Below are 72,089 nucleotides of genomic sequence, written 5' to 3' on the forward strand. Positions count from 1 at the left end.
GGGTTATAATACCTTCCACACATTTAGACCAGCTACTTCACAGGCAAGGACTATAGGTGGAGACGTCTCTATTTACATCAAGAATAAATATACTTCAAGGCTGGTCAAACAGGACAATGCACCTGAGCTGCTCCATGTTCAAATCACCATAGGTAAAATCCAATAAATTCCACTTCCTTGCAAGCTATAGGTCCCCCTCTATAACCCAGGAAACTCATACAATGTATTTAAACTTATTACAAACACTAACCATCCAACTCAACACCATATTCATGGGTGACTTTAATTACCCCATTATTAACTGGGAGTCCTATACGACATCAAATGTACATTCACAGAGATTCCTAGATTTTGTGAACACAGACTCCCTGGACCAGATAGTCAATACACCAACCATACTGGATCTGGTCCTCACTAATATAGTAGAGTGCTGCACACCCCCTAGTGTAATGCCATATCTGGTAAGGTCAAACCACAAAATGGTCTCCTTTGGAGTAAAAATAAAACCTGAACCCAAGAATATTCAGGAACTATTCTAAGGCTAACCTCCTGCTATTAAGTGAGAACCTGGCAAAATTTCAAACCCCTATAAACCATAAAAACACTTCTACCTATGCAAAACTGTTCAAAGAAACCCTGTACAAGCATGTTAATTGCTGCATAGAGAGAGCTGTACCCACCAGGAAGAAGTACAGAACTAACTCAAAAAGCAAAACCACCCTGGTGGAATCACAAAATCAATCAGATGTATAAAAGGAGGAAGAAATTCATGGCAAAAATTAGGAGGTGCAGCACCCAGCAGGATAAAAGCACTCTCATTAAACTAAACAAACAACTCAGAGGACAAATAAAGTCTTCCAAAGCCAAATTTGAAGTAAGTTTGACCTCCCAGGCTAAGGTCAACCACAAAGCATTCTTTAGCTATGTCCACAAATTCAAAGGCGATACACAATTGTGCATGGAGCTCATTGTGAATGGAGTCACCTATTGCTGAGCCAGAAAATATAGCAACCCTTCTGGCTGATAAATTCAGCTCCAACTTTACTCCTATCTCCCCCTCAACATTCCCTCAGGAAATATCATCAAATGTAACTCTCCCTATTACCACTAGGGAACAGGTCCTTAATGCTCTCTCTAAGACCAAGAACAGTGCATCAGTGGACCAAGACAATATCCCAGGATGCCTTCTAAATACCGTGAAACATGACCTACCAGGATCTCTGGAATTACTATTTAACTGTAGCCTCCAAACGGACTTCGTGCCTCATGAATGGAGAAAGGCAACAGTCATTCCTCTGCACAAAGTTGGGCCATCTACAGACCCTGGAAACAACATACCCATAGGTCTCACTAGTCTTATATGTAAAGCATTGAAAGAATTATCATGGAGATGATCAAAAGAGATAAAGTAATCCTCCAGACACTGGACCCAATCCAGTTTGGTTTTGTCAAGGGCAGATCATGCCTACTGAACCTGGTGGACTTCTTTAAGAAGGTCCCCAAAGGAATGGATGAGGGCAAAATCATTCACATTGCCTACCTTGACCTGGCCAAAGCATTTAACACAATACCTCACTCTGGCATTAGTGGGAAACTCAAGAGGTAGGGTACAAACCTGTATGTCACCTGATGGATAGCCAACTGGCTCACAGACAGGACCCAGGAAGTTAGACTTGGGGAGTCCACCTCTACAAGAGGCCAGTCACAAGTGGAGTCCCTCAGGGATCAGTTCCTGGACCACTTCTTTTTGGCATTTACTTCTCAGAAGTCAAGACCAATGTCAGTGGTCTCTGGCTGACTAAATTTGCAGATGATTGCAAATTAGGAGCTGTCATTGAATCTCACACTGACACAAATGTTCTACAGAGGGGCTGATACAGACAAACAACTGATGTCAGAGTCATGGACTAAAACTAAATGCCAAGAAATGCATAATAGTATCCTTTGGGAAGTCATCCATCCCTGGTAACTATCACATTGACAACACACCCCTTAGAGGTGACCCAGTAGTCAGGGACTTAGGGACACACATAGCTAGTCATCTAGCATTTGATCAAAAGAAAGGAAAAACTAATTAGAAAAATAATAACTTGAAACTTGTATATTTTGAGAGAATGTATTATTTGCACTTATGTGGACTGGTGAATGTAAAAGAGCAGAACCGTTTACATTTCATGATGTTTTAATGAGTGGATTGCTGAAGATTCACCCAAATGCATAATGTTACTGCTAGATGCTTTTTGAGATTGATCTGGTTTTTGGTAGGCGTCGCCCTGCACATGCTCAGTGTAGCAAAACAAGTACTTAGTTTATTTTCTACACCTCACTTCTTCTGTTTTCTACACCTGGCATCTTTGGTTTTGGGCAACAGGGTGGTAATATTCTGTTCCTTATGTAATATTTATTTTGTTTTATTTACTCATATAGTGTAATTTCAGAATACTATCTGCTAGGTGTTCTGGGCATTGGTATGCAGTGCTTCATTATGCATACATCATGCGGGTTCCCTTTTCTGGTCTTCAGATGCAGATCACTTGTAGTTTTAAACTGTGTATCAGTAAGACTGTATTATCTAGTATATACACATACCATATTTGAGCATTTGAAATGTACTTTTCTAATCCAGTCTCTCAGTATGAATTTAAGGCTTTTACTGTGTGAAATATTTCATGGCATCTAGGTAACTGAGCTTTTCTACTCATGTTCTATCTCTGGAGATCATCTAACTGTCTACACCTATTCTGTGCCCTGCAAACTTTAATCTTAGTCAGGTAACTAGCAACCAGGCATACATAATCAGCTGTTGCCCACTCTGACTGCACAAGACAGTTGAATGCAGGCCAGGAGTGAAACAAGACTAGCAGAAGTTTCTACCTCTTGGCTTACTTCTCAATGGTTTGCATCTGCGCATTTCCCAATACATTAAAACATAGTTTTCTGTACCTAAGTTCTTCCTGCTGACACTTTGTTGAGCAACAGGTTATTTTGTATGCCTCTTGTTTGTTACTACTTTTTCTGGACCTTTTTTTTCCAGTTAGAGTTGTTTTTTTCTTGTATGTTACTATGCTGATGTTATACTTGGGAATTCCTGTAATATTTACATTATTATGTATTCAGTTCTTGTTTTCTCTTTAATATAATATAGAAGTATTATCTCATAGCTGCTCTGCACCCTGCAAACTTTAGTCCTAATAAGGTAACTACCATCAAGGCATACATTGCAATCTGTAGCCCAAAGTGCTTGTCATCAATTTCACTTCTGCTTTCAACACTGTCATCCCTCAAAATCTGATATTGAAGCTTCTTCAACTGGGCATAGACTCTCATTTATGCAATTAGATTCTGAACTTCTTAACTGAAAGGCCTCAAAAGGTTCGTGTGGGAGACAACAGCTCCGGACATGTCATCCTGAACACTGGAATCCCGGAGGGGTATGTCTTAAGCCCTCTCCTTTTCACTCTGCTTACACATGACTGCATGGCCAGATATGAGACTAATAGGATCATCAGATTCGTGGACGACACCACTGTTATAGTCCTGGTCAGAAACGGAGAGGAGGAGGCCTGCAGGAAAGAGATTGATCAACTACTGGTCTGGTGAAACAACAACAATCTAGCACTGAATGTCAGCAAGACAAAGGAGTTGGTTGTTGATTTCAGAAGATCTCAAGTACCACACAAACCTCTAGTGATGAAAGGGATGAGAGTGGAAAGGGTGAAGAGTACAAAGTTCTTGGGTGTTCATATGACAGAGAAAATATCCTGGTCAGTCCATGTAATCAGCACAGTGAAAATAGCTCAGCAATGCTTGCACTTTCGAAGGAAACTTAGAAAGGCAAAATTACTAAGCTCCATACTTCAGACCTTTTATAGGGCACCACTGAAATTGTCCTGACCAACAGCATTACAGTCTGGTATGGGATCTGTATCAATCAAGATCGGAAGTCTCTCAAGAGAATTGTAAGTTCAGCAGAAAGAATCACTGGCAACTCCTTTACACCTCTGGAAGATCTGGGCAGTGCAGTGGTGCAGCGGTTAACATTGCCGCCTCACAGCAAGAGGTTATCAGGTTAGATTCTCAGCTGGTGTGCCTTCTGTATGGAGTTTGCATGTTCTCCCTGCATTTACGTGGGTTTCCTCAGGGTACTCCGGTTTCCTCCAACATTCTAAAGACATGCATCAGGAGAATTTCTTCCCGGTCCTCCACTGTAAACAGGCTCTGTGGAGCCTAGTTGGACCTTCCCGGTCAACAAAATGTTAAACTAAACCAAAAATGTATCTTCATTGGTGAGGAAATCAACTTATAATCAAAGGTATGGCATCTAAGTCCAAGGAAGGAAGCCATTGTTCCACTGTATTCTGCATTCATCAGACCTATCATTGAGTACAATGCCCCCTTTGGTATGTATCTAACCAGGCATATCCAACAACTGGAACTTCCACAGAGGTTCCTCAGTTAAAGAATACAAGGCATAAGTCATATGTCCTAAGCAGATCGCCTCAAAGCCCTATTCCTTTATTTTGTCTCCTACACACTTTTGATGGGAGATTTATGCCTGGCATACAGAACATTGTCAGACCCCACTCTGATGGACTTCCTGCATATCCATAAAATAAACAGTACCAAAATTACCTGTTCTAAAGACTTAAACCTTGCCTGTGATATAAATAGGACGTGCTGGAGAGATAGGTATGTATCCCAGAGACTACCCCTTCTGTAGATCAGGATCCCTATCAATGTGAAGCAGAGTTCCTCCCTAATCCAGTTCAAGTGGAATTTGGATAACTAGATGAGGTGCAGTGGTAGCGTTGTTGCCTCACAGCAAGAGGTTCTCCTGGTTGATTCTCAGCTGGAGTGCAGGGAGTGCCTTCTGTGTGGAGTCTGCATGTCCTCTCTGCGGGTTGAGTGGGCGTTCGAAAGACATGCTTAAATGGGCGTGCCTTCGTTGATGGTTGAACATCGAGCTGGCACCTCGGCATTCATGAAAGTCTACTGCCAATCATTAGCGGATCGGAGTTCCACTGTGGCGACCTCTAACCAGGAAAAGTCAAAAGACAACAACATATGAGAAACCGGAAATTCATCCCTGGTTTGGCACCTATGTCTCTGATGCAAACAGGTAACCTGTAAATGGTTCATCTCCCAGGCCCATGCTTACATGTATCAAGGGTATCAGAACTTGTCAGAGATTTGGGATGCATGGCTAGGCTTAAAAAGGCCCTTGTGGTCATTAGCCTAGTAAACACCTATGAACATATGAACATTTGGCTTGACCACTCCCTTAGCTTCTCCATCCACCTTGACTAAACAAGGAAAAAGGTTAACTCACTCAGTGCAGGCCAGTAAGATCTCCCTCATTCTTACTGAAACCTCCAGAAAAGCCACATGCAAAGGCTTTGTACTCACTCAATTTAAATACTGCCTGAATAGCAAAAACACAGATTCAAGCGTTAGCCAAAAAGATTTGAATTTATTACACAGTCCCTTAAAAAATACTGTAAACCAAAGATAAAAACAAAATTACTGTTTCTTCAACAAACATTTGACCATCTCTTAGGGTGCTAACTATTCATACCACTTAGTCAACCAGGCTTTCTCTCCTCTAGTAGCTAAACTAATTAGGCAACCTTCTTCTTACAGCCCCAGAAACCACAACCATTTCACCACCACACTGCAGCTCTCCAAACCTAAGCTCTCTTGTATAGATCACTGTTTCTCCATACTATGTCTAAAACTCTGGGAAAGTATTCCATACAAATAAACAAAATTTCATGTTATCCTAAATTTAGGACTGAGCAGAGGCCCATCTCATCTCTTCAGCTAAATGCTATTACAGTTCGTCTAACTATATCACCTAACCTGAGCTACACCATTCTCTCTTTCACTTACCTGTAATATTCTTACTGTCCCTCATATGCATAGTCTACTGCACCAATTTACACTTCTAACTTACATATTTTGCTTAACATATTCCAGTTATTCACAAATTCTAACATCCTTCAGTCCATTTAGCTATCACTATCACACAGATGCCTCTTTTTCTAAATGAGATTGTTGTGACTTTCGGCTTTTCCCAGTTAGGGGTCGCCACAGTGGAACTTCGGTCCGGTAATGATTGGCAGTTGATTTTTACGTACCGAGTTGCCAGCCCTGATGCACAACCTTCAATGAGGGTACACCCATTCATGCATGTCTCCACGCAGAAGACACTCTGAGAGTTGAAATGGACAGCGTCTTACTGTGAGGCGACAATGCTACCGCTGCACCACCACCGATTTATTGTAAATAATGCATATTACAATTTTATGAGATTGTTACATTTTTAAGCTAGTACTGGTATTTTAAAGATGCATGTGTTCATTATTCTCTTATTATTTCCCATTTAAATGCAATTCTGGCTTTCTTTGTATGGCTGGTCTAAAACTGAAATTGGTCACTTGTGATTGGTATTCTTCACAGGTAGACAAATTTAAATTAAATAAATAAATAGGTTGATACTAGACAAGGAGTCACTATGGCCATTACTAGTATAATCAAATAAACCCCTTAAGTTATTTTATAATTCAACAGCGTTCACAACCTTTGTCTAGAATAGATATATAGGATAACCCAGTGGAGAATTTATGACTGCCTATCCAGTTATCTAGCTGAATTTTAGTAGCAGCTAGAGGTGTACTTTATTTGATGTGTTTTTGGGATCTTTTTCCACAGACATGGAGCACATTTGGTAAAGTACATATCCCACTAAATGATTATAGTCCCTGGTGTTGGTGTTTGAAGAACCACCTGTTCTGGGAAGGTACAAGAGGTAGAATAGACAGGGGACTTTCATGTTTGAAACACCATGAAAAGGTCATTGTAAATTAGTTGGTAAGAAACTGAGTACAAGGAGAGGACTGCTAGGCTATCTGTGTAACTAAGGGATGTGAAGCCCATAATCTTTAAAGTTGAGAATGTCTAAGGCTTCTAAACCTGAATAATATTCTTTGAAAATGTACATACTGAAGGTAACAGTCTAACGAAGGATGGGCCATATGGGGATAAGTAAAACATCTTTAGTGCTACAGGTGAGACATTTGGAAATTAATTGGACCATCTAGAATGATTATTGAATTATTGTGAAGCCAAGATGATTCAATGATATTAAGTTGTCCTGATACTTTTCAAAGTTCCACATGAAAGCATCCATTTGGAGGGGTTTTCTATTTATATACCAGGAGATGGGATATTTTATGATATAGAAAAACACTATGTTTGCTACCATTTAGCTTAAGACCTTGCTGAAATAATTGAGTGTTACATGATTAGTTTGCATTGCATTAATTTTTCAGTTGTCAACAAGCTTAGATAACTAAAGCCTGGAACATTAGATGAATTTCAGAAATATTTCATGCTGAAAAGAATGGGACCCCATACTAAGCCTGGTGAAACAATGCTGGTAAAATTTCTATATTTAGAGAAAGCTTCCTGGCATAGGTGAAAAAGGATTTTCAGATACATTTTTTGGAAGTGACAGTCCTGAGTTCATACTTAGCTTTAGTCTTTCTAATTTTATATGAAAGATTTTTGCTAGCCTGTTTCAATGGTTAACTGACGTGGAGAGATGGAGATTTATTGCACAAATTACTATCTTCTTTCTTTTATTAAAATCTTTATTGATGCAAATATTCCATCAAATTTGTTGTTCTTATGATTCCCTCTATATTAGGAATGGATATGAATGGTCTTCACAGTGCATCTGTTTAGCACTAAGTAGGCATCGAGATGTAGGTGGCATGTTTGGTGATATGCTCAGTATGTGGAGGGCTACTTTGTAGATTATTTAGGTCATCTATGAATTTTAACATGTTTGCTTTTGAAAAATTGCTAAAAACGGTTCTGTATTACGACATCGAAATGTCATAATATGGAACTCCTAAACATTGAACTGTATTTATCTAAACCCATTTACGTGAATCAATGAATACTTTCAGGGCAAAGATGTAGCTGGCACACTACATGGTGTTGCCTTTTTCTCTGCTGTAGTGTGATTTCGGAGTTGGTATGGCTGGGGTTGTTTTAGGTTAGGTTAGTTACATGGGATTGCGGGGCAAGTGTTTATTTTTGCACTGTAAGTATTCATTGATTTGCGTAAATGCATTTCGATGAATACAGGTTGATATTTAGGTGTTCGATATAATGACATTTTGATGTAATATAGATGCCTAAAAACAGTGTCAAACATTGGTATTCCTAATAGGGATGCCTTAGCTTTTAAAAAAGAAGATAAAAGATGTGTTGTCAGACTTGACTAGATAGCGAGAGACACACAAGAATTTAGAGTAGGAAGTTGCCATGTTTGTAAGGACATTATTGATGATATTGAGACCTCTCGTTGTAAAATTGATAATCATCTGGTAAGACTGACAACCTGTTCAGTAGTGTTGGTTGAAGTAATACTAATGTTTATATTTGGTGTTACAGATTTGGCAATTGATGATTAGGTAGTTAAAATCATCTAAGAGAATAATGTTGGGATGGATAGCAATACCATCTAAAGCATTTACATAATTCTTATGGCTAATAGAAGGCATAGAAAGTGATATGTAGCTAGCAATGATGTACTACTTAGATTTATTCAGTAAAACTGAAACCTCAAGTTGTCCTAGGAAAAGATAATTAGGGATTTGCTGTGAAACAATAGAATATCATTCATATTTATAGGTGATCAATAAATCCATTAAATGCAAGTTACTGTCCTTCAGACTTCTAATCAAATCTACTGTTGTCTTTAGAGGCATTCAGATGATAAATATTTATCATACAATGTCAATAAAAATTACCCTCTAAAAATTAACGGTGCCGTAACAAAACAAAAAGCAAGAGTAGAGAACGCTATCACAACACAGATACATGGCTAAGTATAAAAAGTAAATCCAGAGCTTTATTCCACAAATAAAAATTTTTGGTAAGCGCTTTCACACTATAAAGTGCTTCTTCAGACCATATACATAAACAAATTACTAGTCCACTAAAATGCATTTAACTATAACAATTCAATCAATACAACTGTATATTCAATTAAGAAGAGATACAAAACCACCATTCAGTGTTGCAATCTAATAATATATTATAATTACTTAAAAAGGACCCTGGTTTTTCAAACTAAAGAATGGTCAGAACCTTTTACTGATACATGCTTAGCAAATGCGTTGCTTGAATCTCCATTGTGTATACAATTTAAATGTTCCCTAATACACTCCTTAAGGGAGCGATTTGTCTTCCCTATATAAAACCCCATGCAGGTTGTGCACCTGGCCAAGTAGACCACATCAGTAGACTGCAATAACCATTAACATTAAATTTGAAAATAACCTCCATAAATCGATGTATAAACATGGTGGATACATCAGTATAAACACAAAACCTGCATGTACCACAGAGTCGTGTACCTGAAATAAAAACATCAATAGAACTAGCTCTCTGATGTTGGTTGCGGTAGCATAGCTGTTGGGTCTATATTGAAAACTCGAACGTTGACTTACCTGAACACCTAAACGCTGACACGTCTTCATCGAACCACAAAAACATTGATCATCCTGAAGCACGAAATCCAAAATGTTGATTCATCATGGTTGGCCCTTCTGCGGTATAGCTCTGTAAGGTAAGTGTGTGATAGTTACAGACCTTAGGGTTAGGGTGCGGGTTAAGTTAAGTGCATACTTGGTGGTATATGAAAGATTAAGTCTAGAGTTAGAAGTAGGGTTTAGTTTAGGGTTAGAAGTAGGGTTTTGTTTAGTGTATGTATGTGATTTATTTAGTTAGGTAGTATGTAGTGGGCAGTGGAATGGGACAACTATGACATTTCGAGTTTTTGAATTTCGCTGTTTAGGGCGTTCGGTGTATTTGTGGTTCGCAGAATATGTGTTGGCGTTTAGATGCTCGGGTAAGTAAATTTTCAATATTTTGATATAGACCCTAGCTGTCTCTTAAGAGATCTCTGATTTTTAAAAATGAAATGCAGTCTATCAACTATCAAGCCAGCAATGTGTTTGTTAATAATATTAGCCAATTCACCTTAATGACATAACAAATTGTGTCAATATCACTGGCATAACTTAAAGAGACAGGTACCACTCTAGCATTGTTGTGTGTTATTGGATGCATTTATTAAATCAGGGTCAGTAGAATTAAAATCTATGGAATAATATGGTCATGCTTTGTCCTCCCTAAGGGCCAGAGTATCACAACACATTTCATTTACTTCATCCAAATGATATCCCCTTTCCAAAAACTCATTACTCAATGTCTGCAAATTCTGTTTAAAAGCAGTCTGTGAGATACTCAGTCTAGACACCCCCATACTCTGACCTCTGAGGATATTCTTAAAAGTAAACCCTGGGTGCATGCTGTTATGTTGCAAGATGGCATTCTGTCTACAAGATTTCCTATGTAGATCATCTTAAATGTATGACCCAACCCTTTAAACACATATTTACATCATGGCCCCATGGTAATTCATTCTCTACATTTACCATACAATATTATCACTATTCTGAACTAGTTTTGTATTCAGAATATCTATAACAGTAACTACATAATTGTAGTGTTGTAACTATTTGACCATATGACTAAACTTTTTTTTCTTAAGACCCTTGCCTTTGTATGTATAACTAGTATAATTCATGAAAAAAATTGAAAAAATAACAAAGAATTTGAAAAGCAATGCATCAAAAACCTCCTTAAAATTCCTGTAAGAAACATTAGTATATACCAAATAATCGTGTACCAGCCCTAAAGTAAAAAAAAAGAACATTAAGACTGACGCCAAGGTAATGGCTGTGTCTCATATTTTTGGATATTTGTCTTTGTATCAGTGGTACTACGATGGCCAAAACAGATGCTCTTCAGCCTACAGTGACCAACTGAGGGATATATTAATGCAGCTGTTAAATGTAAGGGCAAACAAATGTGACTCAGTGCTCTACACTGCTTAACAAATATAAACAAACAAATGAACAAACAAGTCAATCAATCAATAAGTGAAATGGTAATCCAGCAAGGAACAACATAAAGATTATATAGCATAATGCTATTTCCAGACAATGTAAGACATAAGAAGTGAAGGATGAGTCTTCACTGAGAGGTGTTATTGCAGTTCTGGTGAGAAACTCTTCAGGATCTTTGCAAAGCTTGGTTTTCTGTTGCATCCAGCAGTTGTAGGTTCCATTGAGGGTATCCAACAAGAGAAAAACATAGCAAGTGTACTTAATTCATCAACATCTGGGTTAATACTACTTCTCAGGAAGCAGCTTAGGATTAGTGCTACCCTTTGGTTCTATTGAGAAAAGGAGCAAAATGTCATTGATTCCTAGATGTGTGCAGGTCTACTGAGATCAGAGCTATCTCCAGCACAAGACAGGTAGCAAGTAATCAACTTCAAACTTTATAAGTGCTACTCCTCCTTCAGTCCATGTTAGTAAGCACCTGGAGACATGGATTTGCACTTTCCAGTAGGAATCCTGAGACAATGTAGTAATTGTTTCATGTTTATTGACAACTATCTACAATTTAAACAAATTGACACATTATGTGTTATTGGAGGAGAAGCTCTCACATACAACCACTATAAAGAGAAACCAGGTTGTCAGTAACACCAAATACCACAGTATACCTATGACACACAATATACACAAAACACATGGACCAACACATGATGAGACTCTAAAAAGTAGCCTGCCTAAACCAGAAAGTAAATGTAACCTAAGAAATAAATACCCTCAGCAGCCTCACAGACACTGAATTCGGGTAGCACCTACCATGAAGGATGCATCTAAGGTTCTCGGTGTCTCAGCTCAAAATCCCATAAGGCAAAATTTCACAGAATCCAATTTACTAGTCATAGGTAATTCCATTGTGAGACACACTGATGCACTTCTCACCAAGTGTATCAAGTAGAGGGTCACAATTAGTTGCCTTTTAGGTGCCAGTATTTGCTGCACTATGCATGCACTCATGCCCTTGCACCACAAATACACATATGATGCAGTCATAATACATATGTGAATAAATAACTTCTGACATATCTACCTGGAATATATGGAGAGAGACGTGATGGATCTCCTTGAATATGTGAACTTAGCAGGTATGAACCTATGCTAGAATAGCATTTTGCTATCATCAGGAATAACACCACAATACAAACCAACGATTATTAACTTGGCTTAGCATCTGGTGTCATTCAAGGGGGGGAAAGGGTGTCCAAAATATATTAGCCTGAGAAAAGATGGTAGACAGCCCCAACTGTTTTTCCAGGGATGGCTTGCAGCTACCTCCACAAGGTTTTTATGTATTGGCTAAAACTTTTCCTGCCCCCGTAGTGCCTTTTTTAGGTAATGCCAGTCTTCAAAAGCTTCTGATTTAATAAAACAAAATCCAAAAGACATAGAGGTATTGTTGTTCAATGCTAGCAGCCTCAAGAAAAGAAATGCACTCTCTACAGTAATGTTTACCTTGGAATGCATTGGTATATGCATTGCCATAGACACCTGGTTCAAGACCATTGAGAGAACCTCATCAGAGTAGGGTTTCAACACAAACCACCCATTCAGGCCTACAGTACTAGATGATGATGGTGGTCATATATCTATACTCATAAAACAAAACATCATCTCCAGACTTGTTAAACAGGACAATGACCTGGAACTCATCCATGTGAAAAACTAACCATTAACAAAATCACTTATCACATAATAAATAACTATAGGACCCCCCCCCCATGTTCATGTTGGCCCATACCTCCAACCTGACTAGAATGGTGTCCATATGCATTAAGCCAGACACCATTCTCAAAGGACACTTCAGCTTGTGGGAGATATACACATCCCCTTATGTGTGCCCAGAAATTCCTGGACATCATAAATACAAACTCTCTAGACCAGTTAGTCTATATCCCAACAATGGGAATCAAAATCCTGGACTTGGTCCTCACCAATATGGGACAGCTCTGTTCTACATCAGTTGTAACTTCCTCACTCATCAAACTTAATCATAAATCAGTCACATTCACCATTAGACTGAAGCCAGGAGCATCCTCAAATGCCTTGGTATTCAGAGATTATGTGAAAGCTAGTCTATAAAAACTGAGTGATCACTTGGTTACATTTAACATCCCCTCTAACCAGATAACCTCACTGCATATGTGGAATTTGTTATCATCAAGTTATATGCATATGTGAATATATGCATCGACCCACCCCCTCCTCAAGCAGACACAATACCAAATTTAAAAATAAACCGGTATGGTGGAAACCAAATACAAAAAGATTCTACAGTAAAATAAAAAAAAACTCAATACACTCAATAATAAATGTAACTATCAAGATATCAGAAGCCCTCTTGCTAAACTTAACAAGGAATTATGCTCCCTGATCAAACCAAAACTAGATATGATGTAAAATAGCCACTCACACAAAACAAACCAAAACTCCTTCTTTAGCTATGTTAGAAACCCTAAAAAAAGTACTCAGCACTTCACAGAGCTAACAGTAAATCATATCACATACTCAGACCACAAGGATATAGTCAGTCTGTTAGCAAATAAATTTAGCCCTAACTTCACTCCCCTTTTCTCCCTTACATCCCCTTATCACATAGCAGCAGCTACCTCCTGTATCCCAAGAACAAGTTCTCAACCACTTTCCAAGGCCAAGAAGACTGCGGGGCCAGATAATATAGTAGTCTGCCTATTGACCAGCCTGAAACAAGACATGTCACACCCCATACAGAGGCTATTCAATATCATTCTCCAAATAGGCTTTGTGCCAGAACACTGGAGGATAGTAACAGTAATACTCCTGTGCAAAGGTGGGGCATCAACTGACCCAGCTAATTATAGACCCATAAAGTTGACCTGCCTCAACCATATGGCTTTGGAGAAGAACATGATGAGATTAATAAATAAAGACACAGGCAACCTACAAAGTCTTGACCCAAGCAAGTTTAGTTTTGTCAAATGCAGATGCAACCTGCTTAACGTGGTCCACTTCTTTGAGAAAGTTACTGAAGCGAATAGTGAGGGAAAATCAGTGCACACCACATATCTTTTTTTTTTCAAAACAGGTTTATTGTTTTAACATATAAGAGAAATATCATAACAATTTTATACAAGTAATTAAAAATAGGTATTATTATAATATTCAACAAAACAACTAAAGTATTTACAAAGACATCCACTACAATCAGATCAATTAATTAAACTAAAATACCATGCTATTGAAATTAAAATTTTTTTAACAAATTTTGTAAATTATCCCATACAATATAATAAGATGTTTTTCTATTTGTTCTTGTCCTAATTGTGTTTATTTCCATATGGCACACTATATTCATAACATTTTTAAATTCATTGAATGAAGGAGGTGTATCTGAAATCCAATTTCTAGTTATTATTTTCCTAGCCACTGCTAGAATAGACCATAACAAGGGAAGCTTAACCTTTTAACACTTTGAGGTACAGGTGTGTTGAATAATATAAGAGATTTAGAAATAATGAAATTATCTGTAAAAGAGCCTGCAAAAATTCATTAATTGACTTCCAGTATTCTTTCAATTTTATACAGTCATAAAACATATGAGCCCAGTCAGCATTAATTTCTACATTACATCTCTTACATAAATTATCTTTATTATTTATTTTATTCATCATCAAAGGTGTATAAAAGATCTATGTAAAAATTTCCATGTATAAAGTCTCCAGACAATGGAAGACGTAGTTTTATAAGCAGATTCCAATATATATTGTTTATCTTGTTGATTTGGTGGGTCCCCATTAATAGAAGTGAAATAATTCCAGTATGAATCTACACTGTAAAAGTTTCTTGTCTGATAATTTTATGTATGTATGAAAGTTTACCTTTATCAGAAACTTTATGTTGTAAATTTAATATCAAGTAATCAATCAGTGTTGGAATAGATTCTTTAACTGTTATAGACATTAGATCTATTTTATTAATGAGATGTTGTCTAAAGGTCTGAACCTCTAACCAGCAAGTTTCTCTTAGATCAAATTCTTGTTTTAAGAAATTTAGATTTTTAACTTTATTATCAGATATCAACTGATACCAGTACTTTAGATCATTATCTATAGCTAAATGAGTTCCTTCAGAAGTAGATGACAAAAGCATACCCTGAGTATACATTATAGGGAATACAATACAATTCCATTCCCTATACTTAGGGTGCATGAATATAAAGTTGCGATAACTAATAATAATATTTAATGGGTAACAAACCATATGTTTAGGTGTAATAGGTGAAGTACAAAATTCCTTTAGTAACCATAACATGGAGTTATTTACAATCATATTTTTATGTGTTAAGGAGATTTTCATGAAGTGCATACTAATTAGCTCCCAATAATCTTTCCATTTTGTGACATATGACTGATCTATTAATAAAGTAATAACTTTTACAATAGAAGAGATAGTATATAAATTAAAGTCTGGAAAAGAAATACCCCCTTGAGACCAGCTATTAGTATGTTTCTTTAATGCAATCCTAGGTCTATTAGGTGCCCATAGGAAATTTAACATTAGTGTATTCAGTTTCTTGATAATTATTTTTGTAGGTGGAAGTATTATTGATTGTATTAAGTATAAAATCTTGGGGAATATTATCATTTTAATAATTGTAAGTCTCTCCTCCATAGTAAAAAACATATTATTTCAGGTATTAAAAAGATTTTGTATATTAAGAAAACAGGTATTATAATTATTATATGTAATAGATTTAACATCTTTAGATAGTATTATACCTAAATAAGTTATCTGACCTGAATTGGGTACATATTTAGTAAAATCACTAATGAGAATTTTTTTTGTGTATATATAGGTAGTATTTTAGTTTTTTCTTCATTGAATATTAAACCAGAAATACTTTTAAAATTCATCATGTTATCAAATAGAGACTGCATAGAAGAATTAGATCCTGCTGATGTAATTAGAACATCATCTGCAAAAAGTTGAATTTTGGATGTTGTATTTTCATGTATTTCAAAACCCTCTATGTCAGTACTGTTTCTGATCAAATTAGCCCAAGGCTCCATTACTAAAGTGAATAATAGTGGAGAAAGTGGACATCCTTGTTTTGTACCTTTAAGAATGGGTATTTTTTGTGAAACATATGTTCCTACCTTAATATAAGCCAACGTTCCTTTGTATAAATGCTCAATTAGATTTACAAATGCATCTGAGAAGTTTGTGCACTTCATTAAGGTAAACAGATAGTCCCAACTTACTGAATCAAATGCTGAACTTATATCAAGACTAATAAGTGTTAAATCTTTCTTTTTCCTATTTGCAAAATCTATTAATGTTAAAGTTATTCTTATATTATCAAAAGTATTTCTATTTACAATGAAGCCTGTCTGATCTATATCTATAATGCCGGGAATGATTGTCTTCAATCTATCAGCAAAAATACTCATAAACATTTTATAATCAACATTAAGTAATGAGATGGGCCGATATGAAGAACATCTAGTTGGATCTTTATTAGGTTTTAAAATTGGTGAAATAAATGTATATTGCCAAGATGGGGGGGTTATTAACTCAGTTTGGGCCAAAATAAAAACCTTATGCATTAATGAATATGTACTTTTAGAAAGGATTTTATATATCTCTGGTATAATACCATCATTACCTGGTGCTTTGTTTGATTTAAGCTTATTTATTTGTGTAATAACTTCTGTATATGAAATACTCTTGTCCAATAGTTTAATCTGTTGTTTATTAAGCTTTTTATTGATGTTTGTGGTTATAAACTCCTTTATTTTATCTTTAGGTTCCATGTTAATGTTATTATGGTTAATTTTGTGAAAGTGATTTCTAAATTCATCTAGTATTTCTGGTATACTAGAAACATTCTTCTTTTCCTTAGAGAAAAGATTTCTTTGATATGGTTTTGTTTATTCAACCTTTTGTTTTATTTTTAAGTCTATGTAAGTATTTGGGGCTTATTGAATAAGACAAAAACTTGTATTTCTCTAAAGTTATTTTAACTTTATGAGTTAAAATTTCTTTGTATTTCTCATTTAGTTTGTTTATTTCTTCAATAACTTTTTTTGTCCATAATATTTTCTTTATTATTATGTTTATAAGAGTCTAATTTACTTTGAATATCTAACAATTCCTTATCCCAAGATTTCCTTTTATTATTATACCATCTGATACTTTGTCCACATAGATATGATTTTAAGGCATCCCAAACATAAACAATGGAGACTTCAGGAGTATTATTTATGTCTAAAAAATGTTTTACTTCTGAAAGTATATATTCTTTATAGTCTTTTAGTTGAGTTAAGTATGCTGGTATCCTTTTGATCTGAACATTATGAGTATTTTTTATCATGAATTCAAAAACAATTAAATTATGATCAGATATAGGACATGAAATGATTTTGGAATTAATTAAATTTGTTACCATCTGGTTAGAAATAAAGACCCTATCTATTTTTGAATAAGTTTTGTATCTGTTAGAAAAAAAGGTGTATGGTAATGATTTTGAATCTATCTGATTATTAATATCATTCAAATGATAAGAATTAGCAAAATCATTTAAATGTTATGTATTAGATGTCATTCTTCTTTTCCCTATAGTGGTAGTATCACTTTCATGTAGTTTACAATTAAAGTCACCAGCTAAAATAATATCTCCTATAGAGAATGATATGATCTTATCAAGATGATGTTTCACTGTATTAATACCAATTCCAGGTATCCAATATACATTAATTAAAGTGTAAGTCTTCCCATTAATTTGTATTGTAACCATACAAAACATTCCTTTGTCATCCTCATAAGACTTAATGGTTTTACGAATGGGCATACTTTTATTCCATAAAATAGCCACTCCTCTTTTTTTCTGAGTGTGCTCTGAACTAACCAATACTGTATATTTGTTTGTGGCTAGTTTATCAATATTTTTTTTCAAGAGATGGATTTCTTGCAGGAAGACTAAGTTGACCTTATGTAAATTAATGTATCTTATTAGGCTTGCCCTTTTACATGGATTATTCAATCCATTAATGTTTAAACAAATTCCTTTTAAAGATGTCATTTGGCATTTTTAAAACTTAAGAATCTTATGATCAAAATAACAAATAACAAGATAAGTAATGTTGCATCTCCTCCTTTAGGTGTACCTTTAAATATAGCTGTATTTATTGAATCTCTTACGGGATTTCGTATAGGATTCAATTTTGTTTGTAGTGACAATGAATGTACAAAATATATTGTGGATGTCAAAACTATATACAAATAACAATGAACAAGTGAAAATAATGTAAGGATTAAACCTTGCATCCAGCCTGGAGTTATAAACTCCAACTTAGAGTAGTATTTACCACTCAAGTTAACCCCCTACCCTAAGCAGCAGTACCTCAGCTACCACCTTATCAATTTAATACTAGTTATATTTAACTGAGGTTAACAGTTTTCAATTCAATTATCTAGCAAGACAAGACTACACATTTGGTAAAACAGCATTATATAAACTAAAATAAACCTTTTTTTTTTTTTTTAAACTGTTCATACTACTATATACATCCATGTAATGTAAAACACTTATATTCAAATAGCATTCAAATAATCTTGATGTTAGAAATCAAGAGGAGAGAAAAATAAGTTCTAACATTCATTTAAATCAAAAACTTTGGCTAATATGATTCAGACATTACATATATTAAGATGCATCTGTTTTCTGTCATGTAAATGCAATTAACAGCTTCCAAAAAAAACCTTGAATTGCTTGTATATGAGCATTTACTCAAACTCATTATTGTCAATAGAATAAAATATTGTATTAATAGAAATTGTTATAACTCATACTGCATAGTTATGCAGATTCTCAGAAACACTTATATACATATATACATACACACACACACACACACACACACACACACACACACACACACACACACACACACACACACACATATATATATATATATATATATATATATATATATATATATATATATATATACACACACACATACACACACACACACACACACACACACACACACACACACACACACACACACACACACACACACGCACACACACACACACACACACACACACACACACACACACACACACACACACACACACACACACACACACATATATATATATCTGATCTCACTGAGTTGTGTCCTTGCCAAGCACTATCTTACTTGCTGTCCCTACAATAAATCTGTCTGCTTTATACAAAATAATGCACAGCAAACACATTTTAGTAACCAGATTTTACAACCATGCTATACTACTGCTTTAAAATATATCACATGACAATTTCTTCCAGAATAGAGTTATAAAATTATTTATGCTTGTCAATCAGATGAATTAAATGAGTTATAGTAATGTATATGTTTGGAACATAAGTTTTAACACAGATTATTAAGCTGCTGTTAAGTAGATTTTCAAAAACACTTGAATAAATGTTTCATTTTCTATGCCTTCTAAAATAAGACATTTACTTACTACAAGAAACTGTATCATTTAAACTCATTATAACTGACATATTTTATGAATTATAACATAGATATTTAAGTAATTATATAAAATAACTCACATTTAGATGTTAAAGAGTTCATTTTCCTTCACATAGTCGCATTTGTATCATTTCTATTTCCTGGTAGAGTGACATTCCTGAATCTGTGATGTGTCAGTGTGATATCTAGGTCAAAGGTGAGACTGGTTGCTTTCAGCTTCTCTGTGAGAATTCTGAGAGTTGAAGCTTTTGAAGTAGCTCATGGACACTGTGCATGAGACAGCCCACATCCCAGATTGCCTCGCTTAACATTTTGGCGGGAAACATATTAAAAACTAGTGACAAACATTCATTTAGCAGTGTAAATGCATCTAAACATGACAAAACCTTCACAATGTATTTTACAAGTTATTACAGCCTCTATGTAAGTGAAATTAAGCCCAAAATTATTAATAAGTAATAAAACTCAATATTTTTGTCCCAACTCAATTTTTATGCAAATCTTATTATTTACTGTGTCTATATGATCAAAAGCATTTCTATATATTAATAAAGAAAAGAAAAAGAGAGTAGAAAGTAAAAGGGTGTAAGGCAGAAATAAAAATGTAAGAGAAAGCTATAAGAAGTATATACAATGGAATATTACTTACTGTTTATATTAATAGAGTTAAAAATAAAACATATTATTTACTATTATTTAGTTCTAATTATTATTAGTTAAAGCATGACAGATTATTTACAAACAAGCATAAGCAGTATAATCAAAAAAGTATAATTAGGAATAGCATTTGAAGAACATATACACTTTTTACAAGGAATAAATATGTTATTATTCTATTAATCATATTTTCATTACTCTTCTTTCCCTGCCCTCCCCCACCCTTTACCCACTACATAACCTAAATAGAATGTCATTGTTTAAACAAAGAAAAGAAGAAAAGGAGAAGAAAAAAAAAAAAAGATAAAGAAAAAAAATGTATCAAATTACTGACCTTACTTCTCCTTTTCAGAAAGAGAAACAAGTTGAATCACAGCTTGCCATTAAATCTCCAGATATTTTGACTAGTTATGAAACAAAACATTTCTTTGCACACAGAGAATAACTTTGATTAAATCTTTTTCAAAATATTTGTGGCTTCTTGGAAATGCAGGAACTATATTTAAAAAGATTAATAATGAAATAAAATGATGAGAGAAAAAAAAAAACATAGAACAAATCATTTGTTTTTTAGTCTCTTCTTCTTCTCTGAAGTCTTCCATGAAGTTTCAGTTGCCAGTCTCTTTAATGAAGGACTGGCCCATTCCATCTCCTCTATTTTATCCAAAATCTTATTTTTTTTGATAAACAGTAAAGCAGAGTCTAAGTCATCGAAAATTTTAGGACCATCAGGAAGGAAGATTTTAAGCTTGGCAGGAAACAGAAGGTATGTTTTAAACTGTGCTTTTTTAAGCTCCCTTATTAGTGGCAGAAAAACTTTTCTTTTAGCTATTACCATGGAAGAATAGTCATTGTCAAAATGCACAGTTGTCTCATTAATCTTAACAGGAGCTTTGGCCCAAGCAGATTTAAGAACCATCTCTTTATCAAAAGATGATAGAAATCTAACTATAACTGATCTAGGATAGTTTTTGTTAGAGTTAGTATTAGCTATAGATCTATATGCTCTTTCGATACCAAAAGAGAATGCTTCTGGTAAATCTAAAGTTTTAGGAAGCCATGTTGTTAAAAAAGAAGTAATATTGTTACCTTCAATATTTTCTGGCAGTCCAAAAATCCTAATGTTATTGCGCCTAGATCTATTTTCCAGGTCATCCAGCTTTGTTTGTAAATGTGTATTTTGTTTCAGCAGAAACTCAATGTTGATTTCCTCTTCTTGTATTCTATTTTCCATGTCATTCACAGCTTCTTCTATGCCTGTCATTTGGATCTTCTGTTGTTGCAGGTCTATATGTAACAAGTCTATTTGTTTTGTAGCTTTTTCTATGAAGGTGTCTATTTTAGTATCCATTTTATCCATCTTAGCAGTAAGTTGCTGGATTATAATTATCAGAGACTGAAGTTCTTTCTTGATGCTGGAGTCTTGAGAATTTGTCTTACTGGAACTCATTTCAGACTGATAAACTGACAGGAAAATTTCCAAAGTGATTTCTGACAGGAATATTGTTAAGATTTCCTTTCTTTTTTAGATATAGTTCAAGAACTATATAAAACAAACATATTTAGAAAGAAAATTACTTCAAAAATTAATTTTTTAAGTAATTAATTCCTGTCAGTGTAATGAAATTGGTGGAGCTGAAGAAATCTGCTGCTATCCTGTGTTCATCCTTGGCCACGCCCCCCACCTGCACACCACATATCTTGTCCTCACAAAAGCATTCAATACTATCCCCTACTAAGGTAGAGTTGATAAACTCTCCTAGCTAAATGTTAATCACTAGGTAACTCATTGGATAGCAAATTATCTCACACATAGAACCCAGTAAATTAAGGGAGGCATGTCTACCTCCTCTAAATGATCTGTCTGTAGTGGTCTACACCAGGGTTTAGTCCTCCATCCGCTCCTCTTTGGCATTTACTTTTTGGACGTCAAAGCTAATGTAATGGGTTTGTAGCTGACTAAGCTTACAGATTACTGTAAATTTGGTGCCATCATAAACTCTTCAGAGCGCTCCAAGGTCCTTCACTAGGACCTTTCCCAAACAAATAACTGATGTCATAACCATGTTTTAAAATTAGATACAAAAAATGTATAATAGTGTACTTTGGCAAGCATGATGCCCCCTGTATCTATCACATCAACAAATTACCTATGAAAATTGATTCACTAGTTAAGGACCAGGGAACCTATGCGGAGAACTAACTGTCCTTCAATCATGATGTATCCACTGTTGTCAGAAAATCCCTTTCATTGCAGCTTATTGATAAGGTGTTGGTGTCTATGTCCAAGGATGTGACCGTTCCACTGTATTCATCATTTACTAGGGTGATCATTGAGTATAATGCCCCCATTGGTATGCACCTGTACAAGAACTCATCACATCTTGAATGACCACAGTACTTTCTCACAGATAAAATCAAGGTCCTAAATCATAACAACTACACTGATCATCTCAAAGCATTGTCATCTCACAAGAGCTTTTAATCACAATAAACAGATGATGGAGCAGTGGTCATTATATACTTTTTAGTAAGGTATATTTAAGTATTCTTTTATATTTTTATTCTTGTGCTACATTATATTTATTCTACAATGAAGCTTTTAAATGTCTGTTTTATATTTGTTTTTCTAAGCATAAGCAGGGAGTTTGCACAATTTACTACACCAAATTGGTCAAGTATTAAATAATGGACCATGTGAAAGTGGTATATTTAACAACTAGTGTTGAGATGAAGCCTCTATCTGATGAAGTCTTGTGGTATACAAGATAAAAGCACCTATCAGTCAGTATTTTGTGCATTTTGCACTTGGTTTTATTTATTTATTTTTTTGTCTGTTTTATCATTGGATTTGGCAAGTTACCTTTGGATTAAATATGATACTTAAGGAACCTGATTCAAGTGTCTTGAAGTTCTTGTTTGTGTTTGCTGTTCTTAAAAAGTAACCTATTTAAGCAAAAACCATTACCATCATCATCATCATCATCATCATCATCAAAGCCATCTTTATCATTTTCTGCATGGGATTAAGGTTCCACATCAACTGTCACCATCTCTCGTGATTCAGTGCCAGTATCCTGTCTTCAACAGCAGTCATGCCTAACTGTTACAGGCCTTAACTCACACAATCCTTCCACCTCTTTGCTGGACTCTATATTTTTCCTCTTGACTTCTTCCTGTCTGCCCCAAATCTCCATCAGACTGCATTCTGCTTTCTTGTGCATGGGCCTGAACTTCTATAATCTATTCTCTCTGACCTACACCACAGCTGGAGCTACTAGAGCTTGTGCTTTGATGTCCTCATTTCTTTGTCTGTCTCATAGTGTGCATTCCACTTCCCATTTCAGGCACTTCATAGCTATCACCACTAGCTTCTTCAGCTGCTTTGCCTTGACTGCCCAGGTTTTTGTACCATACAGTACTATTGGTTGTACAGCTGTTGTGTACATCTTAGTTTTCAGCTTCTTTGGCATTATTCTATCACACACACTACTCCTGACATTCTGTTCCAGTTGGTTGTAGCACCTTTTGATTCTAGGTTTGGCCTCTTCATTCAGACTTCCCTTCTCCTCAACCACCTCTCCCAAACATTTGAAGCTCATTACCTGTTTCACTATTGCCTCGTCTATCTCAATTTTTAGATTCTACTGATTTCCCTCATTTGATGCCATTATAACCATCTTATTTGTACTCATTTTCATCTAATGTGATGTCAGGTTTGCATTCCGTTCCCCTGTAATTTGCTGTAGTTCTTGTTCAAAATTGGTTGTAATGCCACATCATATGCACACAGCAGCATTTATGATTTGTCCACCCTCCACCCTAGTCCTGTTTGCAGATGTAGTCCATCACCAGTATGAACAGCAGAGGGCTCAGAGATGAACCCTGATGCACACCTACTTTCACTGGGAACTCCTCTGTGAGTCTGAACACTGCTCATACCTGTGTTATTTGGTCCTTCTACATAGTCTACACTAATTCTACCTATGTTTCTAGGACTTTGGAGCATCACATGACTGCTTGGATCTTTATTTTGGACCTTGTCCTACCTAAAACACAAAGGCCTCCTATATGTAACCTATGAAACAAGTACCCTCTGCAACTACACAAACACATCATAGACAGCATTGACCATGAAACAAACACCTAAGAGACACACTTATTCATTTCAAAAGTCTATCAGTAAAACTTCCATTCAACCCAATATCTCACTCATAGGTGTCCTGATGGTGACACACATTAATGCATCATTCACCAGGCATTTCAAAGACAGAGTTATGGTCAGTTGCCTATCAGTTGTGAGGATTCGTAACATCATGCAAGCACTCAAGTCCTTGCACCAAAAGTATGCACATGATATAGTCATTTTACATATGGGTATAAGTGACTTAAGATGTACCTCCCTGGATTATATGAAAAGACATGATGGATTATGTGTCTTTGGAATGGATGTGGCCTTGAGTAGTATTATACTACCACAAATGATGCAACAATACAAACCAAAGATTATGGATTTCAACAGTTGGCTTAGAGTCTGTTGTCATTCCTAGGAGGTAGAACATATATTCGCCTGGGTAGAATGATGGCCTGCATCGTTATCACCAAGGCTTTTGTACATTAACTAAATCCTTTTCCTTCATAGTTCCTTTTTAGGCAGTGTCAGTCTTCTTTAGCTCCTAACATAACTAAACGGAATGTGGAATAACATTAAAATATTGCTGTTTGGAGCTAGGAGCCTTAAAAAACTCAGTTCCCTTCAAGTACCCCTTAGCCTAGAAAATGTAGATACATGCCTCATAGCAGAAACCTTGTTTAATACCATTGAAAGCTCTCCATCAATGCCTATCACACTTTCAGGCCCACTGCATTTTATGATGTCACTAAAGTTGGTAGTATCTGCATATTCTGAAAAAGAAAACCCACTTAATTTCTAAATTTATTAGACAAGATAAAGACCAAGAACCCATCCATGTTCAACTTGCTATTAAAAACCCTTATCATATTATAGATAATTATAGTACCCCCCTGTCGCTGTCAGTCCATACCTCCTACCTAAATAGTATGGCGTCCCTATATATTAAGGCAAAAACATTCTCCTAGGAGACTTCAACTATTCCATCCTAAACTGAGAGACTTATATATCCTCAAACATGTATACCCATAGATTCCTTGTCTTCTTCAATGCAGACTGCAGGGACCAGTTAGTCTGCACCCCAACCAGTGTGTGTGTGTGTGTGTGTGTGTGTGTGTGTGTGTGTGTGTGTGTGTGTGTGTGTGTGTGTGTGTGTGTGTGTGTGTGTGTGTGTGTGTGTGTGTGTGTGTGTGTGTGTGTGTGTGTGTGTGTGTGTGTGTGTGTGTGTGTTGGGAGGGTGATACAATCCTATTTTTAGTCTATACCATTATGGGGTAGATAAGCTTCCCACCAATTGTAACTTCTTCTCTGATCAGATTAGACCACAAGTCAATTACATTCACCTTAAGACCGAAGCATGAAGCATCTTCCAATGCACCAGTATATAGAGATTATGTAAAGGCTAGTCTACTAAAACTGATCTGGCTTAATTCAAAAGCTCCTTCTATCTTGATGACCCCACATCTTATGTGGAATCCTTCACTGCCATATTTTACGTATCTGTCTAATATCTGCATAGATGCATCTGTGTCTCCCTCATAAATAAATACAACTCCAAATTCATAAATAAACTCCTGCATTGGAACCTAAATAAAAACAGGCTGTTTGATAAAAGGAAAGAAATAACTGCATGCAAAAATAAATCTAACTGTCAAGATGCAAAAACACTCATATCAAACTAAAAAAGGATCTCCAGACCCTTATCAAATCAAACAAAGTCCAATATGAGGCACAAATAGCCAACTGGGTGAAGCATAACTGCAAAGCCTTCTTTAATTATGCTATATATCTCACAAACAATTCCCAGGACTGCAAAGAGCTAATAGTAAATGATATTACATACTCAGATCCAACCTATAATCTAGTAGCTGACGAATTTAGATCAAACTTTACATCTCTCTCCTTTCCAACATTCTCAGATCTAATAGTCACACCTACAATGACACCCTTAAATCTCCAAATATCAAGTGCACAAGGGGCTATCCAAGGCCAGGATACTATATTTATGGGATCCCGCTGAAATTCGGGGCTGCCTACTCGTCACCCTGAAGCATAACATGTCTGATCCCCTACAGAAGCTATTCAATCTCAGCCTCAAAACAGTTTTCATGCCAGGTGAATGGAGGGCACCAACAGCCATTCCCTGCACAAAGGACGGGCATCAACTGACCCACATAATTATAGAACCATAAGTCTAACCAGTCTCATCTGCAAGGCTATGGAAATGATAATTATGGAGTTAATAAATAATGATATAGGTAACCTACAGACTCTCAACCCAGTCCTGTTCAGATTTCTCAATGGCAGATCTTTCCTATTGAACCAGGTCATCTTCTTCAAAAAAGTTAATGACTCAATAGTTGAGAGCAAAACAGTACAAACGTGCATATCTAGCCCTAACAAAGGCATTCAAAGCCATTCCACACTAAGGTATCATATATCAATTATGCCAGCTAAATGTCAATCTCAGTGTAACTCAGTGGATAGCAAAGTGGCACACAGACAGAATCCTGAAAGTTAAGGTGGGCAGCTATACCACCTTCAAAATTACTAGTGGTGTATCCCAGGTTTCAGTACTTGGCCCATTCTCCTCTGGTATTTGCTACTCTGAGATCAATGCTAATATAAAGAATTTGTGCCTGACAGTGTTTGCAGATGACTGAAAACTTGATGCCATCAAAACCATTGGCTAAATCTAAATGCCAAGAAATGTATAATTACATCCTTCAGCAAGCATGACTCCCCTTGTTACTGTCACATTGATAAAACCCCCTAGAAAAGTGATCCTGTAGTTATGGATCTGGGAATATTTGTCAACAATGAACTGTTCATTTTCATCATATATCTACTGTTGTAAGGAAATCTTTTTTCATTGCATCTAAATGTATTGTGTACAAGTCCATTATTGTAATCATTTCACTGTACTTGGTACTCATTAGGCTGATAATTGAGTATAATGCCCCTTTTGGTAAGTATCTGTCCAAACACTTCCAATAACTGGAATGACTGCAATGCTTTCTCACTAAAAAACAGACCTAAATCTCAAAATCTATGGAGATTATCTCAGTCTTGTACTTTTTCTCAGATTCATACACGCTACTGAGAGGTAACCCCTGCATATAATATTTCAACATACCCTATTCTGTCAGATCTATTACACACTTTCCAGTCCAGTGATTAAATGTTCAAGAGATCTTAATCTGTTTTGCAAAATAAATTGCCCATGTTGGAGGGAATGGTATGTATCAAAGAGATCCCCACTTCTATTGTATCATCTTCAACTCCACATAGAGCAAAGTGCTTTTCTTGCTCTATTGAAAAATAACTTGGAAGAATGGATGGGTAACCACAGATTCACCCCTGTCCCTCATGTGTAGGGGACACATATAAATTTCCCAACATATCTTTGTCGGATCTCTGGGTTATTCATATGCAAAATATAAGGGCTAAGAGTGACCGTGAAATATAAGGCTAGGCTTCATAAGATCCTCACATATCAATAGCCTAGCAATTACCTATGAGCCTATAAGACATCTGCAGCACATCCTTTTATTCCATATACCAAACATATGGACTTATCCTTTTCACACTATTCCCATGAATATAAATGTTTCACATACATGTATACACACTATACAGTAACTCACACACAGCCACAAGTTTGCTGTCTATTTGACTCTGTTCCAAAGCCATCCTCCCAAATGAACATGTAAGTTCATTGCCTCCACTGCCTCTATCAATTATATTCTAGGTCCACTGTTGCCCCTGCCATAGGAGAGTATGCGTGGTGACAATGGCTTATCACAAACGTACAAAGTACACCACATTCCTCATATCATTTAGTGCACATTCTCAGACTGCTAAACCTGCTATTCATTTATTAAAAAGCTAATCTAAATTAATAGAATTATACAATTCCTCATAGTTTCTGTTTCACTGTTCGCAGGATTGTATTTGTATTCCTTGGAATTTCAGCAGGCAGCTATTTCAGGTACATATTTTTACTGCTGAATTGATGCAAAGTGATAAGATGAATTCAGATGCAAATCTGTTTAGGTGCTTATGCTCAAGCTTTTTATAATACAAAACAGAAGAAAGCATAGATTGACATGCATTGACCAGTGTTAGCAGGGGTTCTTGGCCTGAGCATTTTCAATTAACAGATATCACAGAAAAAAAAAGGCTGCATGACAAAGCAAGAAGAAAAAAGTGTGCATGTTTTGAAGGATCTACTAAATCTATGCAACATACAAGACTTGTGAAAGTACTCCTATAGGAAGCTCTAAAGATGTGAGGACTGATACAAGAAAGCGTGAATTCCCACAGGACTTCAGAAGTATTTGGAGCTATCAGCGGTAACAAGAGGCAAATCAGAGGTTAAGTTCTAAACAGACTTAATATGAATGAAAACTGACCCAGGAAGAGTAGCACCAATCTCAGTGAGTTTAGTTGTGTCTTTTTAGTTCATACATCATATTCAGTCATTATAGAGCTGTCTGCCTGGGCATTATTGTGTTTTGGGTATGCAGAGATGTGTGACTAGCCTATATGAGGCACTTTAAGAACAAACACAGCATATATCTTCTTAATGCATAAATTGCTGTTCAATGTTATAAGAAAAAATTAAATTTCAGTGTAAGTATGTTTGCTAATCACCTAGCTCACTGAATCCTTTAGTTGCAAGTTTACTGCAGTGTGCAAGTCACATAGCTGAAAGTTCTATTCAGCTATGCAATAAAATGCAAAAGAAAACTTCGCCTGCAGTGAAAAACAATAAAGTGAACCATGATTGCTGCAATCATGTATTTGTTATAAACACCATAAAAGCATTCATCATGATAATAAATGCCCTCTCATAACCCCATGGTACAATTTCTTAAAAATATATAGTCAAGCAAATAAATAAACACACAAACAACTCTCTGTCTCTACAGAATCAAGAAACAAGGGGAACAGCACTACTAAAAAAGGTAGGTAACAGTAAAGTTTGTCTACTAGTACTGCTTTCCTTTAATTACTTCTTCATGCCTGACCTTCTTATGCCTGTGATGCTGAAAATATTATACTGCAACTCAGAAAAATCTGTTTATATTACAGTACTAATAACTCAGTAAGAAACAGTTCAGGCAGCACAACTCACTAAACCAGTGCATAATAATGCAGTTGCATAAGATCTGTTACAGTAAACAGTTAATAGAAAAAAGGACATTTTTTCATGTGACCAATATAATTCTGAGCAATTAATTAAAATCATGAAGCAGATCAGTTTTTCTTACCTTTAGAACAAAAAAGAATGGTAAAACAGTAAAACAGCAGTGGCAATTTTCTGAAGCAAGTTATGGATTATACTCAGATTTGTTTGTAGCTGAGCAGCAAAGATCTAGACGCTTGGCTGCACTTTTGAGCATGACAACACACCACTAAGTAAATCCCAGATTAGTCTATACACTGCCGTGGCTCACTGCTACAGTGAAGCATCGTTACACTCTATACATGATTTGAAATTATCACTGGGTATCGACCATAATAATATTGACAAATGAATAAAGGTATCAAACATTTCATGTAGTGTCACACTTCAGAGCAGATAATTCTAGAATATCTAATGGCCTGGCACATCTGCAAAAGAAGAACACTGCAGGCAAACATCCAATTCACTGTCACCGTGATGTTTACTTCTATGGTCTGCAAATACCCAGGTGGCTCTCAGCAGCTTCCTTTTAAGGATTAATGCAAGAGTAGAAAATACAGAACAGAAAAAAGCAATAAAGCATCACAGTACAGTGCAGTGCAAAATGTTCTCAATGTGTGTGTGTGTGTGTGTGTGTGTGTGTGTGTGTGTGTGTGTGTGTGTGTGTGTGTGTGCGTGCGCGTGTGTATCCACGTGTGTATACACGTGTGTGTGTGTGTGTGTGTGTGTGTGTGTGTGTGTGTGTGTGTGTGTGTGTGTGTAAACATTTATAAACTTCAACTTCTCATCTCAAACGTTTCTCCTTCTCATATATTTCTAGAGTTGTATTTACATGCTTCATACCAAATGTACTTTCTCAGTAATTACTGACTGCTTTCAAACAATTCAGTCACATGATAACATGGGTGACCCGCTGGAAAGTTGGAATGTACTGGTAAAGTCATCCTTATTAGAAACATTGTTATGCCATTGATTGTGTACAAATCATGTCATATATGTTACAGGATGCTTTAGCATGCTTAGGGTAGAGGCAGTACATAGTAGAGTAGCTAGTTAGATGCTGGGTGTTTTCATGAATAATGCAGTGAGAAAACTTGCTGAAATACATGACAGAGAAAAGAAGACACTGAACCTATTCAAAAGTTTATGTAAGATATATTACCCTTTACAGGGAAGGTATGACTGACTAAAAATAATCTTCATTCATTCTTTTCACAAATGTAAATCTTCAACGTCAAGATAACTCAGAAGTTGGACTTCTGCATACAAAGCAACTTTCCACCTGAAATGTTCACCGGTATTAGATCTCAAATGTATGATAATGTGCACTGTTTTTGGATTTGGTATATTTAGCCGAGTGAGTGGGCTGTGGGTCCTGTCTGAACTTATTTTATTTTTCCACCTTTGTAGATACACCAGCAGACAATGCATCAACAGTTGTAACAAAAAAACACTGCAAATGTTAAAGGACACAGGTTAGTCCACAACTAACGGTTCTAGATTGGCAATAATAAAAAATTCTTTAGGCAGTATGAGCCACCTAGCCATTAAAGGTTCATAAGTATCAAATCTACTTACCCCAGAATCTTCAGAGACAACATCCTCTAACCATGATTTTCTAACTCAAATCACCTATCAGCTACTAATCAGTTCTGAATTTGGAACAGGCAAAAATCATGATAGAAATTTCCCAGATTACACTGTGGAGGAAAGTCATGTATATAGTTTTCAAGGCATTAGGGAGGGACTCTGGCTGACCAAGTTTAAAGATGACTGCAAGCTGGGAGCCATTATTAACTCACCAAGTGATGTAGACATCATACAGAAAGGCCTCACTGAGACCAATGACTGGTATCAAAACCATGGCCTTAAGCTTAATGCCAAAAAATGCGTCATCATCCCCTTTGGTAAAAACTCAGTTTCCACTAATTACCACATCGATGAACACTGAAGGCATTATAAGAGATCTGGGGACACAGGTTGACAGCAAACTCTCCTTCAACAACCACATTGCCACTGTGGTCAGAAAGTCTTCTATGTGACACATCTCATTACCAAGGGTTTTGCATCCAGGAAGAAAGAGGTCATCATCTCTCTCTACTCTTCCCTCATTAGGCCAGTCATTGAGTATAATGCCCCATTTGGCATGTACCTCACTAGGCACATGTAACAGCTGGAAAGGCCACAAAAGTACCTCACAAAGAGGATCCTAGGCCTTAAACACATGTCCTTCATGGACAGACTCAAAAACTCCAGCTATTCTCTCTCTCATATCGTTTACTAAGAGGCGATCTCTGCTTGACTTACAAAGCCATGTCTGCTCCAGCGCTGTTAGAAATGCTACATCTAAAGAAATCCCAATCCCTCAGCACCACAAGATCCAGAGACCTCAACCTCATTACTACAATTAACAGAACATGCTGGAGGGACAGGTTCATAACCCAGAGACTCCCCATGGTATGGAATAGACTTCCCATACATGTCAAGCAGAGCACCTCACTGGCCCTCTTCAACAGAAATCTTGATGAGTGGATGGGAAATAGAAAGTTCAACCCGGGGATCACTCCAGTGGCTCTACTTGATAGAGGCACTGGAGACTAATGTCGGGTGGCACAATGTCAGGGCACTTCTATGGGCTAGGCTTGTAAAGGCTCCAGGGCCATTAGCCTAGTACACACCTATGAACCTATGAGCCTATAAAGGGACTACATATGTGATTCCGTCCCACAGATAAACCATGAATTGAATGGGCAATCCTCTTGCCCTATAGTGAGTCAGCCACGAAAATTGCAGCTTCAAGGGACACTCATATTGGGAGTCTGCCTAAGTTACATGCAAATAATTGTGTCAAGGTAAATGCCAGGGCATATTTTTCCTAAATTTGTGATACTCACCACTAATTTCTCTGTGGGGAAATGCTGACTGGGCAGTTTAACCTACATCCTTCTTCTCAGCCAAATGAATTGATCACAGAACCTAGAGTTCTTCTTACACTATCTATGTGTTGAGGGAAATAGAGTACGGTAGAAAACTTAAAATAAAAACTAGAAGACAAACATTTTGAGAAAAGCTATTCTACCTGTCAAGGAAGGTCCTAACTTTGACCAAGTATGGGCACAGATGTACACTCTGGACTATATAGATGGTAAGTTTAGGTCAAACATCTTATGAAGGCCTAAATGTATCACAATATCCAAATATCTAGAGGGTGCTAATTCTAAAGACAGTGTTAAGTGATGTAAACATGGAATTCATAACACATCAGTACTTTGAAACCCAGATAAAGCTTCTTTTGAGACTAATTAATAGTCTGCTCTGGTCTATGATCCTCTTGCAGGAGTAAAAAAAGTGTAGCGGGAAATCCCAGGATGTAGGGATCTCCAGACATCAGTTAAGCCATACTCACATATCGCTCCCTGCAAAACTTTTTTGGAATTTGGTGTGATTTTCACTATGGGTTACAGTCCTGCCACTGAAAGAATTGAGTACTTTGCTAAAAACACCAGCAAATAATGGAATATCTACCTCACTATGGAGAGAACTTAGAAGGGCATAAAAAAGAAAAATTTGTAAAAAATATTGACAGAGTCTTCATTATATCAGTGCACATTATCTACCATATAGTGTAAAGAATGCAGATCAGAGCCATCTACCCTCTGTTATTTTGCAGGATTCCAACAACTTCTACCTCCAAAGGTTGCCCAATGAAAGTGACCACTCCTGCTTTGGCCTTATGGCCAAAATTCAACAAGGTCTCAATAATTCTAAATGTGCAAAGTGATAAGAACATACTTCCTTGACACCTGGCACTCTTGATGGTAAATAAAACTAACTTAAACATTTAACAACCATTGCCTGATAACACTGCATTCAGTGAGGAAAATGAAGCCCCCTAACATTTAGTGATGAAACATATCAACATATTTAGAATTAATACTGAAGAACAAGAGTAGAAACAGGTACCTGTCAGCAGAGTGTGAGTCAGTACTTGCAATAGGAGTAATCTGACTCCTCATCGTTATAATAAACAATACAATAACTCCCATTCTGAACTCCATACTGCAGCAAACTGTAAGGGGTGGGGGGAGTGAGCATAATCCCTGCTATATATAACATAAGTAAAGATCAGAACAATGTTGGAGGGAAATGTTCATTTCAAGGAGGAATAAAACAGTATGTTCCTGCCTTCCCCAATAAATTGCTGCACCCTCCCAAATATCCTTCACTGTTTTGACTTCTTGCTCTTCATTTTGCCTGTACAACTTTAGATTGATGTTCTTATTATCCAAGGGCTCAAGGCTAAAAACACAGAACTTGCCTTTTCCATTGCGTGGTTATTAAGGGGTTGCCTGTTGTTTCCTTTATTCACATCATTACGGAGTGAAACTGTTTTTTATAAGGAAGTCCTTTGGGAACAAGTTCTTACTATATGACTCCGGAGGTGTGCCACTTGGACTAGGAAAAGCAGGAATCACATCCTGGGACACATCTTGTTGAGGGGCATCCAAAACCTGCTACAAACCTGGAATGGCCTACATCCATTCTACACATTTTCAGCATTATAAACTGTACAGCACTCCCTCATTAGGATGATTTATTCTATTTTCTAATCTTAAAATATGCCTTGAGTTTGAAATATGTGGACAGACCATTCTTGTAGTATGGGGACTGAACAGTATGCTGCTTTTTCATGTCTCCTGGCCACAAATCCCTATGCAGATGAACTCGGTGACCAAACAATAAAATCTTACCTTCTATAATATGCAAGAGGACAAGATCTTATTCTTCCCAACTCAAAAATTTGAAAACAATCTGCCTCAGTAGATAATCATTTGAACTAGTGTGTCCTAGCAATCTGCATGCTGTGTCAATATTGATGTCCTGAAGGGTTGAAGGTCCAAAGCTTCTGTAAGATGTTCCTTCAGAAAGGCTACTAAATCCTCATGGCATAAATGCCCAACCAGCTAAATCAGAAGTCCCATTTGAATGTATTTGATTAGGAACATAATCGTCTGAATTTCAATATTATATTTCTGTGTACCCTTCCAACACATGGATGCTGTTTCATGTGTGTGTGTGTGTGTGTGTGTGTGTGTGTGTGTGTGTGTGTGTGTGTGTGTGTGTGTGTGTGTGTGTGTGTGTGTGTGTGTGTGTGTGTGTGTGTGTGTGTGCGTGCACATAAGTGTGTGTGTGTGTGTGTGTGTGTGTGTGTGTGTGTGTGTGTGTGTGTGTGTATTTTAAACAGTCTTTTTGCACAAAAAATAAAATAATAATAAAAAAAACATAAGGGTTGGTAGGTGCAATGAAGTGGAAGTTAAGGAGAGAAAAAGAGAGTGAGAGAAGCAGAAATTTCCATTATCCAAACAAATAGCTTATACTTTAGTGCTTTCCTACTGCTAGCATTATTTCCTGGTGGCCAGAAGTAATCTATGGGTGAAAGCAATCTATGAATGGTAGTTTAAAGTCAAGTGTACATTAAGTTTAGATAGCACTTTCTTGGACTGGAAACTGGCCTGCTACATTGAGGATATTACAAACATATTCCATTTGCAGAGAAAGATTGTTAAATCTGTAAATTTTAGAAGTAGTTTGGTAAACACTGAAGGCACTTCATGTAGTTTGCTAAAGAAGATGCCATTGACAGATGGCTGTATTACAGTTGAGGGAAAAATACTTAATTCACCACCAATACAGTCTAATATATCTAAGGTGTTTAGACTGAATTTACTACACATAAGTTATGTATTAAATAAAGGCCAAGGCAAATTCTTAAGGTATATTTACTACATGTTTTCAAAGTGAGGCAGGCAGTGATCAACATTCAAGTCTGAAAAAACTCACATAATCATTCTGCAATATCAAGTTGGCTTGGAAAGGTTCATGATCTTTGATGGGCGTTGAGGTCTAATTTTAGGTTATCCCTGGCAGTTTAAACAGAATCAGAGAACTTTCAAACTACCAGGTATAAAGACACATGTGGAAACTACTCCATGATTAAGAGAGATAAATACCTAACTGTGTTCCTTATGACCTTGGGTCAACTAATTAATCAAGAGGCTGAGGAGCCAGGTAGGGATGGTGGGACTGAGTGACTTATGCCAACGGTTCAACCTTGGGAGGATGATGGAGGTGGCTCACCATATGGAAACATCACAGTGAGAAAACACAACAGCCAAGGATGTCACTCTGTAAAGTAATGCACATGTCTGTCATAGATATTTAGTGCATGCATGAAAGCACACCCCCACCCCCATACCCACATAACTGGTCTAATATTATAAGTCCCATAAAGCAACCAAAAGAAGAGTTTAGAGACCAATATCATGAGATCGGTATGGATAGCAGCACTTCTACCAGCCAGCTTCTGATTTACTATTGGTCAAATGGACATGAAATAGAGGAATAAATAAGCCTCTCACTCTTTGAAGAACAGACTAAGGATCAAAGTGGGCTTTATACCAGATGAAGACTCAGAAAAAAACATATGAGTATATGTTTCACGATGTCACTTTATTGTAACAGAATGCTTCCTAACCTGAAGCTACTGAAACTCCTTCAGGATAAAGGGGAAGTAAACCAATTCATAGCATCCATTTCTTTTAAAAAAAGTAGATGTAGAAAGACAGCTAGGCAGAAAACCATCATCAGCAAGCCAATGGCTGCCATGGTTGTTGGTCTTGTATACAGTACACTAGGGAATGGTTTAGTTAGTAGTCATATGGAAGCCCTTACACAGCGACCTTTTCTAAATCAGCATTGCTGTTCTAGGAGACCACATTTACTATGATGATGGTGCTCTAAGAAGATAATCGACAGTTCAAGCACTTCAATAAGTCAAAGATGTGGATAGACCATTCTTGTAGAATAAAATAAGTGTAATAAGTTATGTTTCTGTTGGAGAGTGAAATTTAGGTAAGGAAGCTCCATTTTATGTCCATGAAAACATTCTCTGAGGTAAGGAATAATGCAACATCTGGGGCACTGGACAGATCAATCAAAAATAGAAAATGTCAGTGGCATATAGGGAAAACGCTCAGGCAACCCAGTTTTGAGTAGTGTCTATATTGCTGGCATGGAGGGATGGGCATGCCCATGTCAAGAAGGAAAGCATTTGCCTAGGCGTGCCCTGTAGGTAGGTATGATCCAAAAAGGGGATAGTCCTCAAATGTAACAGATGACTGGAGAGAATACCAAAGGCTAGGTTATAAATAAAAAATCCACTTGTTGAAACAATCAATGACATGAACCTCAGGGATGCCTGTGTGCTTCCCCCAGTATTAGAATGGAGATCGTATGTGGGCTGGTATGGTGATGGACAGTGGCATTACGGTAGCCAGAAAGAATGAAGTAGAAGGAGAGCAAGAAAAAAAGGCAAAGTTTAATAAACTCTAGACATAACCCATGTATCCTCTGATTACCTTATCAGGTAGTTTCTCTTGATGCGTAGCTGCCTTGTACATAGTGAGACAAATGACTATATGTGTCAGCAACGTTGTTTGAAACAAACTAGAAAAAAGGTGGATAAGAAATTGACCAATGAAGAAATGTTGCCAAAGCAGAGGTACTGAACTATATTTTCTTAGACATTTGCATTCCTTAATATTACTGTTAAGAAATGTTCAAAATATAGAATAATTGTTTCTGATGTAATTTCATCTGTGATTATCTTGTAATGTCATATAAATGGACATGCTTATGTAAAACATCATAGATAGGTTAGAGGACTTCTGCCAGGAAGTTAGTGGAATATGTGAAAAAAATTCTAAAATGTTACAGAAGTAAAGGACATCAACATTTTTTTGAGAATCTGAGGGCCCAGAACAGCTTAGCTAAAGGTGGAAACTTAGCTTGGAAGGTTTCTGCATTGTATTAAGCCAGCAGCATACCTAGAGTGGGGGATGCCAGTTGCAATGTGTTGGGGAATGCTATTGCCTAATCCTGATCCCTCTTTAATGCATACCTACTTTGTGAAGCCCCTATTGCATTTACGGACAAACCTGAGCACTGTAGTGTTCCCTGTGTGGTCTAAACTATAGCAAGTGCTTGTTACATTGTAGTGAGCAGTTTGTTATAGTTGAAAGCATTTTTTTTTTAATTAATTGAAAGCATTTCTTTTTAATTAAACCTGAATACTGTAGCACTCCATGCAGAGTATAAACTAGTTAAAAACATTTTTTAATTAAAACCTGAGTGCTGACAAGCTCTGTGCAGAGTACATACTATAGCAAATGCTTGCCATATTTGTAGGAAGCAGTTTGCTACAGTTTAAAAGTAAAAAAAGAAATGCATTTCTTTTAATTAAAACCAGAGTGCTAGAACGCTTCATGCACAGTATACATTGTACCAAATGCTTACTACATTTGTATCCGGCAGTTTCCTGCAGATTAAGATTTCTTTCTTTCTTTTTTGTCAATGACAATGAGAGAAAGGAGGGCCAGGTACAAAGGCATGGATGTTTTTTTATAATTCTTTTGCTCTACTTCATTGGACTGGCACAGGGCCCTAGTAGAGCCAGCTATGCCTCTGTATGCTAAGCAGTTCCCATTCAGACACTGCTCTTCCTATCAGGCTTACCCCTTCTGAGGGTCTCATCTCAGCAAAGGGACTGACCTTGGAATTGAATCTGCATGCTAATCTGGCATTGCAGAGGAGTGGCTAATGATATTTAGCAATGTGCTTTCCCACAGCAATGTCCACAGCTCCCAATTTGCATGGCTGAGCAATACACAGAATTACTCAGTTGAGCAAACTTTTACCCCTAGGAGGAAAATGTGACCACCTTAAAAATCACAGCTGTTGCCAATTCATTGCTGTTGGATTACTGGCAGTGCAGGTACATTGTTGGAAGAAGTGTAGGGTGTTAGCATATCTGTAGTGAATGTATGTGTATGCACATGTGCATGCATGTCTGCCGGGACATAAATGAGGCTATAAATATGTGTGTGTGTGTGTGTGTGTGTGTGTGTGTGTGTGTGTGTGTGTGTGTGTGTGTGTGTACCTATGAACATTTCTGTGTGGGGTAATAGCTGAGAGTGGTGTGTGAGTGTGTGTCTGTGTGGGGGTGCCTGAACGTAGGTGTGTTTTTGCATATAACGGCAGGGTGCCTAGTCAGAACACTAGCACGGTCAAGTCTGACAGTGTAAGTTACTTCAGAGACATGATAATGAGCAAAATAATGCAGCAAAAACCCATTCCTGGGTGTGGGTAATGCTGGATTTACCACAGTTGTTGTGGTTTCATCATGAGGATGAAGTCTGAGTGACCAAACAAAGCCAACCACAGATAAATCAGGAATACCCACACCCAGGCATGGGTTATTGCTATTATACAATGACATTATTTAAGAAAAAATTAACTTACTTTTCTTAAATACTGTCCTTGTATAATGGTGCCATGGTGCTTTTTCCGTGTTTTTCCTGGTATCATGGGGCTTTCTTGATGTACTGCACATGCATATGAGACTTACGTTCCCATGCTTACACAGTACATCAGTGCTATGTAAAGGAAGCAAAAGAGAAAGGAAGATCTCTATTGCTTTTTTTGCTTGGTTTTAATTAAAAAAAGTGAAATCAACAGACTTGAAATGGACGGCAAAGACAGGACAGAGTAAATATAAGGAAAATCAGGTATGTTTCTCTAGTTTTGCATAAAGTGCTTGATTATCCTTGTATTTTTCTGTCGCATTTCTCTCATTCTTTTGAAGTCTCTGTCTTTTGTAAGTTTATTTTTAAAAAAAAAAATTAAAGAAAAGTAGAATTTCCGTAGCATATATTCATAGAAGAAAGTCCGGGCAATCAGACTTTTTTTCCATTGGTATATGCTCGATTTACAACAGGCTGACCAATCAGCATGCTCGTTTTTGAATGCTAATGGACAATCATTGTATAATAAGGTATTTTATCATTACAGTCGTACCAGTCTCTTAATCACACGTTCTTGCCATTGATTTAATTGACCAACTCATGCTGGGTAATTAGCAGGAGCAGTGACAGTTGCTTTCAATCCTATGATATACATATTACAAGCCTGACAGATTAGATGATATTTCCTTAGGTGACATTATGCAAAGGGTAATGATATTACACCATTGCTAGACTGCTGCAGTTCAAAATAATTTGTAAGCCTTTAACAGCAAAGATCATTTTCAAAATGTTTATTGATAATTAATATAACAATTTAAAGCTGACTTCAACTAATGTTACATTGCATGTTTATAATGTTATTCCAAACTGTCATTGTAAGTTGATTTTTGTTGTGTTTTTTGACAAGGGCCAGCCTTTTGTGAAATGTTGCTTTGGCAAAAGGGCTCTATGTCATTCCTCCCCAGCTGTTCACTACCCAACTGCCCTTAACCCCCACCATGGCTTCCTCACATTATTCAGATTACCTTTTTTACTTATTTTTTACACATTTTGCTTTACTCCTGGTTATGCTTCAGCCTTTTTTCTTTATCCTATCAGCACAACAACTGGTCTAAATGATACTGTAATAACTGTGTAGGAAATTATTAATTTAAGCTGCAGGCCTGCTGAAGTCATGGGTGTTCTAGATGGTCTGAGATGTATTTTGCAGTTTTTACTCACAACCTTTTTGATCCATAGATTGCTTGAACAGAAAGCTTGACTGAAACACAAAATTACATCTTACTCTACAACCTTTTTTTCTTGCATTCTTTCTGCAAGCCCTAACCATTCAAGATTGCATTGTAATAACTGTGGACTAAACAATCAAATTAAGCTGGGGGGTCTGGAGTTACTAGAGCGCTCCTGAAGCCATGGCATTACTGATCCTCTGAAGTGCATTTTACAGTTATTTTCCAAAGTTTTTATCCAAAGATGGCATGAGCAAAAAATAAGCAAGAAAAGAAATCCTGTATTTCTCTTTAACCTTGCTTTTTCTGGCATCCTTTTAACACACCCTAATTAGCCAAGAGTCCACTGCAGTAACAGTGGAATAAATAATCAAACTAAGTTGGGGGCCAGAGCTGAGATGAAACTGAAACAACAAACTGAACACAATAGCACAGCAACTTGTTGCTTTCGGACTTGTATAGAACAGCATGCCTCCTCACCAAAACCCCCACAATATAGTCAATTATATGTGCATCTGATGTTTAATTGTGTTGCTCATAGACAATACACTGTTATTACACAAACAACAGTGAAAACCTCTGTGTTTTTTTTTCTTTTTTTTTCCCGTTTTTTAAGGAATATGAAAAAAAATAATTAAAGACTGCCCCCAGCTCTGACACAACATACATGACCTACTATGCTCACCTCTGAGGTTTGATTGTGAGGAAAATTAATGAAATAATGGGCACACTGTCCACAGTCCCCGACACAAGATGCAATAGCCTTGTGTATACACCAATGATTAGTGCCAGTTTTAGAATAGGTGTGGTTCAGGGCAGAAACCATCACTAAGCGTGTGTCAAAATCCACTTATTAAACTTAGACTGGGGGGGGCACAAGGTCTAAAGAAATTGTAATTATCTAGATGTTCTGTGATGTACTTTATTTTTGTAAGATAATGGGCAGGATTCACGATGGCTTGCATGGAGTCTAAGAGTCATGTAAGACTCCATGCAGCCATCGCGATCCAGGAACAGCCCGAAATACCATGTAAGAGACCAGCTAAAACGTCTCTTACACGGGCAGGGCGTGGATATGCTAATTACCTCACTTGCAGCCGAAAGGCATGCAAATGAGGTAGATTAGTGATCCACGAAGCTGAAACCAGCCCGTGTAAGAGTCGTGTTAGGTGCAGAAATGTACTCAGTTGACAACTGAGTATGTTTTTTCAAATAAAACAATGGAGCCATGACAGCCCCAAATAAAGTGTGCATATGTATCAGGCAGCATGCCAATGGCCACATATTTGGCCATTGGCATGGTAACCCGATGCAAACATGAAATAAAATAATTTTTTTCGGCGATCGATGAGGTTTAAACGCAGTGCAGCCCCGTGCAAATGGGCTGCGCAAAATAAGACATAAAAATAAAGGTTTGAAACCCACAAATATGGGTTTTATGCAATGCATGGATTTACAATGCAGGGACTAGCAGACCGAAAACAACATGGCCACCATTTAGTGGTTGCTAAGGGGGAAGCTGAGTGTAAGACACGTAACTAAGCATTAGTAGGCAATCCTATGTAAATGAGTGGTAGGATAGTGAATCGCACTGTCACATAGCAAATGAGCATATCCCATGTAGTGTAAGAGTTAGATAAGGGGGAGTAACAGAGTAGGAGATAGGTGACATCACAGGGGGGAATGTTAGAAAGAAATCAAGCTCATTGGAGCAAAGTGGTATGTGAAAGATGTCAGTCACACAGCATAGAAAGAGGAGTGTCAACAGAAAAGCATGGGAAAGTCAAAAAATGGAAGGTGTACACTGTGGCTAACACCAAAGTTTCTTGCTGTGCGTGATGCGTGCGTGTGCGGGCTGGGAGGCGCGAGTAAGACAGAGTGCACGCGTGTAAGGCAGAGTAAGTATGTAGGAGCCTGTTTAAAGATCTGTAAACCTGTTTGTGCTGGTGTGCGCGCGTTTTAACCAGAATAAGCAGATTCTAGTCCGTGTAAGCATGTGTGCGCGCGTAGTAGCCACTGTGAGCGTGTTTTCACTGGTATGCGCGCTGCTCCCCCCTGAGGAAACAGAGAGGAAAAAGGAAGCAGAAGAAATAGTAGGAAGCTAGCAGGGAATACTGGTAGAGCTAGCAGGTGAAAACAATTAGAAGCAGGCAATTACACAGGCAGAATACTAGCCCAGCCCAGCACTTAAGACACTGCAAGCAGCATTGCAGTATGTTTCTCTCAAGAGACACTGCAAGACAGGAGTAAGCTATTAGAAGTGAAAACTGAAAAAGCTGCACTCAGACCAGACATGCTAGGGGCTGCCATAGCTGTTATAAGGAGACATAGAAGACTTGCTGAGGGTGGTGACAATGCAAATGCTGCCAGACAACCCACAGTGAGGAGACGGAGAAGAGTGTACAGGCCCAGGGTCACCTACCAGGGGTTACATGAGCTGGAGATAGTGGAGCGCTATAGAGTGGACAGAGACCTCCTGCAGCAAATTGTTGAGCTGTGCAAGCCATGCCTCACACACAGAACCTACAGAGAGGAACCCATCCCAATGAAAACCAAGTTATGTGTTGGCCTAAGAATACTAGCAACAGGTACCTACCAGAGACCAACTGGTGATATGATGGGGATATCACAGGCATCAGCTTCCAGGGTACTGCACCAGTTCCTGGATGCCATGTCAGCACATGTCAGTGAGCATGTATATTTCCCCAATTCCCATGAGGTAATGGCCAGCAATATGCGTCTCTTCCAGCAAATAGCGGAATACCCTGAGGTAGTGGGTGCAATAGACTGCATGCACATACGCATCAAAACACCAGCCGGTGAGCGGGGTAGAGCCTACATTAACCACAAGGGCTTCCCCTCCATCAACTGCCAGGTCACGTGTGATGCCCAGGGCATAATAATGAATGTGTGTGCTGGCTACCCTGGAAGCTACCATGATTCCTATATCTGGCATTTGATGCAGCTGTACCAAACATTTGCCAATGGGGACATCCCACATGGTCACTTAGTGGGGGATGCTGGATATGCACTGGAGCCGTGGCTGATGACACCCATCAGAAACGCACACACACCTGAACAAGAATGCCATAATGAGGCACACGCACAAACACGAAATGTAATAGAGCGTGTGTTTGGGCTGCTCAAGTCATGGTTCCGGTGCCTGGACACATCTGGTGGAGCCTTGCAGTACTCACCAACTACATGTACCCAAATTGTCATGGTATGTGCTATGCTATATAATATAATTCTGTGAAAACAGCTGCAGCAGGACCAGCATAGGGCCGGGACAAACAGCCCCCCACCATTGCCAAGGCCATCACAGGCAGAGTGCGACTCGGAGGAGGAACAACCTGAGCCTGCCCCAGTAAGCAGAAGGAGGCGTGCCCAATATGCCCTGGCCTTGGCAAAGAGGCAATGCATAGCACATACACTGGCTCAGTAGAAACCCTGGGAATGATACCCCTCTCTGACTCACTCATATAGTAACAGGGACGCCTAACATGACACAACCTGCTTTCAAACATGTACAGGGAGTGTAGTATGTGCATCTGACATAGGCAGCCCTGCAGCACCACCTGAGGCATGATTGCCATGTGTTAAGCAATGTAACACCATCTAGTATATGCAAACATGAAGACCCTGCCTAACATCGCACCCTCACCAAGCATGATCCCACACTATGAAGACAACAAGATCAAGTACAATAATTGGCTGAAGTATTGCTGTTAGCAAAGGGGAACAAATGTCTGACAGTCTGGGATGACATGCTGAGCAAGACATGATGCTCCACCTGCTAGGGATGGCACGCACCCAGCATACCCGGCTGTGTGGATACTGGCAAAGGCTGTTGTCACCCCCACTGTGCCTTGAATAGGTAAGGCTGGAAACAGAAACCCACCACCATAGGTAGCACAAGGGATAACAACCTGGACATAATGCTACCCAATGCCAGAAGTCTAATCTGCAAGGTGCATGCAGACCAAACCCACCACAGCATGGGGAATGGTAATATCTGTTCTGTAAAAGAAACCTGGGTCAAGGCCCAGAAGAGCACTCTAATACTGCTAGGTTATGCCTTATACCATGCTCTACAGCTCCAAAACATGGAACACACTACAATAGGAGTGTGGCTATAAGTAATTGTCAAGGATAACCACACCCGCAGGTTGGTACCACAGCAAGAAGCAGCATGGACTATCCACGAGCAAGTAACAGTGGCTCAAACTGCGTCCCTGTTTGCAGCCTGCTACAGACCACCCTAAACAAACCCAGGAACCCCAGCCAGCCTTACTGAAGACACTGCAGAGTATTAATGTCTCAACAAATACCAACAAGGCACACACAAAGTATGCCATAGGTGGCAATCCATTATGTACGGAAGAAGTAATCAGGGACCTAGGGACACAAGTGGACGGTAACCCATCATGTGACACTCACATTGCCAAGGTGGCCAGGAAGACCTGCTATATTGCCCACCTTAATATGAAAGGATGCACATATAGATCAAGAGAGGTCACTGTGCCCCCATACTCTTCCCTTATCTGGCCCATACTGGAGAACAATGCCCCAGTTCGGATGTACCTTACCCGACACCTGCAGCAGTTAGAAAGACCCCAAATGTACCTCACCAAGAGGATAAAGGGTCCAAACATTTGTCATCTGCTGCCTGGCTGAAGAAACCACAGCCCAATTCACATGCATACTGTCCAGACAGAGGCGATGTATGCCTGATGTACAAGGCCATGTCCAATCCAGAATTAATGGACATGCTCCACTGCAGAAACTCCAAATCCAGCAGAAACACCAAAGTGACATATCTGAACCTCCACACATAGATAAATAGGATGTGCTGGAGGGACAGGTCCATAACCCAGAGGCTCCTTACACACTGGAACAGAATCCCAGTCCATGATAGGCTGAGCTCCACAGTCATACACAACAAGAGAAATCCGGTCATGTGCATGGGAGATAGTAGGTGTACACTGGGGGCCATCCCTGTGTCACATCTAGTAAAGTAAATCCCAAATGGGCATAATATGCACATTGCAAGGGGTGTCAAAAGACACACACAGTCTGTCTATGCTCAAACATGGCCAGGGCAGATAGCCTAGTATGAACCTATGAACCTATGACGATACAAATTGTGCAGGACACAAAGGATAATCACACAGCTATCCTAACTGATGGTAGGAACCATGGTGATAATCCACACATATGCTCTGCAGTACTCAAATATCACAAACAATACACCAAACCCACACACATTGCCAACATCCAAACTAACAGATTCTTTGCAAACTCCCCACCAGCACCAAACTGCCAAATATCTATCCCAGCAGAGTGCTGGCCCCCTGACATTGCAGATGCTGAGGTAACAGCCAGCATCTACAAAGCAAACCACACAGCATCAATGGTACCAGATGGTGTCCTGGGTTGTGTCCAACAAGTACTGTAAGAAGAATGGAACACCAAATAGCACTACTGTGCACTCACAGTCTTACCACATGATATGTACCCAAAGAGCAGTGTACAGCAACAGTGGTCTCTCACCACAAAGGTGGTGCCTGAATGGATACTGCAAACTATCACCCCTCAACCCTGACTATCTTGGTTGGCAAAGTAATGCAGAGGATGATCATGGATCCCAGGAATAACGAGATTGGGTACCTACAGACATTGGACCCTACCCAGTGTGGCTTTCATAGGGCAGATCCTGCCCCTTAAACATGTCTGACTAATGTGAAACATGCACCAAGGCCATTGATGAGGGGAATGTGGTTCACACAGCCTATCTGGACCTTGCTAAACCCTTCCATACAATACCCCAGTTGTTCAGTACAGATAAGTTCACCAGCCTAACTATAAACCCCTATCCAAGTAGATGGGTTGCAAACCAGCGCAAGGACATAACTGACCTGGTCAGACATGCTGCAGCCATGTCAGACTACAAACCAGGTAAAACTGGCATCCCACAAGGCACGGTCCTGGGACCTCTCTTATGTCACATAGGTACCGGCCAACATGGAAAGACTCTGTCTGAACAGGTTTGCAGATGACTACAAACTGCCCACCATATCGGACCCTCCAGCTGACACAAGCATCCTACAAAAGGCACACATAGAAACAGACAAGTGGTGCCACAGCCATGTCAACAAGCTAAATGCAGAATAGTGTATAGTCATCCCCTGTGGAAACACAGTACGTGGCCACAAATTACCACATAGGTGTTAACCCATTAAGTACATCAGGAGCAATAAGAGACCTGGGGACACAAGGTGATAGATATCCTGCATGTGACAACCATGTGTCTGCAGTGGTTAAAGAAACATACCATATACCCACCTAATCATGAAGGTAAGCACAGCTAGGTCAGGGTAGGTCATCGTGCCTCTCCAGTCATCCATCAGCAGCCTCACAATTGTGTACAATGGCCCTTGTGGGATGTACCTTAGCAGACACCTGCATCAACTGTAAAGACCAAACAAATACCCACCAGGAGGATCTCAGAGCTGTAACAGATGCCATGTGTTGCCTGATTAAACAAACTGCAGCTCCACACAGTGCCATACCGTCTGGCTGGTGGTGATCTGTGCCTGATGTATAAAGCCATGACCAAGCTGGAATCAATGGACATCTGTCAACATGTAAAATCTGAATGCTGGTGACCTATGCAGATGACAGGCCTGAACCCCAGCACAGACATAAACAGGACATGCTGTACCTATTGGTCCATAACTCAGAAGCTCACTCCACTCATGACTAAACCCCCAGTACAGGTTATCCAGGGAGTCCCTCATTGACTGTCATCTAGAGGAATCATGATGACTGGATGGGAGATGGTAGGTGTACCCTGGATATCACCTGTATGTCACGGGTAGACAGAGGCACAGCACACTAACCTTGACATATGTCATGTCAAACACCAGTAAATATGTGTGTTGAAGGACAAACACTCTCTGACTAGCATTACAAATGGCCTAGGGCACATGGCCATTGTTTGTCACTGTCCACGCAAGTTGTAGAATACATTAACAATGTCGGACAATCCTGTTCTATGTTGTCCATATCTGAATAAATTGCAACATGGTCATATCTGCACAACTGGCCCTCAACCAGTCTGGTGTGCTCACTATAAATATTACAAGCAGTGATAAGACTGAAACCGATGATACTGTCCACCACAGTGAAAGTACTGAACCGGTACGCTATACAACAATACACTGTTTGGTCAGTATGAAAGGAAGTTGACAACTGTATGCAAACTATCCCATGGCAACCCTGCAGGCACAGCATAATGCCTGTTAGGTTCAGACACAAAGCAGTTGAGCAGTAAGAACACAACCTGACGTCCATCACTCAACTGTACATGTGAAATATAGATGAAGTCCACACACAAACACAAATGTGGTGGACCACAATTCCCAACATATGGAAAGTTCACACTGGGCATGCTCACACACTTAGATAAATGAGACGTGTCAGTCAAGAAGCCATAGAAACTGTGAACTGGGCATGCTCACACACTTAGGCCATGTCACAGTTCAGCAGTTGCACACACCTATCTGGCATTTGTATGTGTTAACACAGGAACCTCCCACAATACAGAAATCTGCCCAGTGCACACAGTGAAATTCCAACAGAGACATAAGTAAAGTACTGGATCCCACTCATATGCAATCATCTGCCACAGTACACAAGTTGTTCATAGAGATAGGGAAAGCTATGGCAATAAAGTCCCACAAACAGTATATGAGCAACAGATACTTGCATCTGACAGGTAAACATAAGTCTGTAGAGTGCAATACTAGGCTGTTGTCCCTAGGGAATACAGAAGGCTATCCACAGTGTATTTGGCATCTGCCTCCGCAGTACAGTAGGCCACTGTGCCTCAGCAAAGTTAATGCATATATATGCTCTCCCCCTTACTGATGGATAGTGACAGATGTACATACCGCTTCATAAATAATGATGTCAGCACACTATACATATGTCAGGAGCAGAAATGCTACCCAGTAATATGAATAGCGTGCTCAGCTACTGTGTCTCTCACAAGTGTCATAATATAGTTAGGTAGGGGTTTGAATCCTGCAAGTGCTCAGTGTGTGTGTGACTGTGGGGGGGGGGAGTAGTGTGTGTGTGCAATTCTCTGTGTAAGAGAAATGTCCCTTTTGGCAACTAGTACAACACACCACATGATGCATATTCCACTGTCTAAACACTGATGATGTCAGCACCCTATAAGTACAGCAGGAGAAAGCAAGCCTCCCAGTAATGTAAATAGCGTGCTCTACTACTGCGTTTCTCACAAGTGTCATAATATAGTTAGGTATGGGTTTGAATCCTGCAAGTGCTCATTGTGTGTGTATGTGGGGGGGGGGGGGAGTAGTGTGTGTGTGCAATTCCATGTCCCTTTTGGCAACTAGTACAACACACCACATGCTGCATAGTCCACTGTCTAAACACTGATGATGTCAGCACCCTATAAGTACAGCAGGAGAAAGCAAGCCTCCCAGTAATACAAATAGCACGCTCTGCTACTGCATCTCTGACAAGTGTCATAACATAGTTAGGTATGGGTTTGAATCCTGCAAGTGCTCAGTGTGTGTATGTGGGGGGGGGGTGGTGTGTGTTTAATTCCATGTGTAAGAGAAATGTCCCTTTTGGCAACTAGTACAACACACCGCATGCTGCATATTCCACTGTCTAAACACTGATGATGTCAGCACCCTATAAGTACAGCAGGAGAAAGCAAGCCTCCCAGTAATGCAAATTGCATGCTCTGCTACTGCGTCTCTCACAAGTGTCATAACATAGTTAGGTAGGGGGTTGTATTCTACAAATGCCATATGTGTTTTTGTCACACAGTTTGTCCATGTGTGTGGGGTGTTGTTCCCAATATTGCACAACATAGATCATATCAGTAATGTCAATGCACACATGATGTATGTGTGTGCCACATACACATATGGACCTGTGACCTACAATGGCTCCCATGTCTGAAGCCTGCCTCATGTGACTACATGGAATCTGCATTAGACAACTGTATGACTGTGGTGTTCTGTGCAGGGGCTGCATGTGGTATGTACATATACAGTGTGAGTCGTATATGGTGTCATCCTACCAGCGAGGGAAACATGACTGGTCTGGAGCATGTAGTTCACATGTTGTTGATGAACAGGTGCAGCATGTGTCCACCTTTTGTGGGAGTGGTAACAAGTTGTTCCATAGCAATTCAGTGAATGTATGCTAGGAACCTTTCAGCTAGGGTCTTGGAGCTAGAGTAACGCTCACATTCTATGTCTGGGTAGTTGCAGTCCACCCATATAATGGTTTTTGTAGAGACCGTCATATTCCCAGTGTTGTCAGGAAGGCCAAGTGGGTTTCCTGGGTATGGGAGGGTGGTGTGTTCCAAGCTATGAACCTGAAGGCAGTCTAACCCACTGCTAGTTACACATGGATAGGCTCTGATGCTTTGTGCTGTGCCACCAACCTGGAAGTGTGTGTATCTGTGGTGCCTTTGGATACATCCCCCCTGTTCTGGTTTGGTGCATGTTTAGGGGACGACAAGCATGGAATGAGGTATGACTGAGCAGTGCTGGGGTGCACCTGGGAGCCTTGTACCAGGAGTCTGTTACTGCACAGATATTGCTGTTCTCCATGCTAAGGACAGTGCCCACTGCATGAATCCTAAGGTTTACACTGCTGGCGTTGAGTAGCATTACTATTAGTGTCCTATCCCATGTGATACCTGTGTAGGTGGCTATGTAATTTGAGCCTTGCATAAAAAGGCACTATGTGTGTAGCAAGAGCCTCTGCCAATATACAACGGCCCATGGGTGACAGGTGCAAGCTGTCCCTAGCAAAGCAACGTGGCCTGTCTAGCATGTAATCCCATGCTGACAGGCATTGGATCCACTTTGAATGTCACCGAAACATACGGCAATTGTAGAAATTGATCATCATGTCTACATATTGTGGCAGCATTCTTGGTGAGGGTAAGATGCTACTCAAGGTCAGGGTCATACCAGCCTGTGCCACATGCTCAGAGAGACCCTCTATGTCCCCTATCATGTAGTCCAGGGAGGTACGTCACAGGTCAGTCACACTGGCACGGACAATGACTGAGACATATTTGTACATGCCTTGGAGTGACCTGTATGCTTATGTTATGTGGTGGATCATACTGCCCGATGGGCATCTCATCGTGACCTTCTCTTTGTTCAGCCTGGTGAGCGGGACTGCAGTGTACCTGATGATAGAGGTACCTATTACAACTGTAGCAGGTGTGTTGTTAAGCCGTATGGGCTGTGACTGTTTGGCACACAGACTTTGTGAGCTATGTATTGCACGTGCTCTGTTCTGACATAACGTTTGCTTGTGTGTCTGCTTCACAGGTGTCTGCTGCTCAGGCAGGATGCTATTCTGAGACTCCAAGAATGTTCCTGTGTGTTTCTGTGTTTGGATTGCTGTCATGGCAGGTCTATGTGAGACTGGTATTGTATTCACTGTAGTATCCCACTCCACCTGACAGGGTATGCCAGTACTGAGTTAAGAGAGCTTAGCCCCCAGTTTGGCTATGTGGTTGCATCTCTCACATGTGTTGTACGTTTATGGGAAGGGGAGAGGGTTGTCTGTGTACATGAGGCAGCTGTAACATTGCCACATGACTCACAGATTCACAAACTGGACCAGAGGAGATTGACAAGTGACCTTTGCACATGCTACCATAGTATTGTGAATCCCATAATAATTAACAACACATAGGGCCAATGGGGAACAAGGTACTCAAGGTGAGTATGTGAGGGTGTAGTGCTCTTGATTTGTTAGTGCTGGCATATATAAATGCTTTCGTGAGCAAATGCCAGGTAAGTCATATGCAATGTGTTACAGGCAACTTACATGCAAACAGGACAAACAGTGATGTTCTGTCAAGTGAGACATGGACATCAGTACAGTAAGCAATACAGATGTCACTAGGGATCCACAGAGGCACTGTAAATCTGCATTGCAGGTGGAATCAGTGTTTCAGGGACATATCAAGCAAACATGCATACCAACAAAGCTACAGTCAGCAGGCCTGGATCTAGACTATGCTACAACAAACAAGGTGTACGACTTCCAGTAGGTAACAGTGCATATATGCAGGCACTATAAGCCTGTACCCAGAAAATCACAGGTCAGACGGGCTGTGTCTAGCCCCACCTCCCACAAGTGTACAGACCATGTACCTTCATAATGTAGAATAACTGGCCTGAAACCCAAGTGCTCATACCTGAACTTATACACATTTGGAATAACAGACACTGAGCCCTCACTCAGCAGTTCCAAACTTTGTAGGATGTATGCTACCTGTCCTGGCACCACAGTATCCTTGACATGTATGGAGACTCTCCCTCCAGTCATAGTTAGTTCTGTGTTTTGGGGCTGTCATGCATGGTACGAGGTGTGACCTTGTAGTTCTAGGGTGCTCTTGTGAGTCTTGAACCTGTTGTGTATTACTGCACAGATATCAACATCCTCAAACATCCTCATTGCAGAGTGGAGTGTGGACAGCATGCAACTTGCAGTTGACATGCAGCACATCATTGAGTATCAATACTTACATTTTCTTATCCCCTGTGCTACCTATGTAGGTGGCCTTCTGTTGACAGCCTCACCACCAGTATGCAAAGATGTGCAGACATTACACTATGGTAATTATTATGGGTGTACAAAACAATACATTGACATTCATACTGTAACTGCATCAGGCATGCTGGGATATACCCACAATGATATCATTACACTGTACTGTTGACAACATGATACTATTACTACACTTCTATGTAGTCACCCTGTGCATTAGCACCATGTTAACCTGTTCTTGCACTGATGTTACAGAATGCAGGAGGTGGCACAGTTTCATCATATGCACAGGGTGTGTACTTGGTATGCCTGAGTCTGCCACTGATACAACCAATTGACATGTCTATGTGTGTGTGTTGGTGAGGGACAGCAGTATAAGATGGGGCAATGTTGATGCAGTGTGTGCGTGTATGCGGTAGCCCTAGGTGTTATCAATTCGCATGTGTGTATGCATGCACACAGTTCCACCTCATGGCTGCCATATACAGGTGTTTGTGGACAGCCACAGACTGTACCTACCAGGTCATACAGATCACTGTCTCTGGCCACGGACACAGTACCTGTGCCTGGCAGGGGTGCTACGGACCGTATCAGGTACTAAGCCAGACTGTGTACTGTCATCATAAGCAGGTGGTTGGTGACTGGAGACAGGTCCCTGTTGGGACTGTCCAGAGCCACATGCACGTGGTCTCCTGGGGCGGTCTGATGACAGCACAGACCCAGCATTGCTGGGGCTGCTGCTGGCACTATGGGAGCGGCCGCGTGCCTGTTGTCGTCCACGACGGCTGCCAGATGCTGCTGTTGCTGGCATACGCACACGTCAATGCCTCAACCGTCCACCATTGCCCTGGCTCATGGACATGTAGTTGTGGAACAGATCTAATGTGTCCCCCCAACGTCTGTCAATGACCTCAGTGAAATTACAGATGGCAGCCGCAACATCACGCATGCTGTCACTCATAGCTGTGCGGCATTCTCTCAGCTCCCTCAGACCCTGCCTGGTGTACCGTTCCATATGTGACTGTGTCTGCATTACAGCCTGAAACATGGCTGAGGTTGAAAGACCTCTGTGGGCACGTCTGACAGGGGCAGTATGCCCACGGATGCTCCCATGAGAACCCCTGAACATCTGCCTGTGTGGTACCATGTCAGGACCCTGGCCATGGCTGCTGTGTGGGGATGCATGTGCCACCGATACCACATTACCCTGGTCAATGCCCACTGTATCCTGTCCATCACCTAGGGACATTGGTGACAAAGGATGTATTGGCAGGATGACTGTGCGCATTGATGGGGTCGACAGCTGTGTACTGTCAATTGGCTGACCAATGACGGACCCTGGCACACCTCCCTGTGCCATTACACAGGTATCACCATTATCACTATCCATGGCAGCTGATTCAGGTTCCCTGCTGCACAACACCAGAGCAGAACCAGAACCTGTGGGAGTAAGACAGGAAACACAGTTTACAATGTGTACACAATGTCACCACTGATACACACATGCACACATGCACACATGCACACATGCACACAGGGCACATGCACACATGGACACATGCACACATGCACACATACACACATGCACACAGGGCACATGCACACATGCACACATGCACACATGGACACATGCACACATGCACACATGCACACATGCACACAGGCACACATGCACACTCCTCAGTATATGAGATATCAACACACAGACACAAACACACCTGCAATCAAACATATAGCACTACTGCTTGAGCCTATTATTACTATTAGTATCAAGAGTATTGAAGGTATTGTTATTACTCACTCACCAGCATGGATAGGCTGCCTTGCTGTTACACCAGAGGGACCTGCAGAAATGAGACATTTATTGTCAGTGGGCACAACTGTGCCATTGATACTGTGAGTATGATACAGTTCAGTAGTGCAACAGTTGGCTTCCACAGGTCTACTGCTGATATTGAGAATATCACTCTTGCACAATAATTAACAAGATAACAGCTACAAACCAAGGACACACCTCACACATGCATAAACTAACAGTGTACAGAACAGTCAACTATACACATGGCATGTTACCTGCACGCTCCGTGTCCTGCTGCTGGGTGGCTCCAGCCTCCGTCATTACACATGTATGCTGCTGCTGTTGTTGCTGTTGGGCTGGAGCCACAACACTTAGGAGTAGTCCCTCCAGTCTGGTGAGGGGGGGATGTCTAGCCACCCCATCACCTGTGGCAAGCTGTTGCCTGTGGATATCCAACGCACGCTGACGGACATTTCTAATTAAATCACTACAGTGATGGCGTACCTGCTCATATGCCCGATTATGTGTGCTTATGTCATTTACTTGATGGACCAGGTCTTGCCACAGTGCAGCCCTCTCCTGCTGGTTCTGGCTGGTGCGGGAAAAGAGTATTGCGAAATCCTGCACCAGGCTCTGGTGTATCTCTTCCTCCTCCGCAGCGGAGTACACAGGGTTTCGCTAGTGAACCATAGCCCTGAAAAGGAGATGAAAAATATGTCAGCAATATATGTCAGCAAAATATGGCACACATAATACACATAATACTCGACTGTAGTGATATAACTTAACCCCCATATATAGCATCTGTCTGTCTATTGGAGGATACACATGTAAATGACCATATACCAGTGCTCAGCCGACAACTGCGCAACAGTACCTGGCACACTCCATACGACAGACTAGTATACTCCAGCAGTCAGCACACTGGTTCAGGTCCAATGCACAACCTCACACTGGGGGTTTGTATCAAGGTACTGTATGGGGAACATTATCAACCCATGCACTGCATGCAATGCACGTTACATCTTTCACTGGTAATGCACACTACTCTTACTTGCCATAACCCTACCTACACCACAGTCACATACAGGATAACACAGCACAACATATGGCAATGTAGTATGTTTTGATCGCAATACCTCACACATCTGTCTCTGGCCTCACTCCAAGGACACACACTACCATGACAGACAAACAGTCATGGTGAGCAATCACACCAGTACATAACATGCACCCAGTCACTGGCACACTCATTCCACCTCACATATTTGGTTTGCAATGGGTTCGTGGATGTGCATTGTGTCTTAGGTAGGTAGTCAGCTATTGGCCCTTGGCCTACAGCAGCATGCTGTTATGCTACCCTGCCCCTTGTGACACATGTGATGTGATCGTACCTGTTCCTGTCAAACAGTTACACAGGGTGACTCATATGGCATATTACCTATCTGCATAACATTCAGCAGGGGTAAGTCTGACATCTATTCATGGGGAGCCTTGCTTCTTAATGCTGTGTGGTTTACTCCAGGGTATGTCTTATCTGTTGGTAGGGACCTGTATCTCCACCATGTGCTCTTTACTGCGGTGACAAGGACAACAGGCATAGGTAATTTGGGTTGTGGATGTTGGAGGTGTTACCATGGTTGTTGGACAACTGTCATGGGTGTGACCTAACTATGTATATCCAGCAGTGGTAGCTGCTATGTAGGTAGTCTGGGTGCGCTCTGTGGTCTTGTCAGTCACTCTGCATAGGCGATGTGTTTGAGTGTATTGACACAGTTACTTAAGTATGTCTGTGTCCTTCTCCATATCTGTAGCTGTCATGGGAGGTACATACCGTGTAGGACATTGTGGGGTGTAGAGGGGTACAGTGACCTACATGTCCATAGCTGACACACCATGTCTGCTGACACATTCCATGTACAGGTATTACAGGACTAGTGTGCCACTGTGTATATCAATGGCATACAGGGGTGGTGTATGACACATGTGGGGGGGATACACAATTGACAGGGATGGATGTTTGGATATCTTGAGCCCATGAGCCCACAGATGGCAACAGTGGAACTGAGATCCCCATCCATGGGCAGTTGCCACTGTGCCTTCACTGCCCAGGACGGGGCTGTGCTGGGGGCTGTGTAGGATGGGCAGCAGGCACACCCATGAGTTGTGCCACCCGTGCCTCAAGCTGGCGTAGGGGCCCAAGCACAGCATGCCTGATCTCCCTACACACCACAGTCCGGACACTACGGAGGGTGAGTGGATGTTCTCTTCCGGCCACATTTGAAGAGGGGGGATGAGCCCCATCCCCTGCAACGCTTCCACCCACAGGTGGCACAGGGCCACCGGAGGAGGGTCCGGCCTGGGCACTAGTGCCAGGTGCACTCGCCAGCTGAGGTGGGAGAGGTGGGTCCGCTGGAACCTGCCTTCCCTGTCTTCCTATGTTTTGCATTATTTTATGACAGTTTGGGTTAGTAACGTACGATACCATTCACAATTAGTTGTAACAGCATGCATTAGTATTCCCATTAACCAAACACCCATAAATTCAAGCCATTGAACAGCAAGCATAACACATGCATAATTTGAACAACAATACACAATCTAACAACATGCAGGGTTGATTGATGGCAACAGGCCATCAGGTTTGGATGTATGAACAGGGCACATGCATCAACGTACATGCAAATATGTATGAACCAACAGGACAAATGTCCAGGGAGTTAATTGTGAAGACACATACCCATTTCATGTGGAATGGATTATTTGTGGTTATAGGGTAGGGTGAAGAAATATTTCATTAACAACTTCAAATACCTATACATATGCTGTACATTTCTACTAGCTGCAGATATATACACACTACAGGTCTGACTACAGTTTCCTATGTGTAAACTTATGCATGTTGGTGATGGGACTGTTACTGCTACATTAATATACATTGCATTTTTATTCATACACATTCATATCTGGCTCTGTTCAGCTACAGCATCCTGCTACATTTGCTATATATGGCTCTAAACAACTGTGGATGTTTGGTATTTCATACAACCATACTATCTGCATATTGCAAAGGTACAGCAACATATCCAAATTAACACACATTCCAGCTTCAGTACTTTATTCCACACATTTCACTGTTTGATTGTGCCTGTCACATTCATTTCATTATGTACTGACTGTAGTATACTTTATTCAGGAGTTATTACAACTTTATTGGTGGATTCATACCTCTTTCTCACACTCTCACTTGTTTTATTTTTACAATTCAGGATGGTACTTAATTCTAGGCTTTATTGACATGTTTTACTTGGTTACAACAATCCTTTCCAACAGTCTCACTTGTGTCATGTTTCAGATTTTAAATGGGGATATATTTCACACATGCATTTTACTCAGCTTGTGTAGCTGTAATTTACAACCTGCTGCAGGTTATGTACTATTATATTACAGGCGGAACATCTTTATTTCTGACTTGTTTCATTTTTATTTTTCGATTATAGGCTGCATCACACTTATGTAATCACACAGTACTAGCAGAATCTCTCTTACACTGTTACTTGCACTTTTTATTAATAAGTGACTACACTGCACTCTTTTGCAAGCTGTCATACTTATATTTTCTGACAGTTACAGGGAGAGAATTACTAACCTGCCTGGTGGCGCAACTGCACAAGCCTATTGGCAAGGGCTCCACGGTTCTTGGAACGGACACCTGCAGCTGTAATATATATGAAGTAATATTGGAATACACATCTCCATAATATCAGCTAGGTTAACTTCTTATATAAATAATTACATGTAACTTACTCAGTAGTGGGGCATTGAGCATTTCCCAGGCCTCCTGGATCCAATGGTTCAGTTGGTCCTGCTTCCATCTCTTCAGGTCCGCATGGTGGTGACGGACCTGTTCACCAGTCCTTGGTATTCCTGTGGCACTGGTGAGATCATGTGCCAACTGGTCCCACGCCTCAGCCTTGTGTGCTCCCCACGGGACCTGGCCCTGCATGGGTTGGGCCTCATGATCATGGACGAGGAGCCAAACCATATATTTGGACTCCTCAATGCCCCACCTCTGTGCTCGGAGGCAACTACCCTCTCCTACACCTGCCATCCTGACTGCAAATCGATTCCACAATCAGTTATGCTGTGTATTCCCGCCTATGGGGCTTATATAGGCCATTTTTTCTGCACCTATCTCTGATTGGCCATTTTGGAAATGTATCAGCTTCACAAAACCTGCTTTGTCATGCTTCTCTTTCCATTCATTCCTATATATATGCTATTACTGCATTTCTAAGAGCAACTGTCATGGCTTAGTGGTTCAGTACTTTGACTATGGTGCTTGGTATCCTGAGTTCGAGCCTGGCCATTGCTTTTTTTATTTTATGACTGTCTACACAGGCTAGGAGGTGTGTCTGTGTAAAGGCAGTTTTGATACAGCTTGCTCAACGCTGCCCGCCGGTTAGCTTGTTGGCGCTGTGCGCAGCTCCGCGCAAATGGGTTATGCTGGTTTATGCGTCATTTGGCTGTCAGCACGTATATTACGCTCAGCTCAGCTATGGGCACACAGTTTCAGCCTGTTAAAATGCTGCTCAACCCCGGGCACTCATTTTACACCTGTTAAGCCACTGCTCACCTACGGGCAGATATACTCAACTTGTTAGAGTGTAGCTCAGCTATAGGCACTTCTGACATTTTTTTTTTTTTTATTATCACACATTTCTTCAAAATACATGGCCCATTTCATTACATTTTACAAAAAATATAATTTTATATATGTACATATATGTCAGGGAATTGTTCCGTGCTTATTTCAGTAAAAATAAAAATTGATGTTGTGGGGGCTCGAACCATGACTGCCTCCTCTTCAGCCGACGTCTCTACCGCTACACTATTGCTTCTTGGCTTACTTTGCATATTTAGATCTTATATGCTTTTCCACTGACTGCTAACTGTGGCTAAGACGGGCACACCCGCGCAAACGAGCACAATCACGGGCAAACATCTTTCAAATTTATAAAAAAAATATAACATGTTCATTTTTACATTTTATGTTTATAGTCTGTGGGGGCATGTGTTGTGTTGTGTTTGTTGACATTTATGTGGACTCTGTCATGGGGGTTTTCTTTCGGGACTGTTACTCTTCTGGGGGCGTGTCCGTTTGCAGGACTCGCCCTGCGGACACACCCCCTACTTTCTTACACGGACCGTGTTAGCCTTGGGTGTGAGTCAGCATGCCCTCATGAATATGCATGGCATGCTGACGTCAACCTCCGTGTAAGACTTGTAACTCTTACACGGAGGCTTTGTGAATCCTGCCCAATGACTTATTATAAAATGACTGCCACACGGAAATGTTATGGATGTGTCCACAGATAAAACCCATTGATATTTTCACCAGAACAATGACTGACTCATTGACTGACACTGACCCTGACTATCTAGGTCTATGATAAGTTGCACTAATTTTTCTCACATGCACAAACACACACATATTGACACTGCCCCTGGCAAATCTATCTAACTGTCTATCTATCTATCTATCTATCTATCTATCTATCTATCTATCTATCTATCTATCTATCTATCTATCTATCTATCTATCTATCTATCTATCTATCTATCTATCTATCTATCTATCTATCTGTCTAGCTATCTTTTTTTGGACCAGGTAAGCCCCAGTAGGCTACTAGCCTCTTTTCAAATGAAATCAAATGTGGTATTTTCACTGACTAATGGAATTTTGGCCAGGGCACTGTTGAAATTCCCATACTCTTTAAGGTAAGTGCCAAGGGATATTTTACATCCAGTTGAGCTGCCAGCAACTGAAGCAGATGGGGGTCTTAGTTTAACATGTCATCCAAGGATGGCAACTCAGGAGTGCAGACCCTCTACTCATCTCAATCCTGAACCACAGTGTCAGTAATGGAAAAAGAATCCAGTCACCAGTGGTGGGAAAACAACCCACAGCCTACTGCACTTCCATTACCAAAGGCAAGTATGTTACCTGTTGAGCCATTGACACTGGCAACCCTGGGCTATCATAATATGCACTGATTTTCCACACATATACTGTCACTGCCCCTCATAAGCCAGGTGGGTCACAATGTGCGCAGATACACACAGTCATACACACACTGTGACTATCTTTAGGCAAATTGAAGGAATAGCAAGTCTTTGCTGTGTTGCAGGAACTCACAATACCTGCATAAAATCATAGGTTCATAGGACAATACTAGGCTAGTGGCCCAGAGGCCATTATAAGCTTAGCCAAGAATTTCACCCATGTTCCCACAAAGTCAAGCACCTGTTCCCCCTGTCCTGCAGGGACACAGGTGGGATTTCAGGGATGTATTTTCTGTTTCCCATCCAGTCATCCAGATTCCTCTTAAAAGGGCTAGTGAGGTACTTTGCTTGACATGGACAAGGAGTTTATTCCACAGACGGGGGAACACAAATCTATCCTGCCATCAAGTTCTATTAATGTCACAAACCAGGTTGAGGCCTTGCATGTGGGGTACATGATTGGAGTTTGACTTACAGATATGCAGCAACTCCATCAAGGCTGAGTCTGAGACGGCCTTGTATGCCAGACACAGGTCACCTCTGAGTAGTCTGTATGAGACTGAGTAGAAAGATGGAGCTTTTAGCCTATCTTTATAGGATAGGTGTTTGAGACCCTAGATCTTCCTGGTCAGGAACCTCTGTGGACTTTCTAGCTGCCGCATGTGCTTGGCAAGGTACATGCCAATGGAGGCATTATACTCGATAATGGGTCTAATATGGGAGGAGTACAGGGATGTTATGACCTTCTTGTTCCTGGATGAAATACCCTTATTTATGATGTGGGCCATATAGAAATCCTTCTGTACAATGGAGGCAATCTGGTGGTCAAAAGTCAATTTGCTGTCAATGTGGATGCCCAAGTCCCTCACAACTGATTGCATGCTTAGTATGTTGTTATTAATGTGATAATTAGTGGGGAAGCCATTTTCCCCAAAGGGGATAATGATGCATTTCTTGGCATTCAATATGAGGCCATGCTTCTAGCACCAGTCATTAGTTTGGGTAAGGCCCTCTTGGAAGATGTTCACATCACTAGGGGAATTTAAGACAGCGCCCAACTTGCAGTCATCTGCAAACTTAGTCAGCCACAGATCACTGGTTTTGGATTGCACCTCAGAAAAGTATATCCCAAACAGTAGAGGTCCCAAGACTGATCCTTGAGGTATGCCGCTCATTACAGGTCTACTACTAGAGGTGGCTTCCCCTATTTTGACTGAGTGGGTTCTATCAGTTAGCTAGTTAGCTACCATCTGGTAACATTGTTGATGCCTATCTGGCAGAGTTTATGTATTATGCCTGAGTGGGGAATAGTGTTGAAAACTTTGGCTAGGTCAAGGTTGGTGGTGTGCACCGTCTTCCCCTCATCCATGGCTTTGGTGACTGTTTCGAAGAAGTCGATTAAGTTTAACAGGCATGGTCTCCTTTTGACAAAACCAAACCATGTGGGGTCAAGCATTTGTAGGTTGCCAATGTCCTTGTTTATAAGATCCATGAAAATGCATTCCATAGCCTTGCAGATCAGGCTAACACACAGAATAAAAGAGAACATCTAGACTCCACATTGAAGAAGCCAAAGACAAAAACTCAGTCAGAGCAAAACACTGAAATGGTAATACTGTGCCAATGAGCAGTTGCTTTTACATACATCCTTTTCCTACAAAACCACAAAAGATAGTCACTTATAATGTGTAAACCTGATGTTTGTGATTAAAAGTGAAACAAGATATTGCCAGCTTGTTACTATTAAATACAGTGCACCCATCTCCCCCACCCAAATACATACACTTACAACCATAAACTACAGCAATAATGGTTTTACACTGATTTAATTGAATACAGTACATTGTGTGACACTACTTCAGTCAGAGCAGATTAGTGGTTGCTGTTTAACAGTGATAGCACAACAGCAGGGTAAGTCATCATCATCCATAGACAACCACCACACCTATCAAGTCCAACCACTTTATTGACTGCATATACCTAAGACCTCTGATTGCTGTAAAAGAGATAAACAAAACAACTGTAATGATAATTAATAATAATAATAATAATAATAATAATAATAATAATATTAATCATTTGTTTCACACAAAAACACAGTAACAGTAAAATCATCTCACTTCACACAGAGACACCAGTCCTGCAATGCTAATCCAGATTAGTGACTGTTTCAAATGAGCAAATATCAAAAGGGTCATGTGTTTTCATCCACAGTCAGCACAGCACCACAACCATCCATCAGATGTAGACACTTCTACATATACCTAAGACATCTGATTGTGATAAAAAAGTAATGGTTATGCAATATATTTCAGATATGCTCCACTTAAAAAAATAGACTTACATTAAAGTACTCCAAGATGACTTGCACAAATCCCGTTAATCCTACAAAGCCAAAATAATGAACAGACAATAGTCATTGTCCTCCACAGACAGCTCCAGCAATTATATACTCATAGGTTCAGAGGAGATTACTAGGCTAATGGCTTAAGTGCCCTGACAAGCCTAGCCAATATAACCATTTTATCCAATATATGGCCCACAGGGGCAAGAAAATGGCATGGATTTATCCATAAGGGGCATATACACTACCCCTAGTGTGAATTTGTGACTCCTCATCCATTGATCCAAATTCTTTTTGAGAGACGGTCAGGGAAGGGTTCTGTTTAATGTGAATAGGAAGCCTGTTCCAAAGAAAGTGCAACATCTGAGACACTTTCTTTCCAGCATGTTTTGCTTGAGTTTAGATCCCGAAATCAGATGACCATCATTCTGTTTGACTTGCAGATGTGTAGTAGCTCCATAAGAGCTGGATTTGCGAGTGCCTTATTTGTCAGGCATAGTTCTTCCCTTAATAGCTAGTAGTAGACAGAGTAAAGGGATATGGCTTTTAGTCTATCTGCACAGGACATCTTGTTTACACCCTGTCTGAGGTCACTCCAGCTGCTGTAAGTGCCTAGTCAAGCATATGCCAAAATGAGTCTTGTACTCAATTACTGGTCTAATGAGGGGTGAGTACAGCGGGACTATAATTTCCTTGGATCAGGATGCCATACCTTTACTTATAATATGTGCCACATAGAAAGACTTTCTCACCACTGTTGACACATGGTGCTTAAAGTTTAGGATACTCTTTATCTCTGTACCTAAATCTCTCACCTATGAGTCTACTCCTAGGGTTGAAATTTTGATGTTGTAATTTGCAAGGGTATTTTACATCCCAAAGAGTATGATAATGCATTTTTTCACATTTAGTTTTAGGCCATGGTTCTGGCACCAATCTTTTGTCTGATCTAGGCCTTCCTGAAGGATATCTACATCACTGGGGATTCAATGATTGCCTCCAGCCTGCAGACATCGGTAAACTTTGTCATCCAGAGGCCTTCCATATTAGCCTTGATTTCAGTGAACTATATTCCAAACAGAAGTGGTCCCAGCACTGAGCCCTGCAGCACCACTAGTAACTGGTCTTTTGCTAGATCTGGATTCACCCACTTTAACCACATGACCTGTCATTGAGCCAAGTGGCTAGCCATCTTGCGATGTAGGGATTTATACCCAGTTTTATGAGTTTATTCATAATACCTGAGTGGGGAATTGTGTCAAATGCCTTGGCCAGATCCATAGTTCTCAATTGTCCAGATTTTTGCAGACTATCCAGATTTTTACCCCTCATATTTGGTCTGTTCCTCATAAAATTTGTGATTTTCTGACAAATCTCTGAGGATTGAAGTCATTAAATAATGACATAAGCTTGAGTTTCAGACTTCATATCCCTCAGAAAATGCACACTAACACAATTCCTGTTACTCTAGCAAATTTCAAAATTTATGTGAGCAGTATTTAAAATATGTCCCTACCTTTGGTCCTTTGTTCCCCAACTGTTTTAGGCTTTGTCCAGATTTCCTGCCCTAAGAGGTTGAGAGGTATGGTCAGGTCGAGGTAGGTTGCATGTACTTTTTTACCTCCATCCATGGTGTTAGTGACTTTCTTAAAGAAATCTACCAGATTTAGTAGGCATGACCTTCCCTTAACAAAGCTGAATTGGGTCGGGTCCAGTGTTTGGATGTTTCTTATGTCATTATTTATCAGGACAATGATTATTCTTTCCATGGCCTTACATATAAGACTAGACAAATGTATGGGCTGGCCATTTCCCGGGTCAGTAGATGGTCCCTCTTTATGTAGAGGGATGACTGTTATTGCCCACTCTTTTGGCAAAAAGTTAGTCCAGAGGTTATGTTTAAAAAGAGATTCTAATGGGCCTGATAAGTCCTAATTTAAACTGTTTTAAGAGTCAATCTGGTATATTGTTAGGTCCCATAAAAGCTGTGTTTTTATGTTTAGAAAGTGCAGTGGCAGCCAGTTCTTTGGTGATAATTGGCAGTGGAGTGGTGGAGGGTATTTCCTGGGGAGAACTGGAGGTGATGGGAGGTGAAATTTAAGCTGAATTTGTCAGCCAGCAGATTTGCTATATTTTTCAGCTGAATATAGACAATGTCATCTACAGCTAATTCCACATATTGTTGGGAGTTGCCCATAAAATTGCGGACATAATAGATAAATGCCTAATGGTTATCCTTTGCTTTGGTGGCTATTTTTATCTCAAAGTTTGCTTTCAGAGACTTGACTTGTTCCCTGATATGCTTGTTTAGACTAATAAGGGACTTTTTCCTCTGTTGTGCAAATTCCCTCTTACTTTTAGATAGGATTTTCTTTCTTTTATTGTACATCCTATTGATATCAGGGGTCCACCAGATTGCCTTGTTTTTGCGGTTGACCTGGGTTTATTTTGGTCTGATACTGCCATTTCTCTGCACTTATTTATATGGTCATACAGGACTTTTATGTATGCCTCTGCGTAGGTTTATGTGTTTTCTGGATTTGAGGGTGCTTGGAATCTAGTTATACCATCCCTTAATAGAGGGTAATTTACCTTAGAGAAGTTCTTAAAGTTTTTGGGGTTAGGTAGGAGTCTAGTTTTACCTTTATTTCAAGGGAGACCACTTTGTGACTTGATCTTACCAGAGAGGACATCACACTAGGAGAGGTGCAGCACACTCCCACATTTGTGAGTACCAGATCTAGGATATTTGTTCGCCTAGTGGGAGTGCAGAATAGTTGTTCCACAACCTGCATGTTAGTGGTCATGCATGCCTCCCAGTTAATGGAGAGATAGTTATAATCTCCAATGATTATGGTACTGGGCTGGATGGTGAGTGATCCTAATAACCTTAGGTATGATGTATGGGTTTCCTGATTCATGGTGGGGGACTTGTACCTAGCAAGAATATGGTAATGTTTTCTTCTCATGGTTAGCTGGACATGGAATAGCTCAAGCATATCATATTGCTTGACCAGCTTTGAGGTCTGCTTATTTTTTATGCAGATAGACACACCTCCACCTTTTGCTCTTCCATGTTCGGTGGGTGGTCGACACATATGAAAGGCATTATATTTAGCCTTGCACTGCTGGAGTACTTTCCATTCTTCTGAACTGTGTTTTAACAACTGCTTAGATGTCAGCATTCTCCAGGGTGAGAAGAGGTGCAGAAGTGCAGTTTCCTGTTAAGACTCCTAGCAACTCCTTTAGCTTATCCTGAGTAACGTTTGTTATGTTTGAAGGTTTGCCTGTTTGGCAAAACTAAGAAAAGCACTATAGGGGTGTTTAATGTTTTAGCCAATATCCAAAAGCTTAGATATGACAAGTGAAGACCATCCCTGACAAAGCAGCATGGCCTGTCAACCATGTCCTCCCAGACTGACAAGTATGGACCCATCTGTAATAACAACAGTAGCCAGGCCAGTTGTTAAAGTTAATCATTTTCTGCTGTCATTGTGGCATCATCCTTGGAGATGGTAGAATGCTGCTCAATGGCAGGCTCATACCTGCCTGTGACAAATATTCAGAAAGCTCAATCATGTCTCTCTTTATGTAGTCTAATGAGGTACATCTCAGGTCATTCATGCCCACATGGACTGTGACTGAGTTATTCTGGTGCTTAGTGCTATGTGACCTGAGAGCTTGCATGATCTAGTGAACTCTGGCCCCAGATAGGCAACTAACTGTTCCCTTATCCAGCCTGGTTAAGAGGGACATCAGTGTGGCTCACAATGGAATCTGCTATGACCAGAATATTTGGTTGTGGAGTGTTTCACCTTGTCTACTTGCTACTTGAGACACTACGAGATGTGTCATTATTTGTTGTGATGGGAATTGTCTTGTTTGGGTGCATGTAGAGTTTCTGAGGACTGTGCTTGAGAGGCCTTTGAGGTGTGGGTAAGTTATATGTGAGCACCTCCGCATATTTGGATCTGTGTATGTGTGTGTGGTCCTTTATGGGTGCAGTGAGTGATCTGTGTGAGTCACTAATAACCCATTTGTTTTTTTATGTCAATGTGTTATTGCATTTCTCACAAACTGTATTTGTCTGTTCATGAATTAAGTAGTTGTCAGTACACATAAATCAATTTTTACATTGCCTCAGGGATACCATGTACACCACGCTGGATGCAGAAATAGCAGGAAAGTTTCCATCCATGGTTGCAGGTCCTAATGTATACTTGCAAGAGACAGAAGTGGAGGGTGTTTGAAACCAGATGAGGGAAGGGTGCTTACTTGATGTAATTTTCTGCTAACCTAACCAGCGATGCTGCACAACAAACAAACCAGATGTTCTCTGAGAAGTAATAGCCATGGACATGGATGTTATAATAAGGTAAGGTAGACCTAAATAGTCCTAATTAAATGTGTAAATGCTGCTCATACCTTTTAACTATCCAGATGTTTGCCTCATATTTTTGGTCTGTTTCTCAAAAAATAGACATAGTGTTCATTTGTTCCCAAGGACTCAGCTGAACCATTTGTCCTCCCTGAGGAATAGACCTACTGAACACTTGTTCTCAAGAATAGAGGGGCAAGCACAAAGCACAATGAGAGTTGTGCCATCATCCATGAGATGATTCTGATTTTCCATTTTAGCTTTAACATCTTGAATACATTGAATGCATCACATCTCTTTGCATGCCAGAATAAAATGGGATGTGATGGACTGTCTGCATCACATCCTTTTGCATGCTGGCATGCAATGGGGCTCTTCAAGGGAATCTTCCTCTCTCTACAGTGATGTAACATCCCATCAAGGGTCCCACCCACAAGCTATGATTGGCAATGGATTGCTGTGATCCCCAGTAACAACACAGCAATGGCCTTGCCTCCAGCTTTCTCCCCTGCAAAGAAAAGCCAGAAGACTAAGATACATAATTTCTTTCCTCCCCTAAGCTAGCTCTTACAGCGGTCTCAAACCACTAACTGAACTTTGGTCACCTGGGTTGTACTCAGAGCTTTATCCCTTTTATCCAGAGGAGCTGGTACTCAATGGGGGCACTTGTGATAGGAGTATCTTATATACAGAGCTTTATCCATTTCATCCAGTGGAACTGGTAACCAAGGGGGCACTTATGAAAGGAGTATATTATATTAAGAGCTTTATCCATTTTATCCAGTGGAGTTGATACACAAAGGGGGCACTTGTGATAGGAGTATCTTATACCCAGAGCTTTATCTATTTCATCCAGTGGAGCTGGTAACCTGGGATGGGGGGTACTTATGATAGGAGTATATTATACTCAAAGCATTATCCATTTTATCCAGTGGAGTTTGTACCCAAGGGGGCCACTTATGGTAGAAATTTATTATACTCAGAGCTTTATCCAGTGGAGCTGGTAACCAAGGGGGGAGGGGGCACTTATGATAGGAGTATATTATACTAAGAGCTTTATCCATTTTATCCAGTGGAGTTGATACACAAGGGGGCCACTTGTCATAGGAGTATCTTATACCCAGAGCTTTATCTATTTCATCCAGTGGAGCTGGTAACCTGGGATGGGGAGTACTTATGATAGGAGTATATTATACTCAAAGCATTATCCATTTTATCCAGTGGAGTTGGTACCCAAGGGGGCCACTTATGGTAGAAGTTTATTATACTCAGAGCTTTATCCATTTTTATCCAGTGGAGCTGGTAACCGAGGGGGAGGGGGCTCTTATGATAGGAGTATATTATACTAAGAGCTTTATCCATTTTTATCTAGTGGAGCTGGTAACCAGGGGGGGCACTTATTGGGATGCCCTCCATGTCCGAATGGGCGAAAAACTCGGCTGCCTTTTCTTTTTGCAGCTCCACAGGTTCGGGCTCATCGGTGATGGACTCTCCCAGCCAAGGTAACACCTCTGATAGCATTTCAGCTAATTTGAAAGTACTGGATAGTACATTACTGAAAATTAAGAAACTTCAACTGGAAGTCTCTTACTTCCAGCAGTGTTTAAAGGAAGGGGTCATACCTAAGGGACTTCGCAGTTCATTCACTCCTACAGGATTATTTACTGACACTTCATTTCTCTCAGAACTTGAGGCCCTATTTAATAAACAAGGGGCTGAACTTTTAGAGTTAATGTTTAAGAACTACGTTAAACACATTACTGTTTTACTTGATGAGGCTTCAAAACTTGACGACAGTATTAAAGCCGATGTAAACTTTTTCAGATACAAGTATGACTATAATCGGACTTTTACTAGCATTGATGCAATGCTAGTTAAACTGAAAGCTAACAAGTTTAAAAAGCTTTCGAGAGACAGACAGGCTTACCAGACTAACTCTGCTTATTTAAATCTGTCCAAAAAGTCTAATAGATTGGGTAACTATGCGGAGAGTGATGCACATGTGCTGGAAAATTCTAATGGGGACGAGGTTGTACAACCTCCCACTGATGTAGGTTTGGGTAGTGATGGTGGTGCACAGGCGGGTGTGCAAGGCCCTAGGAGAAGTAATAGGATAAAATCATTTAACAAGAAAAATAACAACAATTATCAAAAGCCTTTTTTAGGGAAGAGCAGCAACCGCTTTCAGAGGAACAAGAACTGGAATTAATTCAACCTCTGATTGAACCTGTCACTTCTTCACCGGGTGAAACAACTGAAGTTGTGCGAACTCCATCAGTGTTGTCTAATATAAAAGGGGATTTTTTCATTTATAATTTTTCTGACGTCATGGTTGACGAAGAACTAATTGAACTATTGGCTAAAGGCCTGAATTTTGTACCTGATTATAAATTCAGGCTAGCCAAAACGCTGATGGACTTAAAACTTTATGTGTGTAAGCTCAACTTGAATGTCTTTTTTAACAATGACTTACCTGGTGATGTACCTAGCTTGAAGTTAACTAGCTCTTTCAATCCTCCCTTACACCCTAGCCTATTCACTTTTGAGAAATCATGTGAATTGGATTTTGGGCAGTTACACACAACAGGGAGAGATGATGGGGGTAGTAGGAACATTTCCTCTGACCAGCTTATGGCCTTGAACAAAATCTGTAGTTCAGCTGTGAGAGTGATCAAACCAGATAAGGGTGGGGGTTTAGTTATTTTTGATAAAGTGGAATATTCTACCTGAATGTTACAGGTATTAGACTCACCAGCCTATCACCAGCCTATCAAAGTTCCTCGTTAAATGAATTAACGGGCACCTATAACAGAATCAAAGGCTATTTTAGGGACCTTTACCTTGAGGGTAGGATTAACATTGACATTTACAACTTCATTGACATTTCCTTCCCCAGGGTTCCTGTTATGTTTGGGATCCCTAAAATTCACAAAAGCCTCACTGATCCACTTATGCGTGCTTTAGTGGATGGTAGATGTTCCATCACACACCCCTGTGCTCGTCTCATCGACAGCATTATCAGTAAATATTTGAAAACTATCCCCCAAATTTGTAAGGACTCATGGTCCTTCCTGAGTTTGATTAATGAAACCGATTTCGACAGCAGCCTCAACTTTTTGACCATCGATGTGGTTGATCTTTACACATCAATACCACATGAGGAGGCTGTCGAATGGATTGAACTCATGCTCCGGGAATGCGGAGCGTCCAATAATGACATCTACTTGGCCACAGTACTACTTGAAATAATATTGTCTTCTAACTTCTTCATGTTTGATGGCCACTACTACCTCCAAAAGAAAGGCATAGCAATGGGTTCCCCATGTGGCAGCAGTGTTGCCAACATGTTTGTTGCCTATTGGGAGAACAAGTTTCTGTTCAACCACCCAATGTTTGTGGAGTGTTCTAAGATCTATACTTGCTTTCTTGATGATGTGTTTGTGCTATTTAAAGGGAGTGAGGCTGATGCCTTAAACCTGTTAGCACACATGAACTCTTCAACAGACTTTTTGAAATTCACTCATCACTTCTCGTCCTCTGAGATTGACTACCTGGATGTCCAGTTGGTTAAAGACAATAATAACAATAGATTTTGCTCATCCATTTATAGGAAGGCAACTTATTGCAATTCTTTTTTGCATTTTACAAGTTGCCATCCTTGGAGGCAGAAGCGGTCCATTGTCAAAGGCCAACTGGTCAGGGCTGCCCGTATGTGCAGCACAGATGATGCTTTTGATAAAGAATCTTCATTGTTGACTGATATGTTTCTAAATCGTGGGTACCCTGAAGATCTTATTTTTGACCTAATAGGTGAAGTGTCAACTAAACGGTTGAACGGAACTTACTTGCCACTGCTATTACCTAAAGAGCAGGATGACTTGGTTGAAAATTGTGCATTTTCACCGGGCATTTTAGGGAGTTTGACTATGATTGCTGACAATAAGGTGGATGTTCTCAACACCTGCACTAAGTCAAACTTCTCTATTGGCTTTATCTCTCCGTTTAACTTACATTCAGGGTTTTTGTGCTCAATCATTCGCAAGAATTGGTATTTTATTACTAATGCTGGGTTACATGAAAGGTTGGGCACAACCCCGGCATTCACATTCAAAAGAGGTTACAACCTTAAAGATATGTTACAGTGAAACAGTTCAGTTGACCTTATGATTAGACATAAAGGGACACACACTTGTGGTTGTTGCAAATGGTGTACACATTTACGAGTAGGAAATTCCTTTTCTATTGGCAAGAGGAAATATACCATTAATCACAAGATTAATTGCAACACTAAATCTATCGTATATGTGGCCTTTTGTGAATGTTGTTACGCATTTTATGTTGGTAAAAAGGACCGGCGATTTAGGGACCGTATTTACCAACATTTATATGCTATTAAGAACAAGAGGAGCGACAATGCCCTCTCTAAACATATTTTGAACAACTGTGGACACAGCTTTAAATTTATGGGCATTGACTATGTAAAGTGTGATGTCAGGGGTGGTCCGCAATCTTTAATTTTAGAGACACGTGAGTTAGAGTGGCAACTGCAACTAGATGCTTTCTCTTATCCGGGTCTCAATGACAACTGCAATATTGCTTCTATTTTAAAGTATAGAAGTTATTTAAGGTGATTGTTGTCTTAACACAGCTTTTTCACGAATTTCATGAATTATGTTAGAATAGTTGCGGCACCCTGTTCCACAATAGTGTATCTATTTTCTTTTTATGCACAGGACAAGAAGTCCTTTGCAAAAGGTATCCCATTTAATGATAATGGTAACACTACTCTTAGGGTAAAGTACTACTAATGTGTATGGCATAGCTCTCTACACGTTTTCATGAATTAGGTTAGCATTGCCACTAGTGTCAATTTCACTACGGTTCACTTATTCCTCTGTTTCATGTACAGGGTATAAACTTTAAGGGTTTGGACAGGTAGCGTGTATTTTTTGTTGCTCTAACATCTTCTACCTGGTTAATTGTTTCTAGCAAGTTTGATATGTTTTTTTGGTTGCTTGATCTACCTGCATGTATATGGGCATATATTTATACTTTTCATTTATATGCCCCATGCATTTTTCACGTTTATTTTAAAAACATAAAGTTAAATTGAGTTATTTTGTTTTAAATGCATTTTAAATTGCCTAATTAGAGTGACATCAACAGCACGTCACTTAATAGCTTTTAAACAATGTGAGCTCGCACTCTTTTAATGCTGAAGAAGCTTCTGTTTGAACAGGAGCGAAAACGCTTGTTTACTCATTTTAAATAATGTGCGTTACATATTACTGGAACCTCGGACTCGTCTGGGCACTTTGTTTGTGTTTATAGGGGGGGCACTTATGATAGGAGTATATTATACTCAGAGCTTTATCCATTTTATCTAGTGGAGCTGGTAACCAGGGTGGGCACTTATGATAGGAGTTTATTATACTCAGAGATTTGTCCATTTTTCCAGTGGAGCTGGTGCCCGTTGGGACAGGTTACAGTGGGAGTTTATTAGACTGCAGGAAAGAAAGAAAGAAGAAAAGAGAGGGGGAAAGAAAGAGAGAAAGAAAGAAAGAAAGAAAGAAAGAAAGAAAGAAAGAAAGAAAGAAAGAAAGAAAGAAAGAAAGAAAGAAAGAAAAATAAAGTCAGTAAAACTGTGTCTATGTTTAACACATATTATAAAGCATAAGTATCCACTCTTTAGAAATTCAGGGCATGCACTGCCAGAACACATCCAGGAACCAAATAATAACAGTGCAGATGGTTCAGAACATTG

Source organism: Protopterus annectens, chromosome 4.part1 (genome assembly GCF_019279795.1).
Source record: "Protopterus annectens isolate FY-2018-M chromosome 4.part1, PAN1.0, whole genome shotgun sequence".
In the NCBI taxonomy this organism is placed as follows: domain Eukaryota; kingdom Metazoa; phylum Chordata; order Ceratodontiformes; family Protopteridae; genus Protopterus; species Protopterus annectens.